Genomic DNA, 60,948 nt, shown 5'->3' with positions numbered 1-60,948 from the left:
AGGATTCCTGGGCCCTGGAAGTGTGTTGAATGTGAGGGTATCAATCTGTCCACCCTGACTATGGTTCTTTCTGCCCTTGTCTTAATCTCTCTGGACTTTGTTCGCTCAAACCATGGACTTGGGGGCAGGGAAGGGATGGCACGCAGCCACAGCAGTGTCACCATCAACATGACTCTCACATTCTATCCCCAGTGCCCACCCTGCTCCCCCCAGCCCAACCAGGTAGACAATAAATATCTCATGAAAAATAAGTGTCTAATTCTTCACTTTTCTTCCTAAGCTTTGGGGAAAAGGGAGGGGTGCGGATTCCTGGGTCTCCACCCCTGCTGGCCATGAGGGTGGTGTATCTCTGGATTCCCAGTCTTGCTGACACCTTCGGTCCTCAACAGGGAAGCCAGAAAGGAAACACAGAGAACCAGCGTCACCTGGTGGCCACAGGTGCTTTAAATTCGTGCATGTGCATTCGCGAGCACATGGGTGACAGGATGTCAGTTACACTGGAGGAAGGGAATGATATGCTCTCCCCTCAGCTTGGCTCCTGAGCCTTCTTTTTTTTTTAAAAAAAATTTATTTATTATTTATTTTTGGCTGCACTGGGTCTTCGTTGCTGCACGCAGCTTTCTCTAGTTGCAGTGAGCGAGGGCTATTCTTTGTTGCGGTGAACGGGCTTCTTATTGAGGTGGCTTCTCTTGCTGTGGAGCATGAGCTCTAGGCGTACGAACTTCAGTAGTTGTGGCACACGGGCTCAGTAGTTGTGGCTCACGGGCTCTAGAGCGCAGGCTCAGTAGTTGTGGCGCATGGGCTTAGTTGCTCCGCAGCACGTGGGATCTTCCCGGACCAGGGCTCGAACCCATGTCCCCTGCACTGGAAGGTGGATTCTTAACCACTGCACCACCAGGGAAGCCCCCTGAGCCCTCTTAACTAGAGTCTCTGTTCGGCTTTCGTAATCCAGGATGACAAGAGCAAGTCTGGGGGAAGGGAGGGGCCAGGACCCAGGTGAATTAGCTCCAACAAGTGTGACCTTGCTAGGGCGGCTAGCACACCCTTCTGCCATCGCCTCAGCTAAGCTCAACTCCATTTCCACAGAGCGAGGAGTTCTTCCCCGTGACCATTCTCTTTGGATAGGGCAAGGGCCAGGAGGCTGGACTCACTGGAGGGCCTATCAAAGTTGGATTTCAAAACATTTTTGAGCTGAAAAAACCTGTTTGCAGTGATGGGGGAGCCTGGCAGCAGTAGTTGGAGGTGGGGGCCATTTCTGGGAAGTTAAGCAAAAGGCAGGCCAATCCTCTTAAACCAACTCACATGTTTTATACCTGAAAACCCTTCAGCTGAAGGCTGTGTCCCAGGTCTTCTGCATCCTGCCCCTCCCTTCTCTGACCTAGGTCCCCCCAAACGCTTAACTATTAAGTTCCAGCTGCAAACCAACCCTGGCCTATTTCCTTCTTCCCCAAAGATCACACCCGAATGTGAAAAGGACAGGTTTTGTTTATTAATAATTAATAATGCACCTTGAGCAGCCCAGGGCTGAAATGTTGAGCGAGGGGTGGAGAGGCCTGGTTTGGGGCTTGGGCAGAGGTTGTCTGTGCAAATTCCCAAAGGTCTTTCATCTCCTCTCATACCAGCTGACCACCTTAGTTCTGGAGGAGACATCTCCAGATTCTGGTGACTGGGGACATAGTTCTAATGGAACCTACGAAAATTCTGGGGCCCTCGTTTCAGGAGGGAGCCATAGGCTTGGCGGAACTGGCGGTTCATGGCTGCATAGAGCACAGGGTTGATACAACCGTTGAGCCAGGTGAGGTTGGCAGCAAGCATGTGGACAACCCGGGGAGCCCGGACCTTGGCATCCAGGATGTTGAGCAGCAGGAAAGGGATGTAGCTCAGGGAGAAGCAGAGGAACACAGCAAAACACATCCGAGTCACCTTCCCAAACTCTGATGGAGAGTCCTGAGCTCTCTGGGCTCTTTTAGTTGTCCTGGCTTTGGCAGGCTCTCCTGGAGGACTTTTCTCTGCCATTTGCTTAGCTGCCTTGCTGTTGCTCTTGTCCCCCACTGCTGATGAGTCCCCTTCCAGGGTCTGGGTGGTGGCAGCACTGACTGGCTCAGATGAAATCCCCTCGCTGTGCCCTCCTGATGCCAGCCCACTGTCCAGCTCCCGGAAACGACCAGGCGTGGCCTCACCTGTCCCAGCCACGTTGTTGGAGTGGATGCTCGCCTGGCGCAGCTTGTACTGATCCAGCGCCTGTGCTGCTCGCTTCACCTGGCGGTGGATGAGGCAATAGAAGACGCCGACACTGCTGAGCCCAACCACAAAGTAGATGCCCATGAGGATGGTGGTATAGGGCCGGCCTCGAATGCGATCAAAGCTGCAGGTGCAGACTACGGGCACCAAGACATAGATTGGCCAGAGGGGAGCAAAGCTGGCCACACCCACCACCCAGGTGCTCACCAGGGCGAGCACGATGCCCTTGGCACTGAAAACATGGGGAAAGAGCTTCGGGTGGGCAATGAGGAGGTAGCGTCCCAGGGCGATGAGGCAGAGGGTGAGGATGGAGACAGAGTTGGACGCAAAAAGGAGGAGCCCAAAGACCCTGCAGAAGGTGGCACCAGTGCGCCAGTGCAGGTGGAGGTAGGTGTCCACAGAGAAGGGCTGGAGAAGGGTGCAGTAGAGCAGATCGGCCACTGTGAGGTTGGCGATGAGCAGGTTGAAGCGGGTACGGAGACTGGGCTGGATGGCCAAGGCCAGCAGGGTGAGCACGTTGCCCACAGTGCCTGTCACGGCCACCACCACGCCCCAGCTAACTGCCACATAACGATAGCCCAGCACCGACTCATGGTAGCAGGAGAAGTTGGCATCAGAGGTGTTCCACATGATGGAGGCTGAAAGGGATGGGGTGGGGGGAAGAGGGAGTCAGAACCTGACCTTGAACTTAGATCGTTCTCTTTTTTGAACGAAATTTTATTTATTTATTTATTTGGCTGCTCTGGGTCTTAGCTGCAGCACGCAGGAAACTTTGTTGTGGCGTGTGGGATCTTTAGTTGCGGCCTGCGAAATCTTAGTCTCAGCATGTGGGATCTAGTTCCCTGACCAGGGATTGAACCCGGGCCCGCTGCATTGGGAGCGTGGAGTCTTAGCCACTGGACCACCAGGGAAGTCCCTAGATCCCTTGAATAACTCTGGGCTCCTGAACATCTGAACCACTCCAGGATCTCACCAGCCTCCTAAGCCATTCACAGGCCTCTTCATCCCAAGATCCCCAACCCCTTCCTTTCCCATTTTCAAAGATTTTCCCAAAGTTTTATCTAACTTTAATTTCTGTCCACTCCGAGCTCCCAACCTTTTCAATATCCATCCAGATACTCTCAGTAACCCCAGCACCCTCCGACCTTTCTAACTCTTCCCCTGTCCCTTAAGACCACCCAGGAGTCCCCTCTCCTCTGTATTCAGGAGAATAGTACCCTCTGTCTGTAGTCCCAGGCCTCAGGTTTTTTTTTGTTTTTGTTTTTTTTTGCAGTACGCGGGCCTCTCACCATTGCGGCCTCTCTCGCCGCGGAGCACAGGATCCGGACGCGCAGCCCCAGTGGCCACGGCTCATGGGCCCAGCCGCTCCGCGGCATGCGGGATCCCTCTGGACCGGGGCACGAACCCGTGTCCCCCGCATCAGCAGGCGGACTCCCAACCACTGCGCCACCGGGGAAGCCCCCAGGCCTCAGTTTTTTTCTGTTTTTACCACCTGGGAGATGAGGAGACAGAGAACGTAAAAGTACACCCACCACCAAAGTACTCACCTGAGTCTCCCAGCCTTCAAATCGCTCTCCGGTGGAAGATGTCCAACTCATTCAAAGAGCAGTCATTTCTGGTGGGCAGTCAGGCTTCAGACAGGAGGTGCTCTGCTCTCCTGTCTCCTATTATACTAGACGGAGAGAACAAGTAACTCCCCAGTTACACAACCTCAGCCACTTCCTCCCTTGCTTCCTTCCTTGCCTCTCTGGTCCTACTCACTTTGCCTTAGCTAGTGAAATCTGGGCTTTTCTGTTGAAATTTCCCTGTTACTCACCCCAAAGCCTTATCACTCCTTCAGTTCTCCTTCCTGAAACCCAAGCTCTGTTTCCTTCCTCTCTTTGCACGGCAGGACACCTATAAGATCATTGCTGAGAATTGCTGGGACAGGGAGACAGAGCATCAGAGTATCTGGGCCACTTCTCAAGGGGTCAAAGGACAAGACCAAGTTCTAGGAGCAACTCTAGGCACCCCAGAAGTCTTGAGTTTGTTTTGGGAGAACACTGCCTTCCCTCTCTCCAGAACTTGGAGATAGTTCACATCTGAAAAAGGATTCAGACGAAGAAAGGTGGGAAATGGAGCATCTAGGATGCTGGCTTCCCGCCCCACAGGGCCTCAGGCTCCCAATCATTGGTTCATTCATCCATTCACTCACCAAAAACGTATCGAGTGTCTACTATGCATTGGACTCTGAGCTAGACCCTGGGATGGTGCATGGCCTTGTGAGTAGTCTAGGGGAGGAGACAGATATGTAAATATATAAAGGCCTAATTGGTCCTCTGAAGCAGCTGTCAGCAAAGTTTGGCCTTTGGGCTAAATCTGGCCCACTATCTATTTTCATATGGGCCATGGGCCAAGAATGTTTTCTTTCATTTTAAAATGGTTACCCGGGGCTTCCCTGGTGGCGCAGTGGTTGGGAGTCCGCCTGCCGATGCAGCGGACAAGGGTTCATGCCCTGGACCGGGAAGATCCCACATGCCGCGGAACAGCTGGGCCCGTGAGCCATGGCCGCTGAGCCTGCGTGTCTGGAGCCTGTGTTCCGCAACAGGAGAGGCCACAACAGTGAGAGGCCCGCGTACTGCAAAAAAAAAAAAAAAAAAAGGTTACCTATGTAGGTACCTACATAATACCCTCAATTTTACCTCTTGGCCAATACAACCTGAAACATTTGCTATCTGGCCCTTTAAGAAAAAGTTTGCCGACCCTCTGTGAAGTACATCAGAGACTTGGAGAAAAGAAGCGAACTGCCAAGGAGGGGATCAGGAAAGGGTTCACAGAGAGACACCTGAACTGGATTGTGAGTGATGAACAGGAGTTTTTTGGGCGGATAAGTAGAAGGACATTCTAGATAAAGGGAACAGGATGCACAGAGTCACGGAGGTTTAGGTAGAGGTGAACAAAGGATGTGAAGGAGGGGCCAAGAGGGAAGATCCTGGAGAGGTGAGTGGGGTCAGAATCAAGGAAGGCCTTGTGCGCCATGCTGAGGAGCTGGCGTTATATCCTGGAGGAGATTTACGCTTGGAGAGCTGTGAGTAAGGAGTGAAAGCCTGCAGGCCAAAGGGAGAGAGACCAGTAAGGAGGCACCAGTTCAGACAAGGGGTGGGCAGGGCCTGAGTTAGGGCCAGGGCTGGTTTGGTGGGCATGCTACCTGCGCGTGTAATCGCACAGGGCCTTGTGCTGAGAAGGGTCCAGTGCTTGAGTTAATGCTCTGCAGTCAGCCTTGAGATCGTTTTTGAACACTTTGCTTTTTCATTTTGCACTGGGCTCCACAAATGATGTAGCCGGTCCTGGTTAGAGCGGCGGTTGTGGGAATAGAGAACAATGATCGGGATCCGTAGGTCCTTAAGAGGTCAAATAGGGTTTATTATTTATTTATTAATTTTTTTTTGCGGTACGCCGGCCTCTCACTGTCGTGGCTTCTCCCGTTGCGGCGCACAGGCTCCAGACGCGCAGACTCAGCGGCCATGGCTCATGGGCCCAGCCGCTCCGCAGCATGTGGGATCTTCCCAGACCGGGGTACGAACCCCTGTCCCCTGCATCGGCAGGAGGACTCTCAACCACTGCGCCACCAGGGAAGCCCAAATAGGATTTATTTAATGACTCATTAGATAAAGGGTTAGGAAGAGGGAAGGCTAGGAAGACTCCCAGTTTTCCAGGTGGATGGTGGTTCTCTTAATCAATGAGATAGGGAATGTGGGAAGCATAGCAGGCTTACGGAAGGAGGTAAATAATGAATTCAGTTTTATACCAGATTTGAAGTACCTGTGGGACATGCTACTATCTCAGCCCCTCTAACCCCGATTTCTTCCAGCCCCCCCACCCCACATGTGATCGAGCCCCGGCTTTTCTCATTCCACTCTCCTATTCAGCCACTCCTGCCCCTCAGACTTCTAGATCTCCAGTGTCTTTTTTTGAGCTAGATCGACCTGAAACAAAACAAAACACACACACACAAAAACCCCCCAAACTCCTTGTTGGGTTCCATTTCTGAGCCTACAGCAAACTCCCCCCAACAACTTCATAATTGACTAGCTCAGGAGGCCCCTCTTCCCCCTCTCCTTCCTCTTTGACAGTCGTCATGTCATCCCATCTTCCCTCCCCCTTTCTTCAGCAAGACTGAGAAGTGGGTAGAGAGGTGGAAGTGAGCAAAGAGAATGCAACTCAGGATGGGCCCATGTAGAGACTGGGTTCTGGTCTGGCCTTTCTTGTTGAACTTCTGCTGCCCAGCTGGACTAGAGCAAGGGGGGGGGGTCACAGAATCACTGGCTGCTCTTGTGAGTGTGTGGTCGAGTCGAATTCTGAAGACAGAGAAGAGATCCCTTCCCTCAGCATCACGTGGGAGGCAGTGAGCGATGTGTGCTCTCTTGTCCCATAGACCATTTAGGGAACCAGTTGAGAAGGCACTCTAGCATATCTGTAAATGGCACGGTCCCAACACTTTAGTCATGGATCCATCCATGAAGTCTCAATGAACTTTTAAGAGACCCAAACCTGCTTATTTTGCAGATGGGGAAGTTGAGGTCTCGAGAGGGTAAGGACTAACCCTAAGGTCACTGTTTACATTGGGGCCGAGCAGAGCCTACAGCTCAGATTCCCAAGTCCCTGCCCCTACTTATTCCCATGCCTTGAGGGTTGCTGGAGTGCGTTTCCCACCAGAGGTACAAAAACCTGGATTCTTCCTTTGTCTGAGACCGGGTCTAGACCTGTCTGCCTAGAATCTAGAGACACGCACTGGAGCCTAGCGGTCTCCTTTTCCATGTCGTTGGCGCCGCCTGGTGGAGTTGCGGCGAATTCTCAACAGCCGTGGCTGCAATCCGAGACCTGGACTCGAAATGATTCCCCAGGGCCAAGTTGACACTTGAGCTGGGCCGGAGTAGGCGTGAGTGGGATGGGGAGCTCTGCTCACTTTGCGCAAGCCTCGGATCTTGCCTCCTCCCAGCCCCGTTTTCCCGTCCCCCTCCTTCTTCTGGCCCTCTTTCCTGTGTGCCCGCCCCCCCCCCGCCCCCCGTCACCATACACATACACTTCTGATGGAATTGCTCCCATCTCAGCGGGCAAAGATAGAGTCTGAGTCTGGGGGACGGAGGGCAACGAATCCAGATTTTATTGTCAGGGAGGGGGAAAAGGGAAAGACGTGGGCTGGGGGCCGGGATTGCTACATCGTCAAGCATTAAGAGTTGATGGGGAGGGGAAGGCCAGTGGGGGCCTGTCCCCCTCCCGGGTCTGTGCTGGAAGGACTGACGATACGGAAACCACAAGGTGGGGTGGGGAGGTCACGACCCCGCCCGAGTTGTGCAGTGGAGGTGTCTGGTGGGAGGGGACAGCCATGAGGTCTAGGAGCTGGGATGGGGTAGGCTACAGACTGCAAATCCTGCGGAAAGGGGCGGGGCGGGGGCGAGGCTTCTATTGCTTTTTGCTCACAGTTTTGCGGAAGGCGAGGCGGGGGTGGGCTTGGACTGGACACCCCTTGCCCCCCTTGGTACCCCTTGGGCGATGGGTGCTGGTGAAAAGAATGGAATCCGGACTGGGAAGGAAGAAGGTGAGGGAAGGGTCTATAGGGGCATCTACTTGGTCCCACCCAAGTGCCAGAGATGCCACCAAGTGCTGCCCGTGGGCCCGGCTAGACCTGGGCTGGGGCGTGATGCGGGGCGGGCACAGTGAGGTTGCAGGCGGTAAAACCAAAGTGCTTATGAGGGACCCAGGATCCCGCCTGCTCCCCTCCCCCTGCGGAGGACGGGGGTGTTCACGGAAGCGCTTCAGTTTGGGGGTAGGGGGCCGGAGTCCCAGAGTCCGCTTATTGCCAAGAAAATCCATTTCTGCCCCCTGGACCCCGATCATGGCTTGTGAACCCCGTTTTGTGCTAGGTTTGGGGGGGAAGGGCTGGATGCACATGGCTTTTGGGAGGGGGTGTCTCCAAGGGGGCCCGGGGGTGAGACAGCCCCCCCTTTTCTAGGGGAGAGGGAAGGGCAGGGGGCGGGGTTCCCTGAGATCTGGGGTGTTCCCCCCTTCTGAAGCCCCCCTCCCCCGCTACCCCTCCCCTTTCCTGGAACCCCGTACCTCGGGGTGGGGGGGAAGGAGAGAGATCATTCAGGGAGTGCCGGGAGGAGGGACGGACTGGGAGCCCGGAGGCCTGGGTCCCGGCTGGAGGTGGGGGGTTTGAATGGGAGGGGGTTCAGGGTTCAGGTCAGTAGGGGGAGAAGAGGATGGGTCCGTGCGCAGTTCGGATGGGCCCGGGGGCCGGGTGGAGCAGGGGGTGGGTGATCGGCGGTCCCTGGAGAAGAGGTGCGGCGGGAGCCGGGCGCAGAGACAGCGGGGAGCCTGCTGCCGCTGCCATCACCGCAGCCACCGCGAGGGGGCTGGGGAGCAGGCCTCCGGCCAAGGACTTGGGCAGCTCCTTGGAGAAAGTCAGAGTGCCCTGCAGGGGGGAGAGGGGCGGGGAGAGGGAAAAGTCCTTCTGTGGCCCCGCAAACTCCACCTCTCCCAGGGCCGGCCGGCATCCCCTCTCCTCCCCGCTCCGGTCCCCGCCCCTAGGACGAATTCTCCATCGCCCAGGCCTCACCGCCAGCTCCCCGGCGCCCCTGGGCTTCTTGTGACGGCTCAGTAGGGGGTTGGGCTTCCCGGCCACGCCATCTCGGTGCCGCCGGCTGGAAATGTGCTGCAGGGACCAGTGGGTGGGGGGCTGTGAACCACGGGGAAAGGAGCAACCGCCAGGGAGCGGAGTGATCGCACCTCAGCACCTGGCCCCGCCCCTTCTGTGGCACCAAAGGACGAGCCTGAAGAAGAGTCTCACCCAAGCTCCCTGTCCCCCCTCCTCCCTCAGCAGGTGCGCTCTCCAGAGTCCTCGGAAAGGGCCTTGGACCCACCTGTTTCAGTTGGACCTCCGAGTTGACCTTGACATTGCAGATCTCACAGTGGAAGGTTCGGTCCTGGGCAGGGGCCTCTGGTTCCCCGGGAGTGGGAGGCCCCAGCCGAGGGTAAGCTTTGATGGGGCCCAGTCCACTTCGGGCCTCCAGAATCGTCTTGTGCTTAGTACCTGGAGCCCCCAGAGGGCGGGAGGTAAGAGGTGGAAAAAAATTCTCCAGGCTTACTACGCCTCAAATATCCACATTTCCAATTACTATATTGGGGGGGGGGGGCATCAAGCGTGGGGGCTTTCCAAGGCCCTTGGGACCCTTCCAGACACAAGGTGGGTCAGGGGAGAGTCACAGTTACCAGAAATAGGGCGGGGGCAGGGAGGGAACCGAGAAGGTCAGGGGCTAAGGAATGAGGGAGATGATTAGGGAGGGAGATAGGCTGGTGAGTCTTCGAGGGTCCAGGGATGCTGGAAGCCAGGAGGGTTAGGACATAGCGAGCAGGAAGGGATGGGGACAGGGGAGTGGGCGTGGGGGAGGGGGGCCCATACCTTTGTTATGAGCCTCAAGCTGGGACAGGGAGTTCACTGCCACCTTGCACAGAGCACAGTAGAGCAGCCGCTTGGCCTTCTCCTCCTCTTCCTTGCTTCCCCCAGGCAGGGAAGCTGGGGCTGGAGTCCCCCCTTCACCCTTGGTCACACCCTGACCAGTCTCCGGAACACTGGGAGGGGATGGGGAGCCAGGCTGTTTCTCTGGGGATCCTGGGGCTGGACCCAGTCCATTTTCCATGGAAACTGTCACTGGGGGAGAAACATAGGGATCATCCCAGATGGCTTTCGGAGAAGATTCTTTATGTGGAGGAGACCTAGCCCCGTTTCCCGGAGGGCAAGGGCCCAGGAGTCCCCACCCTGTGACAGCACGCATGCTCTCATGCCCTGGACCAGAGCCAGATGTGGTCCAGCTGCCGCGGGCTGGGTGTGAGCCTCCAGTGCCTGGCTCATTCTCCATGAGCTGGGAATGGCCGAGGGGTCCAGCCCCACCAGCCTCCCCTCAGCCAGGGTGAAGCTGGCAGCCAGCCTGGTGAGGGGGAGAGGGGCACGGAACAAGGAACCTCCCCTCCGAGGCCTGCCAGCCAGCCTGGGCTTCCTGCCCGGCCAGCCCCTTCTCAAGAGGCCTGCCCAGTCCCCAGGGAGGCATGCCAAAGAACTCTAGGAAGGGGCAGAAGCGAGGTGAGGAGAGGTTGGGAGAGACAGGCACAGACATGGCAAAAGGGAAACAGAAACAGCAGAACCAGAGAGGGAGGAAACAGGGATGTGGGCTGCTCTATAATTCATGGCTTGATTAAAGATGCACAGGCCCCAGGCCTCAGCGCTGGGTTCTGGCCTCTGCACAGGGGAAACTCTAGCGCTCCCATTCTTGCTCCAGCAGCTGATCCAGTTTCCGGGTCAGGGGGAGGCCGGGGGTGGGGCTGGGGAGCTGGTGGGAGGGGACCTCCTGAGCCCTGCCAGTGTCCATTTTGCTGGTCCATCCTGTGATCTTTCCTTTTCTTTTCTCTTCCTCATTCCTGACATCATTTATCTCCATCCCAATCCAGACAGCACACTCACATCTCTATCTGGACAGAAGCTCCTGGCTTCCAAAAGCAGGGCAGGTCTCCTTACCTCCTTAGGGAGATACCCTAGGAACTAAGTGAGGTAATATGTATCGAGCACCTAGAACAGGGCTAGACAGAAAAGGCTAGCTACACCGCCACCATCATCATCCCCCTTTGACAGAGACATTACCAAGTTAACCTGAGATGTTCAGGCTGAGAAGCAGCCAGAACACAGAACTCAGCTCACCCACTCGCCCTGTCTGTGCATCCCCGAGGGACGGTGTGTGTGTTTGTGTGTGTACGTGTGGTGAGAGTGGGGCCTGCTTCCCAAGCTGGTGGTGCAGCTCCTTGGTTTTCTTTCTCCTTAGGGTAGGGCAGGAAGGACAGGCAAGGACAAGGAGGACATGGGGAAGTCAGGTCTCTCTGGAGTTGCCATGACTGACATCTGATGTAATCCCAGGATGGGGGTGGCTCGGATTGTCCGTCTTGATGTTCCTTCTTTCCAGTTTCTTGGCTGGGAGTTAAGGTTGAGGATGGCCACCAGCCACGAGGGAGAAAGAATCTCAGAGTTGCTTTCTGTAAACCCGGAAAAGACCTCACAGATCTTCAAGTCTCACTCCCTCATTTCCGAGGGACAAAAAACTCTGGCCCAGAGAGGTCGAAAGATCTACCCAAGATCACCCAGGGAGTTGCCTGGGTGTCCTGGGCCCAGTCCTCCCTGGGGGGAGCCCCCATGGGCAGGCCCTCAGATATCCTGATTCTCTCCCCTGCCCCTCTCCCCAAGATGAAATGGTCTCTCCCTGGATTTGGTGGTTCCCTCTTTCTTGAGGAAGTTTGCCAGGTAGCCTCACCCTAGCCCCTGTCTGAGTCACTGGGAGGTGGGGAGGACAGACGGTGGGGACTCTGCTGAGAGGAGCTGGGGCAGCAGTGGGGGTGACAGGATGGAAATTTTGCGTCACTGGCTTTGGCTGCAGGACTCACCTTGGGTGGGGCTGGGGTGGGAGCTGAGGAAGAGAGAGATGAAAGCAGAGGAGAGTTCTGGGAACTGGGGACAGAATGGAGGAGACAAGTTCAGTTGAAGGATGCTGCGGGGGAGTCAGACATACCTGGACGGGGGGCTACACCCTCTCCACTTGGGGGCGTGCCGCCTGGGGGAGCTGGATCTCCTGCTTCCCGGACGCTGGGCTCCCTGCCTCGAGTCTTGGCAGCCTCGATGCCTTTGACTCTTCGGGCATGGCGATTACCCTTGTAGTGGGCCTCAGCCTGGCTCTATAGGGAGGGAGGAAGAAAAGGGAATCTGAGATCGTCTTTCATCTGAACGTTCTCCCCATGGAGCTCCTTCAGGTGCTGGGGTGGCCTCAGCAGGCTGCACTTAACCTCTCCCTACACCAGGGAGAGGTAAAACCCCATGTCGAGGACCCTGGTTACTCAGTCGCTGGGAACCTGGATCCCCACCTAGCCCAGGCTCTACCCCACCACCACACCCAGGGCCAGCCTGCTGACTCAGGCTTCCCACCTTGTCCAGGGGTGAGGGAAGGGGACCCCACAACTATAGGAGAACCCTAAATGGGAGGGGCCGAGCAATCTAGCCAGTCCGCATCCTCTTCGACCCCCGGCCTTCTATGCCTGTGTCCCCTGGCCCCAGGATCCAGCCTTTGCTGCTCCTGGGACTCCCACCCTCACGCTGGGAGTCCCAGGAGCTCTGCAGCCTGGGCTGTACCCTGACTACTCCCCTCTGGGTCTCATTTTCCCTGAAGCCTCTGCGGACACCCTGGAGGACCCTGGCCCCAAGCCCAGCTCTGGAGACAGAGAGAGCAGCAGAGACAGCTGTCAAAACAGAGGCGCTTGGTGGGGGAGGGGAGGGGAGGGCAAAAAGAGGAGAGGGCTCTTTACTATTGGCCCCTGGCCCCTCCAGTCTCCCACCCTCCAGCAGTGAGCAGAGCCAGGGTTGGGAAAGGGGATACCTGGGGTCGAGGTCAAGGGGAGGTCTAAATCTGGGTTGGTCCTGGCTCCACCCCACACTGTGTGCACCCCCTGCTAAGAACACACAATCCTGGAACCACAAGGTCACCCAGACAGGCAGTAAAGTAGAAATAAAAGGTGTGGATAGGCAGGAAAAGACTGACAGCCCAGGGGTGGGCCAGGGGTGTGCAGAGCCTGGAGGCATGGTGTGGCACGTGTGTGTGTGTGTGTGTGTGTGTGTGTGTGTGTGTGTGTGTACTGGGTAGAGAAACAGAACATGCTTTCTTTTTCCTACTCAGCAGAATGAGGCTCTGCTGTTTTTCTCCAAAACTTCTCAGAACCTGCACGCCACAAAGCCCCCTCTAGACCCACACAAAAGTCCCAAGGGAGCCTCCGAGGGAGAAAACCTGGGAGGCCAGACACCAAGGTTCTGAGTTTGGGGTGGCTTCTCCCATGGGAGAGGCTTTCCCTTGGGAGAGCAGTGGGGGCCAGGCCTTGTGTGTAATTTGGAGGGAGGATGGCGGAGAGAGGAGGAAGCCAGGAGGTTAGAGGGAAATGGGTGAGCCGGGGAGGAGTTTAGCAGAGGCCAAGGAGGGCACAGGCTCTGCAGGGAGCCAATGACGTAACTCAGCCCTGTACCCAAGACCAGAGGACCAGAGGCCACACTCCCACCCAGACACAGATGGCCACCTGTGTTCCAAGAAGTTCGGAGCCAGGGATGCCTCAGTCCCCAAGGGAGGGAGGGGTCAGCCTTAGAGGACTGGGCTATATACTTCATGTCAAAATATACAGCCATCTCTTGTCCCTCCCGAGTGCTTTCCATCAGCCCTGCCTCTCCTGCAGTATCCCCTCATATCCCCTTAATCCCTGCCCCTCACCCAGAGCTCCCAGACCCTGCCCTCCCCTAAGATCCCCCTGGTCGTCCCTGCCCCAGCCAGTGGATGGGTGAGCAGCTGGGTTTCTTACCTGAGAATTGAAGCGGATCTGACAGACATTACAGGAAATGATGGGCCGCTTGGTCTTGAGTAAGGGTCCCCCAAACGTGTGGGACAGTACAGCCTTCTGCACAGGGTCCATCTGTGGAGGCAGGCTGGGGTGAGCCAGGAACCCCAGCACAAGCTCATGTCCATCACAACCCCACTGGCAGCAGCTGGGTTGAACCAAAGTCCCCAGAGCCTCCTCCCAATCCCCCAGCATGCCAGAGGGCTCCGAGCCTCAGCTCCCTGATTCCCTCCCAGCCCAATCTTCATAGCACTGGAAGGGACCTGAGAGATCCCCTGGCCCAGTGCTCCCATTTGACAGAAAGTAGAAGTGGTTTGCCCAAGGTCAGAGCATGACTTAATAGCAGAGCTGGGACTCGAACCTGGACTCGTCTCCATCCGTTATACCATGAAGATCAAGCTCTGTCACCTTGACCTTTCTCCTGGGCTGATCCACCAGAGGCCCACTCAGGAAGTCTCAAAGCATCCCAGACCCTAGGGCTCTCAGCTGAAGCCTTTTTCGGCCTCCTCTCTGGGACAAGACCATCAACCGAGCCAAGCTTCTGGTCCCAGGAGGCAGATGTTCCTAGCTTCCCACCTCTGCGCCCCAGGTTGCCCTGACACACTCATTCCCTGGACCTCTTAAAAGCAGTAGCTTCTAGAGGGAGCAAAAGAACCCGGGAGAGAGTAGGTGGCTCCAGCGGGAGTCAGTCGGAGAACGTAAGAAGCTGGGCTGGCCTGAGGCAGCCCCGGGGATCTTCTGAACTCCCTCCCCTTGGTCACAGGGCTACGGGGCTGGGAGGGATCAGGAACGGCCTCTGCCCCCACCCTGGGTCAGCAGATGTCTTTGCAGTCTCCTGCCAAGAGTTCACATGAGGCGGGAAGAGGATGGGAGTTTCTGTCTGAGGCTTTCTGCGATGAGGATGAAGCCAGGGGCCTAGAGGCATGAAAACTGCCTCCCTGCCCCGTCCTCCTCCCTTCTGGCCCCCAGGCGGCCAGGGAGAGGCGAGCCTGGAATGCAGCTGAGGCTGAGAAGAACTGGGTGGTGGCTGGGATCTCTCATAAGCATGGAACCAGATTAGAGCTGAAACCTTATCTTCTAGGTGGAAGGATCAAGTGAAAAAAAAGTTGCTGGGGGTACCCAGCTCCTCAGCTGAGGCCCTCCCTGCGCCCAGGTCTTCATGACTCCCCAGGAGACACTGGTGAGAGACAGGAACACGGAGCAGGGGGAAGAAGGTGGTCTGGAAAGGGGCTTTAGCATCCCTGTGAAATGCGCCATCCCATTTGGCAGTGACAGAGGCAGGAGCCAGGTTCAGATAACCAGTCTGACAGACCAGTGTCAATTTCCTGGCCTGCCGTTGGCTGGAAGCAGCCCCTCTCCGTGGCTTACTCTTCACCTCCTGGAAGCCCAGGTCCCTTTCAGGGAAAAGCCAAACAGGGGAAGACTGGGTGTGTCTGTGTGTGTCTAGGCAGTCTATGATCAATCTGTGCAGGGGTGGAGTGTGAAGGCGTGTCACGTGCTGTGTGTACATCATTTCTGTATCAACAGTTCTGTGTCAGGGGCTCTGCGGAAGCCATGAATGGTCAGGTTGTGCAATCTTCAGCTGTGTGTTTATCGGTGTGAATGTATGATGTGTCTGGCAGGAAGACAGACCGAGTTGGAGACAGGCTTTAATCAGAAAGGGGAGACAGAGGTTGCACTCAGCTCCCAGCCTCCGGGCGACAGTCCTCCCTAACCAGGGCCCCCCCCCAACTCTGCCCCAGGGTTCTCCATAGCCCCTGGATGTCCTCACATGCTGGGTGGGGAATGGAATTCAGCCCAAACAGAAACCCAATCTGGGCCAGGAAACCTAAGTCGATGAAAATGGTAGGGAGAGAGGAGTGGGATGGAGAGGGGAAAGCAGAGGTCCCTGGCTCTGTCTGTGCCCCACCCCAGGACCCCAGCCTGCTCCCCAGAGTGGCTGAGGACCCAGTGCCCTGAGGATGACCTGTGAGCTGACTGTCCCAACATCCATCCCCTGCAAATTGGTCCCTGTCCCGCTTGGGTCCTTCCTCCAGGTGAGAGCCTTTTCCTTTGCACAGCCCTCTCCTCAGGCTTAAGTCCATAAACACCAACTAGGGGTGGGAGGTGGGCAGAGAGGAGGGCGGCAACCCAGTCAGGTAGGTCCTTCCCACCCTCTCCTCCGGGAACTGAGGAGACACCAGGCTGAAGGTGAGGGTTCCTGGGCCCAATCCCTGCGCAGGTGGAATATGAGCCACTGAAGTGCTGCTCCAGGCCAAGGTCAAGAGGCCCTGGTGACCTAGATGAGGGCTCTCTGGGGAGGGGTGAAGGCCAGCATCTCCCAGAGCCCTCTCACTCCAGAGCCCCTTCCCTAGGATTTTGGCCTAGACACTGTCTGGAAAGGTCCACAAAACAGTCTCCTCCCACCTGCCCTCCAATAGCAGACATGAAAGGGAATCGCTCTCCTAAGCTGGGGCAAAATGAATCAGGAAGGGCAAGGGGGAGGGAAGGGGGAAACCAGATCAGGAACACCAGGAGGGGCTATGATTATATTTCCTTCCATTGCCCTTTATCTGATGGCTCCGCTGCCCCTGTCTGACCACCACACCACCTCCCCGCCCCAAATAAAGGCAAAAAGGGAAGGGGGATGGAATCTCAGGGATGGGAAGACCTGAGGGACAGGAAGGATTGAAACAGGAAAGAGAGGGAGCTAGAGAGTGTCTAAAGAGCAGGTGGAAGCTGGTGGGGGAGGGATGCTAGGAAGGGGACTAAGGCTGAGATGGGGTCAGGGCTGCATAAGGGATCTGACCGGCGGCGTGGCAATTTGAGGGTAGGTGCAGGACCTGATGGGAAGTCTGAAAATTTGGGGGACTTCAAGGATCTGAGAAGCAGAGGCCGGGGTATCCAGTATGGTGGCAGCAGTCTGGGGGGCGCCAGATGGGATCCGGAGATTGGTTGGGGCCGCGCCGGTCGTGGGGGATGGGCCGGATAACCCGAGGACCAGGCGAAGGGAGAGGTAGGGAGCCGGGCAGGGGCGGGCGGGGATGGGGTGGGGGGGCGCTGCGGCAGCGGCGGGAGCCAGGGAGAGAGGAGGGGCCGGGTGGCTTACCCTGCGGGACCCCGGGGGACGCGGTTCCATGGCCCGGGGTGGCGGACCCGGGAGGGGAGGCCGAGCCTGGCCGGGCCGGGCAGGCCGGGGACGCGGCGCTCGTTGCCCGGGTGGCTCGGGGCTGTGCGGCCGGGCCGGCCCGGAGAAGGGGAGGCGGCGCCGGCCCGGCCCGGAGCCCGCCCCAGAGGCGGGGCCGAGGACGGGGGCGGGGATAGGGAGCTCGGGAGGCTTGAAGGGGCGCTAGGGCGAAAAGAAGAGAGGACGGGGTGTCCATGTCCAGACACTCGTTCCAGAAAGACCTGGTCCTGGCGAAGGGCCCCTCGGCCTGGCGACGGGGCATTGACCAGATGCTCCACTGGGCTTCCTCCAATGGGGACCCTTGCTGGGTCCAGTATCCCTACCAGTGGCCGACCCTGTTTCTCTAGCTTGGACCTTTCTCCTTTCTTTCACCCCTTCCACCCTCGCTCTTCTGCTGACAGCTTCTCTTTCGAGTCCGCAGACGACCCTTTCCCTGCTCCCTCTGCACACGACCCCTGTGCCCCTTATACATGTTACTTCCCCTACTAGGGATGCAAGACCGAGCCCAGGTACCCAGGTGTCAGGCACTGCTCTCTTAGTGACTCCTCTGAACGGTGGAGCTGGGGTCGCCCAGGGCAGAAGCGACCTCAAACTGGGGACATCATCCCTAACCTCTTCCCACCTCCTCCTCTCGCCCGCCACCTGCTGGAGAACCAGGTTCCCGAAGGGCTTATGCTTCGTGCACTTGCTGCCCTCTGGCGGTAGAGTGGGGGCAGCACTGGGGGACGAGGGACAGGAGGGCTGAACAGCCCACTGCCCCAGACACTTCCTTATCCTCTCTGGATAGGTCCTAGGATTCCGGCTCTCTCATCTCCGGATCTCATCCCCTCCGTTCCACCTAGGGCCGAGAGATGAGCGAAGCAGGGGCCTGGATGTAGAGAGAGGCTGTCTTTGGGAGACAGTGAGGGATGTCCAAGGGCAGAGGGACGCATAGTTCAGGGAGGGGTCTAAGGGGTAGGAATTACCCGAGTAGGAGACATCTGGAAGTATTAGTGCAGGGAAGGAGAGACTCTTCCGTGAATAATAATACCATCACCACCACCTAATGTTGACTGAGCCCTTGGAATGTGCCAGCGTCTGGACTGAGCTCTTTGCGTGGATTATCTAATTTAATCTTTACAACCACTATTATAATAGTAAATACTATTATTATCTTCATTTTATAGATGAGGGAACTGAGGTTTAGAGAGGCTAAATAATTTGTCCAAGGTCATAAGCTAGTAAGTGGCTGAACTGGGATTTGAATTTAAACCCGGGCGTTCTGACTCCAAAGCCCTGTACTTAACTGCTGCACAGTACTGCCAGGGCATGTCTGCAGCTTTTCTGCAGTCCTCATTCCCCTGCAGAATTTGGCACTATTGATGCAGCCTGCCACACTCTCTCCCTTGGCTTCTCCAACTCTATAGGAACTTGGTTCTGTCCCCACCCCGTCCTGTGGCTCCTTCATTTCCTTTGCAGGGGCCTGCCTCCTCCTGTTCCTACTGCCTAATTCTGCTTATTACCCAAGGCTTGGGCCTTGGAAACTACCTTTCTCTCTCTGATCCTCTATTAAATAAAACAATGAAATAACGTAATAATCATAGCAGCTTACACTGATTGAAAACTTACTTTGTGCTAGGTGCTAGGCATTATGATTATGTAATACGATTCTCACAACAACCTTGCGAGTTGCTATTACTGTCTTCTTTTACAGCTGATAAAATTGAGGTTCAGAGTGGTTAAGTAATTTGCCTAAAGTCACACAGCCAGTACTTTTGGAAAATCAATTCAAATCCTGCCAGTCTGATGCCAAAGCTGGTATCACTCAACACCTGGCCACACTCTCTCCAAGCTTATCCACTCTCATGGCTTTAAATAGCTCCTCCCCACTAGAGGCCGTGGAGCCATGAACCTGGGGAGTCAGAAACTTGGGATTATCCACGTGAATCAACTAAGTAGCTTTGTGATCTTGGGAAAGTCACTTAACCTCTCTGGGTCAGTGTTTCCTCATCTGTAAAATGGGTACAAAGATAGGAGACCCAAGGTTAAGTGTAAATCAGGTATGTAGACTGGGGGGAAACTATTCCCAGCACCTTCTGCTCCAGTCACACCCAGTCAACTGCAGTTTCTCAAGTGCTCTTTTTTAGCCCTTGTTTCAGTCTGCAGTGTTCTCTGAAATCCCTTTTAAAATCCTACTAATAGTTCTTCAAAGCCCAAATCATAACGTCATCTGCTCCAGCTTCAATCCCTTTTTCCTCTGCTGTTTCTTTTTTTTTTTCCTGCTCAGCTCTGGTTGGTCCCTCACCGCATCCAATAAGTCTTTCCTGACACCCCCTTGGGCTCCCCTACAAGCTACCTGCCTCCAGCACAGCTCTTCTCACACTATAGGGTAAATGCTAAGTTACTGTCTTTCCTACTACACCGTGAGCTCTCCAAGCACAGACTGAGTCCTGTGTCCCTGATACCAGTGCCTAGCACATAGTAGGTGCTCAAAATTTTTTTTGTTCAATTGAATTTTTGTTAGTGTCTCTGTCACAATATTTATAACCCTTCCTCTGTTTTGCATTGTAGATCACTGCATACACATCTATACTTCTTTCCTGAATATAGCGCCTTTAGCATGGGAGAATGTCATATTTACCCTCATGTCTCCCTTTTATCTAGGACAGCGCCTTCCTGATCGTCATTACTCAATTTTCTCGTCTGTAAAACGAGGATAAAATGACAGCTACCCCATAGAGTTGCTATAAAAACTGAGATATGAAAAATGCTTTGTAAACCTCAAAGCGCATTGCAAATGTTGGTTTGGATTCTCTGGGAGGAGTTTGGAGGAAGCAGCAGGTATAAAGAGAACTGTATTTGGAGTCAGATGCTCTGGGTTCAAGTCATACCTTAGGCACGTACTGCGTCCACTTAGATAAATCCCTAAACCCTCTGGGCTTTAGTTTCTGTCTTCCAGTATGTCAAACTGGAATAATAATGTCTACTTTGTTGGGTTGTGGTGAGGATTAAATGAGATCAAGTATAGAAACATCTACTGCAGGGAATTCCCTGGCAGTCCAGTGATTAGGACCCCACATTTTCACTGCTGAGGGTCAGGGTTCAATTTCCTGGTTGGGGAACTAAGATCCCACAAGTCACACAGTGTAGGCAAACAAACAAACAAACAAAAACCACACACACACACAAAAACACATCTGCTGCTGTGCCTGGTGCGTAGTCGATGCTCAGTACGTGTTTGTAACTGAATATGGTTTGATGGTGGGTTACTTGAATTGAATAAAGCTGACTTCCCCCAAACCTTTAGCTCCAGCCCACTCTCCAGGACCCAGATTCCAACTGTCTGCTGGACATTTTTGGCTCAACGTCCCACTGGCCCACCAACTCGCCATGTCCTAAAGTGCGTTCAGCAGCCTCACCCCAGGCCAGCCTCCTCCTCTAACCCCCTGTCCCTGGCAAGGTGAGTTCTTTCTCCCGGTCACAGAGGCCTGAACCCCGGAGTCATCCTTGACTCATCTTCTCTCCCCTACCCCCAAATCCTGGTTGGTCACCGTGGCCTGTCAAGATTTCCTTGGAAAAACCTCACCCACCCCGCTTCCTTCACGCACTCTTCCGATGCCGCGGGCCCAGTCTGGCTCTCCAGGTTCCCCTGCAGGCCCTTATTGCTGGGACAGCCTCCTAACTGGCCACCATCCTCCAGTCTCTGCTCCCTTCCATCCAGATGCCCCACTCACCTGCCTTAAACACTGCCCCTTCCCACTCACTCTCCTGCTCAAGAATGGATAATGCCTCCCTACTTCATAGTGATTAAATCTAGACGACTTTGCCAGCCCTCCAAGCCCTACCCCACTGACCCTACCCTATCCACCCAACGGTGGGCTCCAGAGAGCTGCAGCTTACAAACAGCCTGCTTGTGCCCTTGAAGAGTCTCTCTTTCCACCTCCCTGTACTCACTACCACCAGTCTAGGTCTTGTGACTTCTCTCGATGGTGGACTGAATGAGATGATTCATATAAAACACCTAGCACAGTGTCTGGCCCATAGCCGGATTTCAGCAAATATTAGTTATTATTGTTATTGTTGTCAACAGTATACCAGAGAGCCAACAACACTTGTAACTGACTAGAAGTAAAGGAGATGGGGCCCTAAGAAGACATAAGGAATTAGATACAAGAGGAGAAGAGGGCAGGGACGGAAGCAGCGGGGGTGGCAGAAGGGTGGGGAAGGCAGGCAGGCTGCTACTCACAGTGCTGTAGTTGCTGAAGAGGCCCAGGGTGGGTGCCGGCTCCAGTGGGAAGGGCAGGATCTGCTTGAGGTCCAGTGGGGGCTGCATGATGGGGGGCTGTCGTAGCAGAGGGAGGGGCCCTGCCCGGCTCAAGCTGCCTAAAGACCAGAGAAAACATCATGTGGGGCAGGAAGGCTGAAGCTCAGGAGCCCAACCCAAGCCTGGCAGTCCCACTTCCCAGCTGGGGGCCCACACTCAGAAGCGTGACCCCCACCACACACACTTCCCCTGCTGGCTGGCTCCGGAGCAATGGAGCACGGTGCTCTGTGGGCCTGGGGGAGGGCGCAGACCTGTTGTTCTTCCCTTCTGGGTGATTTTCACTTCCCCCTTCTCCAGCCTCCCTCCCCCAAGACCTTTAGGCATTTTACAGACCCAGGAAAATCACAGGCCTTCTCTGCAGGCCGCCTGCTGGACCACAAGGACTCGGGAGTCCCACGCCCCTGGCTACTCCCTTCCTCTGGTTTTGCTTTCCCCCAGGGAATCCCAGAGGCTAAGTCTTACCCCAGGGAGAACTGTCAGGTGACTGATTCATCCCACTGCTTAAAGAGGAATATTGAGGCCTGTATTTGGAGGAGGGCTGCTGGATCTCTCATAACTTTGGCTCCCCAAAGTTATGATTTTGTCCCAGTCGTAATTCTTAATTAACTGTCGATGTCTCGGGGTAGGAAAGTGGCATTCGATCTGGGAGGTGGACTGCCTGTGGCCATTCTCAGAGCCCCTTCTCCCCACCTTCCTGTCCTCCCCAGGTCCCTCTGTCAGCCGCGGGAATGTTCAGCTCAGGCTCTGCGGGAGGAACTGCGACCAGTCCCTGGGAGGGGAATGCCTGGGTCTGACCCCAAGGGGAACTGAAACTCCACTACCGTCCCTGAAAGCTTCTCCTCCTGCCCCAGAGCCGTGGGAGGAGCCCTGCCAGGCTCCGCACGGCTGGCCCCTCTGGGCTTCTGCTGGCCCAGCTCCCTTCTGCGACTTCTCTGTCCACCAGTCAGGGAACTCTGGCTGCCCTTCATGGCTCTGGCAACCCCCTGCCAGCAACAGGGGTCCCCAGGAACAAAGGCAAACCCAGGAGGCTGCAAGCTTAGCCCCGTCCTCCCATGACCTTACTGGGGCAGAGGGTCCCCCTGGGATCCTTTCCTACTCCCTCCAGAGACGGCCCCTTTTCATACCTTCAGTGTCTGGTGCCTGCTGCCCCCAGGCAGTGGCCTGGCCCTGGCCCCCCAGGGGCCTGGGCCTGACAGCGTCCCCTTCCCTTGGTTCTGCCCCCTGCCCCCTCCCTTGCCAGCCTCCCCCCCAGTCCAGTCAGTAGAATCAACCAATCAGAGTCCTGGAAAAGTGGGGCAGAGGGGAGGGCGGGGGAGCAGGGATTAGGGGAATCGGATGCGAGAGGGTGGGGGTGGGGAGGGCTCAGGCACAGCTGGGGGCAGGGAGCTGGTCCAGGAAGGTCTGGAGGGGTCTGTCTTTTCCACCCACTGCTCCGACTGGGCAGCTAGGGTGCCTGAGGCAGAGAGGGGTCAAGGCTGCTGGGAGCTTGGGCTGCAGACATCTAAGGGTTGAAGGAGAAGGCCAGGATGCTTGGCTTTGGCCCTTGGACAGCTGGGGGTCTGTGTGTCATGTCCGTTCCCTCCTCTGCCACCTCGGGGTTGAGATGGGGTAGGGGGAGAGGAGAGAGAGAGACAGACAGACAAAAGTGAGTGAGATAGAATGGGAAAGACTGACAGAAGCAGGAACAGGCGACTGAGAAAAGGGACATAGACACTGAGAGAGAAGAGGACAGGGGACGATGGAGAGATGAAGAGAGTGAAATGAGAGAGAAACAGAGACACCGCTGAGAAGCTGGACACAGAGCTAGAGACGAGGGCAGAAAGACCAGAGAACAGAGAACGAGAGAGGGAGAGAGGAGAGAGTGGGACCGACAGACTGATGGGGCAGGGCGACCATCTCCCCTTCCCCTCTGTCCGCCCATGGCTTCTCCCCTCTGTGCCCGCCTCCTCCTGTCTGGCACACAAGGCCAGGGCAGCCTTAACGAGCCCCAGGCGGCATCAGGAATGGTGAGAGAAACCTGAGCACTCCCAGAGCCCCAGGCACCCAGCACCCACCCCAGGCAGCTGGCCCGGGGCTCGTGCTTGCTCCGGCCCCAGAGAGGGAGGCAGCTCAGCTCCTTGACCCTTTCCTGGCTCTGAACTCTCCAGGCCCCCACCCCTCAAACAACCACCTCAGAGGAGAGAGGTGAGTTCCACAAAAGGCAACAGAAGAAAAGAATGTTTTCAGGTAAAGCACTCTGAGTAGTAGCACATGTAACCTCTGAGGTAACTATTCTATGGGGTAGCTGCTGCTAGTTTTTAACCATCTGACACTCGAAGAAATTGAGGCTCAGAGAACTGAAAAAGACTCGGCTGACGTTACACAGCCTGTAAGTATCAGAGCTGGGATTTCCATCGAGGTCTGCCACCCTCTTTCTCTGCTACGCAACCCCAAAGGGCTCCCATTTAACCCTGAATTCAGCAGAGATCTGAGAAAGGCTTCCATCTTGTCCAAGGAGAGGACAGGGAGAACAAGTTCCATGTACTTCCTGGGGTTGGAGGAAAACAGGTAGCAGCCCGTGAGTTCCCTCTAGCCAGCAACTCATCTTTTCCACTGACAGGAGCCCTGGGGTCGGGGGAGGGAAGGGGAAGTGGGAGGAAGGAAGGAAGGATGCAGTGAGGCAAGGAAGCAAAGTGGGCAACTGGAGATTTATGTGTCTCTTTCCCAGATTCCTGGGTCCACTCCACTGAGATCAGAGGTGGGAGGGGGCAGATGGCAACTTACGGGCCATGTGGGGAGAAACTGGGCCCTTGGTGTCAGGTAGCCCACGCCTCAGTCCCCTCTCGGCCATCCTGAGAATAATAAGGGCCCACTGTATGCCAGGCGCTTTACATATATGCCCCCCTGCGGACGGCTCTACTGCTCACTAGCTGGGTGACTAGCTCGTTTCCGAAGCCCCTCTGTCTCATTTCTCCTTTGTCAAATGAGAGCAACGGTACCTGCGTTGTGGAGTTGTTGAAAGGATTGAACAAATCCATGTAAAGTGCTGGCCTGCCACAAAGAAAGCTCAATAAATGTTTGCTAAATAAACGAATCCTCATCTTATAGATGACTGTCAGCTCAGAGAGGGGGAGTTAATTGAGCAAAGTCACACAGCTAGTGAGGGATTTGAACCTGTCTGGCTGGCTCCAGACAGGGCTTTCAGGCACCACACTTTCCTAGGGATGGAGGGGGAAAAAGGCAGGAATATAAATAAGGGCTGTGAAGGAGGAAATCCAGGGCTTCATATGGCTAGGTGAGGGCTTCGGGTGGGTTTGGAGGAGGAGGTGGAGAGCAAACTGGAGTGTGTGTGTGTGTGTGTGTGTGTGTGTGTGCGTGCGTGCGCGCACGCGTGCGGGTCTGCACACCATGTCAGGTGTGACAGGGAGGAGCTGAGGCCTGGCTGGGACAGGCCACTCCAGAGGGAAGCTCATTAGCTCCAGCAGATAGAGCCCCACCCAGCTCCGTGGGGAGCTGCCAAATGCTTTATTAAAGACAGTTCCCAACCACTCTGGGGGAGGTGAAGTCTCAGTCCCTTGGATGGATGGCTGTCTGTTCATTTCTGCACCCCACCTGGACCTAGGCACTTTGATCCTGCTCCGGTATCCCCCCAGCACCAGGCCACAACCAAGCCAGGTCTGACTCCTTACTCCTTCCATCCCACTCAGAGCTCGTCTTTTCCTTCCTCTCTTCCCCAGAAATTCTGGCTAGGTGGGAGTCCCAGTCCCTTGGCTGTCTCCGGTTGGGCCTAGGGCCTGAAGCCCCTGTGGCAAAGAATGGGAGTGTCTGCCAGTGAGCTGGCTCTGGGAGCAGCAGCGTCAGGGTAGGAACAGGAGCCAGGAAGGATGTGAGGGTAAGGCTGCAGGTTAGCGTTCGTCTGGAGATTGGGCCGCGATGAGATTCAGATCCCAGAGAGGTATCGGGGATAAGGTTGCACGTAGCGTTAGGGCCCAAGGTGGTGAAAAACATGGGGTCAGCACTGGGTTAAAACGGGAATTACGCTCTGGGGCCAAAGGAGAAATGAGATTTGCGTCTGGACTGGAATCTCATCTCTAATCCATCCCCTTTTCACTTTGGGCCTTTTGGCCTCTTCTAACCCCAGAAATGCCTAAAACTGGGGGATTAAGGGGAGAGCCTGGAACCCCTAGATCTTGCCTTCTTGACCAAGTCTCAGGTATTTGAGGTATTTGTCCCCTTCTGCTGCAATTTCCCCCTTCTTGGCAGGAGGCCGGCTGAGTGCTGGAAAGGCTTTGAAGTCAAAGATGAAAGCAACAAGGGGATGATTATGAACAACTACTCAAAACATCATCCCTAATAACCCCGGGGGAGATGTGGGCGGGGGCAGGGCCTAAAGGGGGGAGGTGGCCAGGAAAGGCAGAAGGAAGACCCCTGGGGAATTTTCCCCGGCCTGATGGGAAAAGCCTCCCTCAATGCCCCCGCCCCACACACCACACCAAGGGCCCAGTTGGAGAGGAGGGTAAGCAAAGTTCAGAATGGTGAACCTGAGTCCAGAGCCACCACCTTAAACCTGGGCCCACAGTCTAGCTCTTGGGCAGGCAGGCTGGGCCTCACCTGCCGGGCAGAGCACCTGCACACAGATTCAGTGGACCTCAGCGTTCAGAACCTGAAAACCTTAGAATGGGCCTCAGGCCTGGCCGGGAGCTGCCTCCCTCTCGCCTTCCTTCGTCAAAGAGGGTTAAGGTATGTGGCCCGCCAGGCTTCCCACCCCTCTGTGGGCTGGGCACAAGGAGGGAGTTAATCGCAGTGTCCTCAGGGAGGTGTGGTGGGCGTCCAGTTGGTGGCCCCTGGCATTCCTCCTGTGGTGGGATCTTGGGCTGGTTCGAGCAGGTTCCCGAGGTCCTCTCCAAGGCCTACTGACCAGGAGAAGCACGACTCAAACTGGCCTGTCCTGGACAAGCATGATGTTGCCTCTGGGGCCCGTGCCCAGGCTGGGGCCAGGGTGCAGGGATTGCACAGGTTGGAGGAATGTGGAGCCTGTGCTCTGGGAACCTGAGTCCAAGTGTGGTGGTGGGGGTCACGCCAGGGTCGGGACAGTCTTCATAGATGGGCCTGGAGTCTCTTTCCTGCTAGAGACACTCTTGGGAAGAAGGCAGGCAACCAGTCATTCGTGCCTCTGTTGGCTCATTCATTTAATGGATTTGATGGGATGCCAGGTGGAGAGGGGTAAGAGCAAGGAGCTACAGGAGTGGGGGGGGTGAGAAAGGGGTGGAGGAAGGAGGGCAGAAGGGGAGAGAGCCACCTAGTGGGAGTCAATAGGGGTCAAAGGAAAGAAGAAAAGCAAGAGTCAAGGGGGCCCCAGCAGAGGGCTGAGGTGGGAGCCAGGCGAGCCCTGGGGTGCCAGCATGCAGCCAGGTGTCCCCGGTGGGGGGCAGGGAGACCACAGGTGTCTGGGCCTGGTGGGGGGTCTCCCACCACAAACAGGGCCCAGGAACCGGCCTAGCCAGGACAGAGGGCAGAGGTCAGAGGTCAGAGGACAGAACAGGCCTGTGGACTATCGTGGAGGCAGGGGCCTGGAGCCCGACTGATGAGGAGTCCTTTCCTCCCCCTCCCGGGGCTCCCTTCCCATGTAGGTCATGAGGCTGGGGTGGCTGTGGCTGAAGGGATGTCAGAGCCCCGCGGGAGTCTCCCTCCGCCATCATTGTACTCCCCGGGGCCCCTTCCTCTGCTGGTGCCCCCGGCCCAAGGCAGGGGTGGGGGTGGGGTGGGGGAGGAAGGAAGAAGAAGGCAGCCGGGAAGGAAGGGCCCAGGCAGCCAGAGCACAGAGACAGAGGGGCAGGTCCCGGCGTGTTGGGGCAGGATGGCTGCGGAGACAGGATCCGAGCCGCAGGGGCCCTGGGATGGACAGTTTCCCACCCCTTTTTCTCCCCAGACCCCTTATCTTCAGCCTTCAGGTTCCCACCTCCCACCACACACCTCGAAGCTACACCCACCATCTTCTACCCCCGCCCGCCCCTCACTTCCTCCTTTCCCTCTTATCCTGGGCCCAGAAGGATGTCGGAGTGTTTGCGCTAAGGGTGGGGGAAGGCCCCGGGGCGGGGCGGGGGGGGGGGGGGGGGGGGGGGACGGGTCAGAACCTTTCGCTCAACTCCGCCAGGCCAGGACCAGCCCCTCCCCCAGCCTCTCGTAGACTGTCATATAATATTCATGAGCCTCATGAATACGCAATGTTCTCATTACGGGGCGGGGGTCTTACTCGGCTCTGTCTCCCCCTTTACCACTCCCTGGATCACCGGGAGAAGAAGTGGCAGTTTGGGGAAGAGGGAAAGAGGGGGCCCCAGATGTGGAGCCAGATGAAGGGGGAGGGGGAACCGGTGGCTGACGGGCGGCCGCAGTCACCGCGGTGCGGGAGGTTGGGGGGTGACCTACTGAGAGGGACCCAGGAGCCTGGAGCCGCGGAGCCGCAGAGCCCACTCACCGAGGATCATGCTGGGGACCCAGGCGTCCGCGGTTCCGCGTCGCTCTGTCCCGGGGGCCGTTCTGACCGGGCTGGGGGTACGGGGGGTGGAGTCGGGGGAGGAGCAGAGGCCGACCGAGGCGGAGCGGGGGCGGAGCCCGCAGCAGGTGAAGACGGGAGGAGGGGGGACCCGGGCACCCAGGGCTCCAGGAGAGGGCGTCCTGGCGGCTCCTTGTTTCCTCCCGCTTTCTCTTCTACTTGCTGCCCTGGGTCTTCTGGATTTACGGTGTCACTGCAGCCAGGGCTGGGGGAACAAGACATCTAGAGGACGGTGTGTATTGATACAGGAAGCTGGAAACTAAGATGCCTGGGATCCCGGGAAGGGCTGAGTCTAAGGGCGGGAAGTCTGGTCACAGGCTGATATGGGGTGGGGAATGCCTAAGTACTCTGGCGAGGGATGGGGCCTGGCTGGATGGGACACCTGAGTCCTCTCCAGAGTGATGGGCTGGGCAGGAGCAGAGGGTGGGGCAGAGAACGTTTAGGTACTAGTTTGTTTCCCTGGCTCTGGAGCAGGATGCCTGGGGGCTGGGTCTCAGAGGTGAAACGTGGGGTTGAAGATGGACCCTGGGTTGATCTCTGGCTGGGGTCCGAATGCCTAGGTCCTTAGGGAAGGTCTGAGGGAAGAGATTGCAATCAGTGGACCCAAAGAGGTGGAAATAGAAGCTTGCAACTGAGCTCATTAGGGCAACCAGAGATGACAGAAGATCAAGAACTGAGGCTGAGCCTGGTAGAGATGACCTGGATTGGTGGGGATGGGAGCATCTATCCAGGGCATTCCCCATTAAGGTGAACTTGGACTGAAGAGGCCTGGTAGGGGGTCTTTGATGAGGTGGAGGGGAGGATGGAGGATAGGACAGAATGTATGGGCTGGGGAGAACGTCAGAGGAGAGGCGGAGTACAGGACACCGGATGTATTTTGAGGACCAACAGGATGTATTCCAAGGCAAGCAACTGGGACCGCGGCATGAGGCTGGAGTCTGGGAGTCTACGAGGTGTCTGGGGAAGATGCAGCTGCTGCAGCCTGGACCTGTCTGTACCTGCCCCAAGAGGGAGGGCAGCAGGAGGATTTCCCAGAATGCCAAGCAGCCAGCTTCAGGCCAACCCCAGCCAGAGGGAAAGGAGGTGTGAGTAGGAACTAGAACACTTGGGATTTAGGGACAGTGGAGGCAGGGAGGAAGAGGTCGGTAGAAGGGCGGGGGGACTGGAGTCTTGGAACAGTCTAGGAAAGAGCAAGGGGACTGAAGACTGGCATTCCTGGGTTCTGCAGGGAATTTAGGACCATAGGGCTAATTAAGGTACAGGAAGTTCAAGTTCCTGTTTCTGGGCCCCAGCAGTCTCTTGTCCTCACTCCACTGATCTGGTTTGAAAAAAAGATCTGTTTCTGCACCTGCCAAGATGCTCCAGCTCAAGGGCAAGTGAATCCTGGGGGTGCTAATGCCTTGGCATTGTTCTGATCCAGAGACCCAGAGATCTCAGGGGACTGTGGCCTTGCTGCCCGAATCTGGCCTTGGGGGGAGAAGGTAGGGTCTCCGAGCCCATCAGAGGAGGTCCTCTTGCTCCAGAACCGACCTACCACCATGCTGTTCGAGCCTAGTATCACAAAGCCTGCTTCTCCCACACCTTGTTACCTACCCCCCCTTGCCTCTTCCCACTCTTTCTCCTGGGTGGACTCAGAGGACAAACCAGAGTCAGCATCAGGCCTGGCTGATCAGTGATAGAGACCCCTTTGCCCTCATCCTCGTCCATCCTCCCACTCTACCCCCAGGGACTCTGAGTTAGGGAGGTCTTAGAAGAGGGGTTCCTTAGCTCACCAAGGGGAGGCAGCTGGCTGGAGGGCGGGGTGACCTTGCAGGCAGCTGGAGGGGGACAATGTGTGGGATGAATTCATTATTGATGAGCCCTGCACCCTGGGCTACTAATGAGCCCAGGCCGGCTGCTCTAATTGATGTCAAGAAACTTGAGACCCCCAGATCAGCTTCCCGCCTGCCAGCTGCCTCTCCTGAGCCCCCTCCCCCTTCTGTGCCCCCAGCTGCTCTGTTCCCTTCCCAGGGCCTCCTTTCCATCTCCACTGACACAGACGAGGCTAGGACTCAGGACTTCCCCTTCCCCTCTTGTCCCTTTGCATCACTCAAGTCTCAAGATGGGAGGCACACAGGCTCTGGAGGGGCTGGGAGATTGGGAAGGGGAAACAGACCAGAGCCTGAGAATTACAGTTCAGGGACAGAGAGGCTGGTGCTGGGTTACATCTGCAGCATTGCTGAGCCCAAGGAATTCTCATCTTGTTTTGTGCATCCTCGGGAGAGACCTTGTCACTCTCTGAGACTCAGAGGTACAGGCGCTATACAGACACACCCATGATACTAGCCCAGTACTCACAGCCCACTTCCCCTCCTCATTTCCTCCTCATAATCGTATAAGAAATCTCAGATTTGGCCCCTGGAGTTCGGCTGATGCCATTCCCACCCATCCCCCGAGAGGGCGAGTATGGGATTTCCTTCCTGGAGAATTCCCAGTGCTTTGTTATGCCACAGCTGTCATCCTCGGAAATACTGCGTGTCTCTTTGCCTCGTCAGGTCTCACCCTGCCTGTCAGTCCCTCTTCATTTATGGGTTCTGGGAAGAAGTTCCCAAGTTACAGAATTATCAAGACGTCACAGATTGGAGTGTGGAGCGGGCTTGGCCTCCTAGGAGAGATATTTTTGAGATCACGTGGGTACTGATAGGCAGGAGCCTAAGTTAATAAGAATAGCCCTGTTGATGGGGGAAGAAAGGTGAGGAGGACCTCATTTCCTCCCCTCCCCAAATTCCCATGAATTTGTGGCTATGCTGCCCTCTGGTGGCTGAACTGTGGTTTAGCAGGACATGAACATCTTTGCCTCTAACGATCCCGCTAGCATTTCAGCACCCCTCTCTGTCCTCTTCCTGGATATTAGGACAGTCCTAGAGGAGACAGGGGATCCTGAGGGGTTCCCTCACTCTGGTTTCTCTTCAAAGACCTCAAGGCCATGTTGGTTAAGCATGAGGGCTTTCACAGTCAGGCAAGGCTGAATTTGAGTCTGTGACCTTGGGCAAGTTACATAACTTCTCTGGACCTCAATTTCCCCTTGTGTAAATGGGGTTAATTGTACCTACTTCACACATTTAATTTCCATCAAATTAAATGAGATACTGTATGTAAACTATTTAACACTCCCTCTATGCACCAGAATACAATGGGCAATGAAAACAAAACAAAAACCCAGCTGGCTTTCTTCTGATTTAGTTCTGCGGCCTTTTCTCGAAACCCATTTCATTATTTTGATTTAGGAAAGCCCAGGTGAGTCTCTGGACCATGGTCCCCCACCTTCAACTTGGACCTCCCCCTTTGTATTCTTCCCTAACCCTCAAACCCAAAGAGAAGGGATTCCGCTCCCTTCTCTCCTGGAGGTGCTGGGGCCAGATCTGGCGGGGGCTGGGTGATGAGCAGAAGAGTCAAGCCTTTCTTTCACCCCTTCCATCATCTCTTTCACTTAAGAAAAGGGAACCCCCAAACTAGTTCCACAGTTGCTGGGGGTCATACTCTTGGCTCCCAGTGGAAAGAAGCTGCAAGAAACACAAACATTTCCTACCCACCAAGCGGTCTGGTTCCAGGAAAGTTCTGGAAAGAGTGGGGATAGGACAGATTCCAGCTCTGGTCAGTGGGGGCACCGGGCCGGGTTTATTGCACTTGCAACAGAGTTTAAATAAGTCCCGGGTGTCCGGAGCCAAGGTGAAGGGAGGGTTGGGCAGGGAGAGGAGGGGCAGCGTCAGTGCAGCTGGCGGGCAGAACCCAGATCCTGCAGGCCGGGGGCAGCGGGCTCCCCCTTTCTCCAGGGGACTAGTAGGGCCTGTGTCCGGCCAGTGTTAAGGTTCCAGATCTGTTGCCATCGTGGCCCCTTCAGGGTCCTGGGCAATTCCTGACTTCTCCTGAGTCAGAGGTGGATTGGGCCTCCAGGCCCAGGTCTGGAGCAGGCTCAAATGTAGTCCTGGATCTGCCTAGTTACGTCACCAATGTCTGAGTCTGGGTCCCAGATCAACCCCAGGCCCCAGGTTCGATCTGGCCCTGTTAGAGTTCTGATTCCCCTTGCAGCTGGTTCTGGGCCAGCGTGGATCCTGGTGTGGGATCTGTCCTGAGCGGGGCCTGGGGCACCATCCATGGTTATTGTTCCTTGTTGGCCCACCGGGGTGGGGACTGTCCAGAGCTGCCATGTCTCGCTCCCCAGGTTCCAGGTTCTTAGCTGGGGGCTTCTGGCAGGGCTGAGGACAGATCTTTGCAGGCTGGAGCTGGACAGGAAGTCCTGGTGGCACGTCTGAGCCGGAGAACTGGGATTGGATCCCCCAGTTCTGGTTCCAAGTTGTTTTCAGGAAACTCTCCAAAATGCAAAGGCTGCAGGGAGGCTGGGGCCTCTGTCCCTGGATCTGAGTTCCCCCATCCATGAGGAGGGCATGTGTAAACGAGGGTCCTTCACAGTGCATGGGGGGAGGGGATCCCCAGCTCCACACCTCCCGGCTCTGGCCCTTCAAGTATGTCTCTGGGCTGGGGAGAGGAGCTTCTCCCTGGCCCTCAGCACCTTCAGGAAGCACCCAGCCCCCTCCCCGTCAGTAGACTGAGGGTGGGGGGACTGGACCTTCAGGATTGGGAGTCTGGGATCGGGAGAAGTCAGGCATCAGAGGTGGCTGGAGGCTTGAGCTGAGCTTTTTCCATGGCGGTGCCGTATGGGAGGGAGCGTTTGAAGAATCCGAGCTAATGAGGGGAAAAGGAGGGAGAGTTGAGTTACTCTGGTTCCCCTTTCTCCGCAGATCTTATCCCAAGGCGGGATGAAGATGACTCTAGTGCTTCCAATCTCCCCATCTTGCAAAAGTGGCCCAAATTCAGGCTGTTAAGACCACCTCTCCAAGAGGTCCAGTGGGTTAAGAGGGCTAAGGTTGGGGGTGCTTTGGTGCCATAAGAATGCCCCCAGTTCAGCCAGAGACGGCACATAGGTGTGAAGTCAAGTTCTAAGTCTCATTGCCTAGGAGTGGCTGCCTCTCGAGAAGGGTTCTGAGGCTACTTCTAGGGTATGAACGATCAGTGACGGCTGCCATGGCTTTCTGGAGGAAGTGACAGCACAAATGCCACCTACTGGCCACTTGGGAGTAACACTGATTTTGAAAGTAGAAATAAACTTATCAGCTTGAGTCAAGAGAACTTTTTCTAAGCTAGGGGCTGTAGAATGAAGGAAAGGATCCCATAGGCAGTGTCCAGACGGGATGCCTGTGGCCAGGGAGAGGTGGGGACATGTGGCTGGAGAACTGGTCTGGAGGCAGATGCTTGGGACTGTGCTGCCTCAAGGGCAGAACCTGGTGAGAGAGAGGCCAGGTCAGGTAGGATGTGGCTGACCTTGTAGAGGATATAGATGAGCAGACCTAGGAGCAGGAGGCCAACGAGGACGGCTAGGATAATGATCCAGAGCGGGACGCTGTGGCTGCCTTCCGCCTTGATCCACTGCACGGCTGTGGCCACCTGGGGAGCAGGTCAGGAGAGGTCGCTGAAAAGCCGTTAGTCCTTCCCACCCTACACTTGGCTCCCACTTGCCACTGGACCTAGACCCACCTTTCCCCTTCCGTCTTGGGCTAACAGAATTCTGATCTTCAAAACTCAAATTCCCACAATGTGCATTATTGTCTCTTACTTTTGGGTTTTCACACCTGCTCGTTCCCTCTCCCCAGAGAACATTCCTTTCCTGACTGGTTAGCCCGGTAGATCCTATTTATCCTTCAGGTTTTGCTTAAACATCACTTCTTCCAGGAAGCCTTCCCTGACTCTGCAAGCCTGTGTTCGAGTGTCCCTATGATGTGTTCCCATAAACATGCTGGCACTTGTCACACTGTCTTCTCACTGCCCTGTCCATCTTGCTTATCACTGTATTCCCAGGACCTAGCACAGTGCCTGGCACACAGTAGATGCTCAATCAATATTTGTCACCGTAATCAGACCAGCCCCCGTCGCATCCCAGTGCTAGCGCCAGGCCCAGCACTCCATCTTCCTTGGCCCAGACCTCTGGCCCGGGACTCACCTGCAGTTCCTTTCGGGGAAGCTGCCGAGGCAGGATTCGGTAGGGCATCTTCAGGGCTTCATACACAGCCTCACACTGCAGACTAAATGGCTGGTGTTCCCTCTGTGGGTGGTGGAAAGGTGTTCAGGGTGGCCTCTTATGGTATCTAGGAGGTCACTGGGCTCCCCATGGTCTGGCTCTGGTTATGATCTTTCCCTATTTTGGAATCATTCTCTTCTGAATCTCTCTCTGTGTTCCTTATATGAGATAATAAATGTGTAACTGAAGAGTTACAATTAGATGACAGCATGTTCAATAGAAAAAGCATTGTTTTGGAATCATGAATATGGGTGAAGCACCCAGGATGACGCCTGGCCTATAGGATGCACTCAATAAATGACTGCTCTCTACTGTTCCTACATCTGCTTGCCTCTCTGTGATGGATATGTCTTCTGTCCCTGTCTTCTATCATTCTCTGCCACTGGTCTCCCTCCCGCCCTCCCTCCTCTGAATGGGCCAGGAAAGGGAAGCTGTCGGTCCCAATGTGGCCACTAGGTGGCGCCAAGGACACACAGCCCTGTCCAAACAAGGGTGAGGGAGGGGAGCGCGGCTGCCTGGGTCCCAGTCACCAAAGCGGGTGGCTAGGGCAGTGGGGAAAGGAGCGTCAGTCCAGGCAGGCCCGAAGGTCGGAGGTCAGGACTGAGGTGAGGCTCCCTCACCTGGAGGAAGGTCTTGGCCCAGACGCGGAAATGGAGTAGCAGACTTCGGCTCTCTTGCCGGTGCAGTGGCCCCAGCTCGCAGCGCAGCCGGAAACACTCGGCCTCCGGGCATTTCTGGGAAGAAAGCGGAGGCTTGAATGCGGCGTTCCGCCCTGCTGGTGGCTCTGAGGATGCAAACAGATACTCAACGCTTCGACCCAGACCTCATTTCCAGGAGGACTTACCAGGATCTGAGGCCCTGAGGAGGCAGGGCTCCGGCCTGGAGCATCCCGTCTTTGCAGCCGGTGGTGCTGGGAACCCTCGGGATCCAACTGGAAGAGGAAAGGGACCATTAGCTGCCTCTCTCACCTCATTACAGCCTCTAAGTCAGCCTGCCTCTGGGGTCCAGAGCAGCTTCGACCTGGTCTTCCACCCATACAACTGACCACCTCCTGTGGCAAGGCACCGACCTCAGCACTGAAATACCGAAACGGGTGAGACTTGATCCTTGGAGTTTACAAGGAGGAGATGTCAATAGATAATTAGGGCCCCGTGCCTGCCTTGGGGCCTTTGCCCCGGCTGTCCCCTCTGCTTGGAATGCTTTCTCGAGTCTTCACACACAGGTTCACCCTTGCCTTTCATGCCTCAATTCACCTGTTCTCTCCTCAAGAGGTTTTCCCTGATGACTCAAACAGGCTCCCAGCCGGGCCCTGCCCTGCCCCAGCATTTTAGCACTGCACTCTCAACACTTCTCAATACCTGTTTCTCTCTCTCTCTCTCTCTTTTTAATTTTTATTGTCTCCTACCCTCCACTAAAACATAAACCCCATGAGAGTGGGGGCCTTGTGAGTTTTGTTTGGTGCGATCTTTCCTGAGCCTGTAACATGGCTCAGTGCATTGTTGTTTATGTGTAAACGAGCTTTAAAACAGGCACTGGGGCCCAGGCGAGTGGCTCTGAGGAAGGCTTTCCGGAGGTGGTGGTGCCGAGCTGGGCCCTAGGAGTACGCCAGGGCAAGACGTCAGGGAAGGATACTTCAGGCAGAAAGACAGAAGGGCAGTGCATACAACAGTCTTTTCCCCTCCCAGGGTCTCAAGGTGTCTGTGGGCCTTCGGACCCCCTTCCAGTGGCCTAAGTCCTAGCTCCAGGCACACCCTACTTGGCTCTTCTAGTTTCCCGGCGACCTTCCCCAACCACCCTCGACTTGGTCCCCTCACCCCCAGGCCAGTCCCCAGGCCCCTCACCTCTAGGCCCTGTGGGTTGGGGGGGTGACTGGTGGTGCAGTTGCTGAGTCCTGTGACTCTGGTCACGTAGAGGAGCTGCTGACCTTCCAGAGCCTGGGGACAGCTGAGCTCCAGCACGCCCCGGCTAATGGAGCTGGGGCCCAGGTTGATGAGCTGAAGAGAGGAGGGCACGGTGATCATGGGAAGGGAGGCAGTGATTCTGCCCTGTTGCAACCCAGGTCCTGGTGGCCCGCTCATGCCTGCTGCGAGTCTCCCATCTCAGGAGCGAGGGAGGAAATCAACGGGCAGAGGCGAAATCCTCCCCAGCCAAGCCTCCTGGAGGAGGCGGCTCCATCCTTCCCCCACCACTTTTTTTTTTCTTTTTTTGCAGGAACTTAGCTCCCCAACTAGGGATTGAACCCGTGCCGCCTGCAGTGGAAGCGTGGAGTCCTAATCACCGGACCACCAGGTAAGTCCCCATCCTTCCCTTCTAAGTTGCTCAGCTGGCCAGTCCCTCACACTGATCCTGCCCAGGACTTTCTCTCTCACTCCCCACTCCCCCTCTCTTGCTCTCAATCCCTCAGGCTGGTCCCAGCCATCTGTCACTCATACAGCTCTTCCTTCCCTGTCATTCATTCTAGTCCGGCCCTCCACTCCCAGTAGCACACCTGGGGACCAGGGCCTCCCTGCCTGTCCCTCCTCACCTCATACACATGGTGGACAGCAGGGCCCACGTCCCCCTCCTCCTGCGGCTGGTCTCGGGGATGCCAGTCGGTCACAGGGAATAGCACTGCCTCGGGCTTGGAGACACTAAAGAGGAGGGTGGTTTAGAGGACAGTGGAAGGTACCCCATCCCATATGCATCCTTTCCTAGAAGTCCATCTTGCCTCCCAGAGAGCCCCATTTTGCCCGGAGAACTGACCCGTTAAGGGAGACCTGGGCCTGAGCTTCCACAGAGAGCTGGAAGGAAACCACTTCGCTTTGAGAGTTGTTGAGATTCTTGCTGTGGGATGGAGGAGAGACTCAGGTGGTGCTGGAGCCCAGCCAGGAAGAATTGCACCTGCACCAGACTCCGCCCCTGCCCCACCCTCCTCGGCCCCGCCCCCAACTCAGCCTCAGCCTGGCCCCACCCACTCCCTACCTGAGGATCTGGAAGTCAAACTGGATGGTTTTCTTCATGTCCCTGAGGTGCGGGACTGTGAACCGAAGGCCACCCCAGAGCTGGAGGACAGGGAGGGAGGACAAGGGGGCTGTTAGACTGGGCGTCTGCCAAATCCCAATTGCAGCCCTCCTTCCCTATCCCACAGCTCTTCTCAGGATGAGCCGGTCACTTTCCCTTGGGTCCTCTCTCCTGTCCCAGACTTACACTGGCTCCCGCCTTCATGGGGTTGCCCAGGTCACACACCAGCAGGCGGCTCTGGTTCACAGCAAAGTAGTCACAGCTCAGGCTGGAGAAGTTCTGGAGGTGGGGTGGGTGCAGGTAAGGCTCTGGTGTCCCTGTGGCAGGATCTCCCAAGCCCTGCCTAAGAGTCCCCTCTCACCCCTGGGTGTCTGACGAGTCCTGAGTACTCAGCCTCCGGAGGGGCCGTGACGCGAAGCTCTGCCTCGTAGGCGCCGCCCTCACCCGCATTCTGGGCATGGAAAGTGAGGTTCAGAGAGTTCTTGTCGCCCAGGTACACGTGGTTCTGCTCCCTGGAGGGGACACACAGGGTCAGGGACACTGGGGAATTAATCCGCAAACCAAGACAATGGGCCATAACAATAATAGACACCGTTTACTGAGTTCCAACTCTATGGCAGGCACTAGGCTAGATGCTTTATGTAGATTAGTTCATTTAATCCTTCCCCAAAGCCAGAGAAATAGATGCTCTTATTCTCACTATACAGATGAGGAAGTTGCATAATTTCCCAGGGTCACACAGCCAGCTAATACGTTCCTATTCTACTTTTTCACATGCCAGGTGCTTCCAAGCTCCATGTGTTCTGCTAGGAGACCTTGGCATCTGGAACCCCCCAGCTTGACGTCAGCCTTCACTTACCCAAACACTTCCAGCTGTAGGTCTGGCACACAGATATTGTCTTCTCCACAGTCCAGCAAGATCTGAGCCTGGGGAGCAGGGCAGCCTTGAGAGGGGGAGTTGCGACCCCCTCCTAAGCTGTCGGCTCCCCCCTCCAGGGCCCCACCCCTAGCGGCCCAGGCTCCTCTCCTCCCGGCCCGTCTCCCCACCCTGCCCTCACCTTGTCCTCTATGCGGCTCTTGCTCTGGTAGTGTAGGACTGGCCGAAGGCCGTGGCTGTCCACAGGGGCTTGGGGGTCCAGGGAGAAGTTGAGGGCGATGTGAATCGGGGAGAGTTTGTCTCGAAACTCTGACTCGTTCTGGGGCCGGGGGAGAGGGTTCACAGATTCAGGGGACACAGGGGACTTGGTCCTCATCCTCTCACATCTCCCTCTGTCCACTCAGGACCCTCCAGAATTCAGGTGTCCAAACTTGACCATGCTCATTGCTTCAGAGGCAGCCTGGTTCCCAGTTCCTCCAACAGAAGGGCCCCCTTCCCCAGCCTCCCAAAGTCCCAGGCCCTTCACTGGAATCTCCCTGTCTCTTTCCCTTCATGAGGGGCACCCAGTTCTACGTGGCCACTCTTCCCAGGCCAGTCCCGACCCTGCCCCCGGGCCCATACCCTGAGGTAGATCTTCATCTCTCTGCAATCCTCCCGAGCCCCGTTCTGGATGAGCAGGGTCTGGGTCAGGGTGGCCTGTCGGGAGGCCAGGAACAGTGCCCGCCGCGCTCCACCCTTCTGCTTCTGCCAGTCCAACTGGAGCTCCACCGTGAAGCCTGCAGCCGGGCACATACGTTAATGAGCATCTGCCCCTCCCTTCTAATCTATCCAGAGAGATAAGAGGTCCCCGAGTCCCCAGCCCCTCCATCCCCATCCCAGTGCCTGAAAGGTTCAGGCAGTCTCTCCCTCACCGATGGAGTCAGGAACGTGTTTTCCAGAAGCATTGAGGCAGAAGCTGAGATTGATGCTGGAGGAAGACCAAAGGGAAAGCTGGTGTATCCAACTGGAACAGGCATCCTATTCCCTACCTGCCTCCCAGACAGACCCAGACTGGGACAGTCCCATTTGTCCACTTTCAAAGACCTGGTCTCCCTCCCCACTTCCAGGCACAGATGAAACACCCCCAGACTCCATCCCCGCAGTCTCCTGGGCACCCCACTCACCAAGACGCAGGGTTCCCCCCCAAGCTGCAGCTATGCTCCTCTGGGTTGAACATGGCGGGAAAGATGGTGAGGGAGGCACTGGCAGACACGATGGGGCGACCCCTGCCAAGAGTGGGTGTGGGGTCAAAGAACTAAGACTGCTCAGGAACCTGGGCACAGGAAGCTGACGCCCAAGCCCCAGGATCCCAGTCTGTGCACTTCCCCAAACTCGGCCCTGTTGAGAAATCCCCCAGTTCCCACGTCTCCCAGGCTGCCCCCTGCCCAAGTTCATACCTGTACACCACAGCCTTGTCTACACCAAAGGACCCCACAATCAGATCTGCAAGAAGTCAAGAAACTACCCCTTACAGCAAGCCCCAAATCAGAATCCTTCCCAACCCCTTCCAGTTGCATTGTTCAAGGAGGCCGAAGTGAGGGGACACCGCCATCTGGTGGCATCATCCTAGAACTGCACCCAGGAGCTTAGGAAAGTGCATTAGAGGGGCTAGGGTTCTGAGACCAGGGAATTCTAAGGTGAAAGGGGCCGCTGGCACAACTCACCAGGGTATCCGTTGCCATCCAGGTCTCGGCCTCCTCGAAGGGCAGAGCCAAAGAAGTCCGGCGTGTGGCCAGCTGCCCACAGGGGCAGCAGGACCTGGGAAGGCTTAGAGGCCAGGCCCCCTGGGCCCCCAGGGAATACAAACACCACTCCCTGCTGGTTCTCCCCACCAAAGGCAGCCCCAACGGCTACATCTGCAAGACACACAACACACAGCAGTCAGCAGGCCAGGAATCCAGGAGTTCAAATCTCTACCATCGGACCCCAGGACCCGGGATCCTATTTTCCCCATCTGTCATTCCCAGTATTCTAACCTCTTCAAGCCCCAAGATCCAGACATTGGGATTAAAATCCACACACCTCCTGGAGGAGTCACTGGGGGTCTTGGGTATCTTATCTGACAGCCATCTCTCCCCAAATCCCTTCTGACTCAGGCCCCCACTCCTCCTCAGCAACTTGAGCCCACGGTGCTTACCATTGTAGCCATCCTGGTCCAGGTCCCCCAGGGGGGTCAGGGAACTGCCGAATCGACCAAACTCATCGTGGCCAGTGAGGGTAAGGGTGGGCACAGGCTCCATGCCGGCCGGCCGCTGCAGGTAGACGTAGACCCTGCCCACCTCCTGCGGCCGCCCGTCGGCTGTCCGCTCCATGAGCAGGGGCGCCCCCACCAGCAAGTCGTCCAGCCTGAGGGTACGGGAAACCCAGTCATCCTGAGGCCCTGCCTTGCCATGCCCCCTCCTCAATCCCAGAGCCAGGAAATCCCAGGCATCTTGGATCCGGGCTCCTTCCCACCCAAGTGAGAGACCTGAGGTCTTCTGGTCTTTGGTTCTCAGCTCTCTCTTTGCCCCTGAGCCTAGGGAATGCAGGCAGGAGGAGGAGAATGCAGAGGAAAACTCTCCTTGCATTTTTCTGTCCCGTCCCTACTCCTCGTCCTGTGCTGTGCCCCTTTCCCACTACTCACCCGTCCCCATTGATGTCTGTGGCAGCCACTGCATAGCCAAAGTAGGAGGCCATCTGGGAGGGACAGAAGGGCAGCAGTGGGTCAGAACTAGGGGGTCAATCAACAAGGGCTATGAGGGGAAATCAGGGACTCCAGGGAGCCTGAGAAGCTGGGCTGAGCTTATGGGCTCAGGGCAGGGGCTTGGTTGGCAAAGGGCCAAGCTGGGTTGTGTGTGTGTGTGTGGTGGTGGGGGGAAGGTGTCCTCACCTGTTCCCCTGAGAAGTTGTAGAGGGACCGGATGTCTGAGCCATTAAGGATGGTGACCTGGGGACGAGGAGATATACCCATTGGTCCCAGACTCCCAGACCATCCCATGGGTACAGGATACCCAGGGGCAGGCATTCGTTGGAGACATAGATCACTTGTCTCCTAGTTCCCTCCTTTGCTTTGCCTCACATTCCCATCTCTATATTGGGTAGCTCCATCCCAGGGAGACTTCATTATTTTCCTCCATGTCACTTATCAACTACTACTGACAGATTTCGTACTTATCTGTCTGTTGTGCCTGTCTACCTACTAGAGTGTCAGATAAGTGAGGGCAGGAGCCTTGTTTTGTTTTTTGCTTTCTCCTCAGAGCCTAAAGTAGTGCTTGGTGAGCAGCTGACACTCAATAATTATTAGCTAAAGGACATCCACCAGCCCTCCCAAGTCACAAACACTCATGGCTCCCCCGACGTGCCCCCCTTAGTGATGGGCCCTTCCGGTCCCCTGAGGCTCTCGACTCCCTCTTCTCTTCCCCAGTCTTGCAGCTGTTCCTCTGGTGTGAGCCCTCCCCCAGGACTGCTGGAGAGCCCCCTGGCCTCCCCCTGCCTCGGGCTCTCCCTTCCCCTCAGCACCCTTCCTCCATGGCAGCGGGACCGATCGCCCTAGAGCCGGTCTAGGAGGGATACGGCTGGCTTGGAAATCCGTGGTGGTTCCCTGAAGCCACGGCCCAGTCTCAGCTTCTTGGCTGGTCCTCTGACGCCCTGGAGAATCTGGCCCCAACCTATCTGTTTCTGCCCAACCTCTCTTTAGTCTCCTCATGCCCAGTCTGCCCATGCTGAACTGGCTTGCATTTTTTTCCTTTCCTTCCCTGCCTCTTCTCACGCTCCCGCCCAGATGCTCTCTTTCCTCATCTCCACTGGTCTTTCATAGGACATTTTCTGTCCATCCCTGCCCTAGAAAAGAGGTTATTCTTCCCTCTAAACTGCTATATCATCTTGACCACTTTTCTGAAATTTATTCTAGTGCAGAAAGAATGCTGACTTTGGAATAAGACAGGTCTGGTTTTAAATCTCTATCCAGCCACTTACTAACTGGGTGATCTTAAACAACTTACTTGGTCTCTTTGAGCCTCAGCTTTCTCATGTGTAAAATGTGAATGGTAATATCTCCCCTGATAAGCTTGTTGCGAAGAATAGAACTCATGAGTGGACAGTGCCCGACGCACTGAGGGGTTCGTGAATAGGAGCTGCACCTTCGATTACAATCACTTGTGTGTCTTATCTTACATACTTGATTAGAAGCGCCTTACAAGATGGGGTATGATGTCTTATTCATCTTCTTATCTCTTACCTTGCCCTCATAAATGTTGGTAATTGAATGGACTCCTATAGCGTTCTTATCTATATCCTTTTTAAAGCACTCGCCATGGTCTAATAATAACAGCTACAGTTGTACACTGCCGCACAGTTCGCTAAGTACTTTCACGTGCATTATCTCGCTTCATCCTTACAAGAGCCTTGTGAGGTCAGAACTATTATTATACCATTATAAAGAGAAGAATGAGGCTCAGAGAGGTTAAGCAGACTCAAGGTTTTTATGGAATGAAGTGGGATAGGAATAAATCACAGATTGATTCATCCAGAGTGAGTACCAGAACTCAAACACTGGTCTGACCCAAGAGCCCGTGTTCTGATCCACTTTTTTCACCCCCCCAAACTGCCATGCATGGTTCTCTGTGATTAGCCAGGGGACGGGAGAGCAGAGGAGGGAGGGAGAGTCAGGCTGGGCCTTACGTAACCATAGGTGAGGTTCCCTTTGGGCACGCCAGCAATGAAGTCTGTAGAGGGAAGAGAAAGTTGTAGGCTAAGGGCAGGGAAAGGGGAGTCAGACAAAAATGGTAAGTGTCTCAGTCCCTGTGGCTCCGGGTCCTGGGTCTCCATCTGCCCCCTCCCTTGGCCCCAGCCTGGGGACACACTCACCTTCTGTGTCATCGCCACTGAATTCACCTACAGCCACAGAGTATCCTAGGAGACAGGGTGGGCGGATATTAGGATTCCTGCTTTGGGGACCCCTCTGTCCTGGCCCATCCTCAATCCCTTCCCCACCCCTACTGGGCCTTCATAGTCAGCCTCCACATGACACATAGGGCAGGAGGCTGGGGATGCCTGGGTGGGAGAAGGGAGGCGGGGTGGGGGGGGTGAGCGAGGACAGGGGCCCCTGAGGTGCTCCCCCTGCAGCTCCCACCCTGTTTGCTCCCTCACCCAGGTAGCTGTCATCGTAAATGGAACTGGCCTGGCGAGTCTGCAGCTGCCCCCGAACTGGGTTGATCAGGTACCCGGGGTAATAGGATTCTGCAATCTGCTCCTGGGTGGCGGACAGGATCTGGCCTGGGGAAGGGGATAAGGAGGGGATGGCTGGAGGAGGAGGTGGCAGGGATGGGGGCACTGGGGGCTGACTGGGTAGGATTTCAGAAGTCTGGTTCAAGGAGGGGAAGCTTGTGGAGGGTGGTGGGAGAGGATGGGTAAGTCTCAGGAAAGGGAGAGGAGAATTGGGACGGGGGCAGAGGAGGGAAGGATGGTGATCTCGGGCTGGGAGAGGGATAAGAGGCCAGGTGCGGGAGACAGACGCAGGGAAAGAGGAGGAAGGGCTTACCTTGCCAGAAATAGCTCCCTGGTCCGCCCAGGACCACACGCCCAGTCTGTGGGGGGAAGGAGGTGAGTCCACATCTGGTCCTGATTCCCCTGCATCCAGCACCCACAGCCACTCTCCTCCCAGATCCCTCCTCACCTTGGTGAACTCGGCACTGAAACCCCCTTGGCAGTAACCCTGCCCTGCTGCCCGGCTGAAATCTGCAAGGGGAGAAGGTGGTGGGAAGGAGCTCCACACAGATGGGTCAGGCAGGAAAGAGCAGGAAGCTTGGGGAAGGAGAGGGGAGAGGGGGCCAGAGAAAGGACCTCTCTGGACCAGACAGTGAGCATCAAGGCTGATGGGGGGCGGGGGACCGTGGGGATTCACAGAGAAGGCAGACTCAGGGCTCGTGCCCCCTCTTGCCCTACCTGAGCGGCACGGCGCATACTCCAGAATCCGGGTGAAGTTGTCTGTGGAGAGGTAGCAGGTGCCCACGGGATCGCTCAGCGGCTCCTTCTCGGTGCGCCAGCTGTAGAGGGGAGCACAGGCCTGGGAGGGCCCAGGAGGAGGGGGGTCCAGGTTTAGTCCAACAGGACCTCTCTTCCCCGCCTCCCCCACTGTGCTCTGCTAACCGCAACCATTGCCCCTCCTGCCCACCACGCCACTCAGCCTGCTGGCCCTCACCAAGATGGAGGAGCCATGGGCTCGCACCGTCGCTCCGAACCACTGCAGGGACTTGTACTCCACAGGCTCCTCTCCCTCGAGGCTGGACGGTGGCGAGGACTCCAGGATCCGAGAGCCTTGGGGGAGTGAGAAAGGGGAGTCATGCCAGCTGTGGGCAGCTGAGCCCTAGAGCAGCCCGTGCCCTCAGCCTGGGGGCACCCAAGCACTTGCAAGCCCTGAGCCCATGACTCAAGGGAGGGGGAGTGGGGAAGGTCCTTACAGTCTGCCTGTTGTAGCCTGACTCAGCTTCCCCTGCACGCGTGCACACAAGCCCATGTGCACACATGTGCACATGCACACGCACACAGAACCTGGGGTTTCCAGAGGTGCATTCCCCTGGTCCGCCTGCCTCCTCACCCAGCTGGGACAAGGATGCTTGTGGTGAGGTGGGGAAGGACAGCTAGTTCCTGAGAGGGCTACCCTCTGGCTGCGCTTCTCTGTCTGTACCTGGGCCTGTGTCTCTAGCAGCACGTGTTCTATGTCCTTGACCTTTCTCACGTCACTGAATCTCTGCCCCTCGTGTCTGCGTGTGTGCGTGTGCGCATCTGTCTGTCTGGCTGTCTCTCTCCTTCCAAACCCTCTCTGCCTCTATGGGGCAGCCTTTTTTATTCCTCCGCTTCTCATCCGTCTTCCAGGTTTTAAAAAGAAATCGGTCGCTTTTGTGCTCTTACACCACCCCTCCCCCACCGTCTCCATCTTTTGATGCTCTCCTCTTTTGTCCCCTCACCCCAGTTTATCTCTGGAGCCACACTGCTCAAGTTCATGTCCTCGCTCCACCTTCTACCAGCCGTGTGACCTTAGTCAAGTTACTTAACCCGTTTCCTCACCTATAAAATGGGGATAATAACACCTCGAGCCATCGTTGAAAGGATTAAGTGCGTTAATATATGTAAAGTGCTTACAACAGTGCCCAGTATATAGCAAGTGCTCTTGAAGCGTTAGCTGCTGTTATTATTCTTTCTCAGCCTGTTTCCTTCCATCCCTCTCTGCATCTACTCCGGACCTTAAGCTCCTTGAGGGCGGGGCCTTAATCATGTTTCAATCCCCTGCAGTACCAGCACAGAGCCTGGCACGCATTATCACTTAGTCAGTGCTTAGTTAAATGAATCGAATAGGCTCTGTGACTCTCCCTGTCTTTGTCTGTGTTACTGCCCTGGCCTCCCTGAGTTGTGGGTGATTCAAGGAAAATGAGAGCCACATGTTTCTGAATCATGCCCGCCCTCCTTGGGCTGGGCTGGGCTGGGCTGGATTGGGAACGTGGTGTGAGTGCCACGGGGAGCCGCTGCACCGCTGCACGGAGCTGGAGCCCCAGAGCCTCAGAGCACGTGGCCGGGGAACTGGTCAGGCTCCGCCCCTCGCTCCAGACCCCGCCCGGGCCCCGCCCCCTAGCCTCAGCCCCACCCCTTAGTCCCTCCCTGAACCTCCCCGACCTACGAAGAGGGTTACCTTTGCTGTCAAATTCAATGGGGGTGCACTGTGCTGGGCTGGTGCCCCAGGGGCAGAGGTAGACGGCACCGCCCTGCAGCACTCCCGGCTGGCTGGTGTTAGCCTTGGGCGCTCCCACCAGCACGCTGACCCTGCGGAGGGGAAAGGAGAGGCAGCTCAGCGGGGCTCCTAGCTCTTCTCCAGTCTCCCCAGGCGGGAAGGACCCAGGCCTCTGGGCCAGGGTCTGGGTGGGCGTGGCACAGATGCCCCCCGGGTTGTATTTATATCTCAGAAGATGCCACAGATGCCAGAGGCCCAGGCCGGAGTCAGGCGGTCCCCATGTGCCGCTGTCACTAACACAGCCTCTCTCCTCCCCCCACTCTCTCCCCTCCTACCTTCCCCTGTCATTAGAAGGAGGAACCAGAGTCAGTTCTGGCAAGAGGCCGGGGCCAGAGCTTCTCTATCTCCTCTATGGACCTGCCAAGACTGGAGTTGCAGCCCCTAGAACCCCAGGGTCCTCTTACCTAGCCTATACCCTCTCCTCCCAAGCCAAAGCCCTTCTCTGGGCAAAACCCAGGCGTCCAGCTGCCCAGCCCTGGGGCATGTCAGAGGAAAATGTGAGTCTTGGAAACCAGGCAGAAGTGGAGAGAGGAACTGGAGAATGGTGAAAGCAAATTGTTCCCCTGGGCCTGGGCGTGGACCTGCCCTCACCCTGGGCTCTGGTGGGACTTCCCCATCCTGCTGGGTCTCTGTCTCAGCCTCTGAACCCCTATCCCATACACCATTGGTCAGAGTCTGAACTCAGATCCGGGTCTTCTTGGGTCTTAGTTTTGGACACAGTGCCTCGTTCCCCGAGACGACGAGGAGAAGTTTGCCTTTGCTGGGGGTCCTATGTAATGGGGTGGTGACAGCTAAGGTCCTGGATAATTTTGCTGCCTCTGGCTCTGCCTCTATCATTCCTGGGTCCCTTGCCTCCAAGACCTCTGTGCAGTAGTCAGCCTTCTGGGCTTTCTCCTCCAGAGTCTCCCATGAGGCTGCATCTGGCAGCCGGGGCAACTGAACCAGTGTCCCTGCCAGCCGCCAGCCTTGGCCTCTGCTCTCCTCCCATAACTGGCTCTGGCACTGCTTCTCCATCTGTCCCTCTGCCCCTAGGACTGCTTGCTCTCTTGGTTTTGGTTTTAGGAACCCCCGTCTCTCTCTCATCTCAGATCTTGGGCTTCTCCATCTCTGTTGGTTTCTGGCCCCTTTCAGCTTTCAGCACTCCCAACACCCACCCTTTTCCCGCTATTTGGATCCCTTCATTAGCCTTTCTTACCAGGAGTCCCCAAGTCAGGGATTACGGTAGAGGTCACAAAAGCGGGTGTGTGTGTGACGGGATGGGAGACAAGAGATACATCAAGTAGGGGTGGGGTGGGGGGTCCAAGAGGAATAGGAATGGGGACACCAGAGAGAGCAGCTCCAAGGGGCTGAAGCAGAGAGTGAGGGTGGTCTAGCAGGGCCAGAGGGTGAGGATGGGAGAAGAAAGGGTCCAGAGGGATAGGAGGGAGGCCTGGAGTGAGCGTTCCTGGAGTGGTGGGGGGTGGGGTGCCAGCCTCGGTTACCCTGGGGACAGGAAATGTTTACTGCCTGCGGCTTCCTGTCTGTTTCCAACCTCTCACTTCGCCGTTTGTCTCCCACCCGCCCGCCTGCTGGGCCCCACCCCTCTCACTCAGGCAGTACATTCAGTAGGGGGGTGGGAGCTGGCTACTCGGAGGCACAGTGACCTGGTTGGCTGCCAGGCCTAGTAGGTGAGATTGGTGGTGGGGAGAGATTGCATTGCCCCCGGGCTGGGGGAGGAGAGAGGGGTGCAAGCCTCTGTAGCAGAGGCAGCCGCAGAAAACAGCAGTGGTGCAGGGGTTCTGGGTCAGGCACTAGCTCAGTGTGGACTTGGGAATACCCTCTCCCTCTTCCTCTGGGTGAAGAGGTTGAACAGGTTATCTCAAAGTCTTCCGGAGCTCCCATACTCTTCCAGGAGAGCGTAGGGGCTTGGCCAAGGGACCCTGCTCCCACCCCCAATTTTCCCACCACTCCGTGGAGGGGGGCTGAGCCTGGGTGCTCCTGGGATGGCCTGAGGAAGAAGCTTGGAGTTGGGCAGGGCGGGCAGGTGAGAGAGAGGCCTTACAAGGCTTAGAAAGCCCACAGACTTGTGGGCCAGGGGCATATGCCATGGCTGCGTGAAGGTTCAGGAGATCTGGGGGTACAGGCAAGGGACACAGATCCCGACCCAGACTTGCCCCGTGCCGCCCATGGCTTATACCTGAGGATGCAGTGGCCCTTCCTTCCCAGCTCCTCCAAGTCAGTCCAGTAGCTAGTGCCCTCCCCTACGTGCCAAGAGAGGCGCCCAGTGTCAGGGGTGGCACGTCACATACCTTATCCTTATTCTCCCACTCCTGGTTCCTGCCTCCTAAATCCTACAGCAGTTGGGTCCTACTAGGGGTCCAAGAAGGTAACGATGGAGGGTCCTTGGGCTCTTTTCAATATTTCAGAGAGCCTAACGGAAATCATGCATTTACCTGATAAGGCAGCCCAGGCTAATTAAAACCTCAAGTGTATTTGCTTTGGGCCGGAATTATATCAACTCCTGTGGGGAACCTAGTTATCTCATATTGGTCAGAAGCTCTGATTGGCAGCTATAGACGTCTTCTTGTTCTAATTTTTGGTGGATTAAAAAAAAAACAGGAAAAAGGAATGAATTATTCCTTCCTAAATGCAGCTTGGCAGATAAACTCTTCCAAAATATAGAGACCAAGGGAAGAAATAAATTGCCGTAATTTATTTTGAAGCCTCGGAACTCCGATGTTCTAGAGCTGCTTCTTGGAGACCCAGGCTGCCTCAGCACCGTGGTTTGAAGACTTTCTTGTCGATGCCTCAGGGCTGCCACATGGAGTGAGCAGGGGCCAGTTCGGTCCTGACACTCCTCTCCATCTTCTTTCAGAGCAACCTCTTTTCTCTGTTTTTTTTTTTTCTTTTTTGTGGGACGCAGGCCTCTCACCGTTGTGGCCTCTCCCGTTGCGGAGCACAGGCTCCGGACGCGCAGGCTCAGCGGCCATGGCGCACGGGCCCAGCCGCTCCGCGGCATGCGGGATCCTCCCGGACCGGGGCACGAACCCGTGTCCCCTGCATCGGCAGGCGGACTCTCAACCACTGCGCCACCAGGGAAGCCCTTTTCTCTGTTTTATATAGAATGCCCTGATAAGATATCATTTGAATTGAAAGAAAGAAAGGAAGGAAGGAAGGAAGGAAGAAGGAAAGGAAGAAGGGAAGGAAGAAAATAAAAAACTGTAACAAAAAATACTGCTGACCTAGTCCCATGTCCTCATTGTACAGATGGGGAAACTAAGTCCCAGAGAAATTAAGTCACATGTCCTGGGGTCACTTAGAATCCTTCTCAACCTAAGAACAGAAGCCAGGAATCCTGATACCTAGGCCACTGTTCTGGTCTACCCCGTTGCCAATTTGTTCCCTCCTCTCCTCGCCACTATCTCCCCAGCCAGGCTTCTGATTAACCAAGTTCCTGTTCAATACATGGTTACTGTTTGACTCTATTGGCCTGACAAGGTCGGGGGTGGAGAGTAGCAAGTGGACTGGACCCAGCTCCTGCAGGTCCTACGGCAGCCCTGGCCAGGCCAGAGGAAACACCTGGTTCTGGGTCCCCCAGTGTAGTCTCGAGGGAAATGCCTGGCTGGCTGGGAAGGAAGAGTTGCCTCCACTTGTGGCAGCTCCACATGGCGAAGGAGCTGGGCTAAGGCTGGTGCACCTTTCAAGCGCAGGTCTTGGGTCAAGTCACTTGCCCTCTCCAAGACTTGAATTCTCTACCCATAAAATGATGGGTTGCCCTTGAATGGTCCCTAAACAAACTTCTAGTTCTAAACTTCTATGATTCCTGAAGCTTCAGTTCATAGACACGCATAAAATGGGAGCCGTAATGCTTCGTCTGTCTAAGGCAAGGATTTTTGTAATGGTCCGACAGAAAAATTGATATGAAAGTGCTAAGGAATGTGAGGCACTATTATGACTATCTCTGCCATAAGCAAATATTAAAAGTGAGTAAGAAATAGTGAAAATCTGAGACAAAGAACTAGGTGGTGTCCAGGGAAGAGAGAACCAGAAACAGAAAATAGCTACCTCATAAAAGTCCTACCTCCACATACCGATCACCCTCCACGGACCAGGCGATTTTTATATATATTGTCTCGTTTAGTCCTCAGAACAGCCTCATAAGTTAGGTGTCTGATTTTCATGAGAAGACCAGGCTCCAGTATTTAAGTCTTAAGTAACTCAGCCCAGGTCACACAAAGAACAAGTAAGTGGTGAGGCCTGGACGCACACCCAGCTTGGCCTGACTTAAAGCCTGCCCCTTTCCTACTGTGTAACCTCTCTAGTGCTTACCCTGCCCTCTGATGCTGTTTCGGTTTCCACAGTGAGAGGTGATAAAGGGGGCCAAGAACACTGAGGCCCTCCCTCTCCAGAAAAGGCCCCAGGTGAGGGGCTACATTTGTCCCCCACAGGTAGGAGGGGTTGAAAGTCCCAGATGTGGTGGGGAGGGAGGTCACTGGGGAGGTGGAATGTTCCGAGTCCTATTCTAAGAGTGCTTTGTAGAGAGAAAATGAGAGGGGGAGGTGCACAAGCTGGACACCTGGGTTCTCTTGGGAGAAGAGATGAGCAGAGGGGAGGGGGAGGGGAAGAGACTGCTGGGTCCTGCTTTAGAAAAGGGCTTTTGGGACTTTAGGATCAGGCCAGGGGCCAGACAGACACCTAGGGAACCAACTGGGAGTGTGTGAAAGTCCAGATGTTTCAGAGGAGTGTTTTAAAAGGGAGATGACACTCTTGTTAGGTGGGAGTGGGGGTGGGATAAGAGGAAGGTTAAGATACAGATAACTGGATACCCTATTGTGGGGGAGGATCCCTTCCCCTCCCTCCCTCCCCCTTCTCTACCCCGTTAGGTTTGTGGTAAGGAGTTGCAAGGGGCCTGGGGGAGGCCGGGCCTGGCAGAAGCTCCAGGCCAGGGTGATGCAATGGGGTTTGGGCAGGAGGCCAGGGGGGTGGGGTGGGGGCTGGGTGGGGACCTTGAATAGCCCAGAACCAACAGCTGGGGCCTAACCATCCTCCAGACAAAGGAGAAATATGCCCCATACCCCAAGTGAATTACCTAGATTAACCCCTTTTCTCCAAAAATTAAAGGAAATGAGTAGAGCTCAGTTAACTGTATCATGTGTAGGAACAGCTCACCTCTGACAGAGGTCCTATCAAAGCTGGATACCAGGGGTGGTTGTGCTGGTGGCGATGGTGGGGAGCAGTGGCAATCTCAGAGCCCAGAGATGCAGAAAGAGGATTATTCCAGACATCGTGGAGGATCAGGCATCTGGCACCGGGGAGTCCCCGTCCCACCCCAGGAGCAGCTTCCTTCCCCTCTTACTCCCCCCCCACATTTAAACAAACACCCTTGTTCTAATGTTGCCTAGCTCGTTTCCCCAAGCCCGTGGGCTCCCCATTTTCCTGGCACACAGGGTCCGCTCTGCTTGTCACCCTGCTGAGCTGGGAATGGGGATCCTCCTTTGAGACTTCCCCGGTCTCTGAGGTCCTGTGTTCTGACGCTCTTGGGCCCGGCGAGCCCAAGTCTCCCCAGCTTCCGACCCCAGCCCCAGAAGTCCCGGTCTCAGCTCAGCTCCAGCCGACAAGCTACAGGAAATCAGTTTTTCTCTTCCTCCCAAGAGCTAGAGGAAGAGGGAAACCGCCCACCCCCCTTCACGGGCGCACACACACCCCTCCCGACACATCCGAGCCCCCGCCCTTGGCTGAGACAGCCCCCAGCCCCGGCGCCCCCCAGGACCAGGGTCCCGGGACTCTCCCCAACTTCCCGGATCCCCTCTTCTGAACAGAGATTGGGGGTGGCGGGCGGAGTAGGAGACCGAGGAGAGAGGGGAGGGAGCCGCCGTCCCCCTCCCGAGTCTTTCCCAGTCTGAGTTGAGGGGGGAGGGGAGGGCTGGCCCCCATTTAACCTCCGGACCCCTTCAGCCTCCGACTCCCTTCTTACTACACACAGCTCATTCTGCTTCGACCCGTTCTCTCTCCGCACAATGGCCCTCAGGGGTCCCGGGGTTCCCCAGTGCTCCAAAATGCCCACCCTGGCCTCCGCGCCCCCTCTCCGTCCCCATCCGCCTCCGGTCCCGGCAGCTCTCGGATCTCAGCCAGAGACCCTCTGCTCTCCATTCCCGCGCCCTCCTCTCTCTTGGCCCCAAGACCCCGGCCCAGACTCCTCCAGCTTGCAGCTTCGTGTCCTCTCCCCACCCCACACGTCTCCCTGCTGATCGCTCTCAAACTCCTGGCCACCCTCCACGCCGGCCACTGTCCCCTCCCTACTCCAGCGCGGGCCCCCAACTCCGGCGAGGGCCCCCAACTCCAACCCTAGACCTTCCAAACTCCGCCTCCCAAACTCAAGCCTTGGTCCCCTCCAGACTCCAGCCGCGCCCCCTGTCTCCAGGCGCGCACCCCCGACCCCGCCAGCCCGCCGCCAACCCTCCTCAACTCACCCGTCTGTCCCCGGCCGGTAAAACTCCACCGAGAAGCCGAAGAAGGAGCCCGGGGGCCCGGAGAGCACTGCTGGGGCCTCCGCGTCTAAGTTGAAGCCCCCGACCCTGGGCGGCGGCGGCAGCAGCAGCAGCAGCAGCAGCGGCAGCAGCCGGGATCGGCGCCGGGGGCCCCAGCGCAGCTGCACGGCGAGGAGAGGGGACCCTGGCGTCCGGCTCCCCATAGCACCCGCTCTTCCCTGTCCTGGGGCCACCGACCCGGAGCCGCTTCCTAAACCTCCCAGAGGCGAATGACTCAACGCGGGGAGGAGTTTGCCAAACTCCCGGCTGAGCCCTCCCCCCGCCTGCCGGGGGGGCGGGCGGGGGGGCATTCCTGGGTCCCTGGAACGCTGATCCCGCGCCCCCCACCCCGAAGGGGCGTGGGGGGGAACGCACCTCTCCACTTCCCTCGCCCCAGCCCCAGCTGGAGGCCGGTTGTCTGGACTGGGTCAGACTGGGCTGCTTTGGGCTCTTCCCCCTCCTTCTCGCTGCTTCCCCCTACTTCCTCCCGCCTCCTTTCCAGATGTACAACGTAAACGCTCGGAAAAGGAGTCGGAAAAAGGGAGCGGAGAATTTCCTAATGAGGAAAGGAATCACCTCCGGAGGGCGGAGGGAGTCTGAATATGTGTGTGGGGTCTCCCTCACCAATTCAGGGAGGAGGCTTTGGGGTCTAAAGGCAGAGGAGACACCTCTGGCATCTGGCCAACTGGGATTCCCCCTTTGCCTTCCGGGGCCATGGGGTGCCTGGGTTCCAGCCAGCTGGATTTGGGACTCAGGAGTTGAGGTACAGGGTGCTCCCAGTCAGGCCGATCCGATGGAGGACCTACACCGGCTCTCGGCTCCCTGCCCCCTCCCCCCGCCCAAGTTGCTAGAATTGAAAACCCAGGAGTCCAGAAATTTGGGGTTACTTCACCAGGAGGATTCCGGTCCAGGCCTCCCCCTTTCTCGGTTGCAGGATATGGAAACCTCTGCTGAGTCCCTTCCTAGAACCTGGCAGTTGACCAAGAGCCTGGTAGTGGGAGGGGGAAAGGGTTGCTTTGGCCCTTCAGTGTCTTCTTGATCAAACTGGCCTGATTCCTACAGACCTGGAGAATTGTAGGATGGGGTGGGGTGGTGTCTTGCAAAGGGGCCCAACCTTTAGCTTCTATTGTCTTTAGGCTCTGGGAGCTGGAACCCAGGACCCCATTCTCCCAAGATGCCCTGTGGATGTAGAGGAAGGGACTGTAGCAGGAGAAGGCAGTGACCCCCTGCCCATCCCTTCCCCCAGCCCTGGCTCTGTGTGATGAGATCACCTTTCAGGATTCTAGTCTTTATCTTAGTCTGGGGGAGGGGGACCAAGGGGCCTAGATCCTCTCCTAACCTCCTCTCCTTTCCAGCCCTCCTCCTGTCTTTTTCCTCCAGGACTCCTCCCCTTCCAGAATAATAATCCCCCGAATCGGAACCCTGCCCCTTCTCTTCTCCAGTCCCCTGCCCCACTCTGGCTTGGGGGACTCAGAATCAATGCTCTTTCCTTCGCCACGAGTCTCCTCCTCGTTCTACTACTCTACTTCCTGTCCCAAATCGCCCAGCTGTTTTTTTAAAAGCCCCTCTCCAGAGCCAGCTGCAGCCCAAGGGAGAAGGCAGCTGGTCAGACGGTGGAGTGGTGCTGGCTCCCATCCCACTCTCACATCTGCAGGTCCTGACCCCCTCTTAGGCGAGGAACCCAAAGAATCTCTGGGTCAGGATCTTACGCACAGCACTGCCGCGAAGGTAACCTCTAGGTGAAAACTACTCAAGCCAAGGGCTGAGACCCTCTCTGGGAGGAAAGAGGTTGCGGGCTGACTGCTGTATAACCCAGCAGAGCATGTGTGTGTGAACCCAGATCTCTCCTGTTTCAGCCCAGGCACAAGCTCTTTAGATTTTCCCAGGATTTGGGAGCTTGGGGTGGGGGTGGGGAGGGATACAGGGAGGGAGGTGTGTGATTCAGCTCCTCCCAGGAGCCTTGGTGAGGGACAAGGGACATAGCGTCCTGCCCCAGTTCTCCTCCCCACTCCACCCCCCCCCCCCACCCCGCTTGGCCAAGTCAAACAGGCCCCCTCCCTGTCCATTCCCCGCTCCTGTTTACACCGGGAGCCCCTTAGTCATTCTCTGGCTGGCTTTTCTACTCTCCCCAATATCCCTCCTCTCTTGGCTCTCTCTGCCCTTATAAGTCCTCTCCCAGTGGCCCCAACACCTCCTGCCTTCCATCTCACCATGCCTGCCTCTGCCTGGCCCTCCCTTCCTCTGCTCCGGGTCAGGCCTGCACTTGGGGTTCCCTCCCAGTTGGAGCTGCTTCAGGCAGCCCTCCAGGCCTGGAAGCTGGCCTAGAAAGGTCAGCCAGGAGAGGGTTCCTAGGGATCATCAGCCCAACCCTCTCCTTCAGAAGAGGAAATGGGTGTAGAGAAGTGAATTGACTTGTCCAAGGTCACATGGCTGCTAGTTAGTGGTGAGCCTGGAACCTAAGTGTTTTGACTCTAAACCCAATACCCTCTCCTCTCAGCCCACTGCCCACTAAATGCTCTGTCTCCTGTCAGCTTTTTCTCTGTGTATCTCTCAGCTTGTCTCTGGCCAGTCTGTGTGTCTCCAAGTGTCTCTGTTTTCTCTCTCGGCTCTGACCTCTCTGCTACCCTCTGTCCCTTCATTGCTCAGTAAGAATTATTTGCTGTGATGACTGATTATTATTAATCACGGTCTGCTTGACAGAGGGGCAGAAGGGGTGAAGGGCAAGGGCAGGACACTCACCAGACTCCTGCTGTCACCAGCCTGCCTGCCCTGAAGGCTGGAGCTTAGAACTAGGAGACTGAATTTCCGCAGAGGAGTTCAGGGTAGAGGTTCAAGTTTTAAAGCCAGGAGCCACGCTGAGTGTCAGTGGCATGGGAGAGGGGTGAGGAATATTAATAACAGTTCATTTAGCACATGCTATATGCCTGGCCTTGGGCTTGACCATTAACCTGCCTTTATCCCATTTCACCTTCCGAATATCTCCAGCACTGCAGGTATTATGATTCTCATTTTACTGTCAGGAAACTGAGGCCCAGAGAGTGAAGTGACTAAGACAAGATCACACAAAGAAAGAGGTAGAATCCAAATTTCATCCCAACTGATCCCGAAGTCCTTGCTTTTCCCACTGCACTGTTAGTTTCGTCCTCTAAACTGGGCTGGGTTTCTACAGGGGGAAGATTCTGGAGCAGAGATATTTAACATAGGACCATTGTTCCTAGGGTGGGGGTGGGGAAGACTGGGTGCACAATTCATTAATCCTCGGAAACAGGATGGAAGTGTGTGCGTGTGTGTGTGTGTGTGTGTGTGTGTGTGTGTGTGTGTGTGTGTGTGTGTGATTTCTCTGGGGTTGCTTCTTCCAGATTCTCAAATGCCTGGAAACTCTGAGAGCACTGAGGCTGGATATCCTGATTTCGGGGAATAGACTTGAGCCTTGTGGGGCCTGTAAGAAGCCTGGTGGGGTGGCATAGGCTGGGTGAGGTCTTCCTGAAATAACACTTCCCAACTGGTGTGTGTTCACACACACAGATGGGCTGTGGGTGTGCTGAGGCAGGTATCAATCCCCTCAACCTTCGCAGCCTGGTAAGACCTGGGAGCACCAGAGACCCCAGGCTAGTGGCTTCTGGCCAGAGCGACTTCTCTCACTACCTCTGGGGATGGTCCAAATCTAACGTTCTCAATGTGATATGATGCAAAAAAGAGTGGGAAGCCTTCGCTGGACAAAGGCATCAGAGGAGCTTATTGGTTTGCGGCTCCTGGGACCCCCTCCTCCTGCCCTGTGGTGGGGTGATGAGTGGGAGTTCGGTCTCCCAGAGGGAAGGACGGAGGGATAGGTATACAGATTATGGAGCTGCAAGGGTTGGGGGGGAGGATTCTGGAAGTAGAGTAAGATCCTGGTTATCCCAGGAGTCTGGGTCTGGAACCTGCTAAAGTTGGAGCATTGAAATGTATGTGTGTCCAAGAGAGAGAAATCGGAAAGTACAGGAGTGGACCATATGAACCCTAAACCTCTTTCGCCACCCTGACTCAGGTCTCTGCTTAGGGGAACTGACAGTTCCATCATCTGTGACTCACCCACCACCATCCCCACTCCCTGTCTGACCCGGGGCGGGGGGGAAAATCCCTCCCCCATGTCCTGACCTAAAATAAACGCAGACTCCCCTCCCCTTTCTACCCCCACTTTGCTCACAGCACAGGAGGGGTGGATGAAGGATGTTTGCTAGACATCATGGGGACAAGACCAGTCCTGGGAGATGAGATGCTTTGGTTCTCTTGTTCTAGGGCTCTGAACCTAAGGCTTGAGACCGTGCTCAGGTATCTCTGTAGGGACAAAACTGGGACTTTTTCCAGGCTGGACTAGGTTTGGGAGGGGCAGAGGGACAGGGATTAGGGGAGGGGCACTGGTGGGAGAGGGGCAGGGCTAAGGGAACACTGGGGTAAAAAAATACAAGGCCCAGGGGTCCAGAGCAATCAGATTAATGGGAAGGAATTTCCACCATCCAAGCTAGTGTCTTCTTTTCCAAAGCCTCTTCAGTTTTCCTATTCTACTTTTTGGCATTTTTTTGAGGCAACAGAATTCTGCAGGAAAATGTAACAACTTCACATAGGAAGTTAAAAGGGAAATAAGATTCTCTGGGGTGTCCTAAGCATTGACCTCATTTTATTTGCTCACCCACCCCACCCCCATTGCTGTCCATCCTTTTTCTCTCCTTTGTTGCCATGTACCTACCTCTAGAGAAGAAAGGAGTGCCTGAAGCTTCTGGGCTCAAGGGCCTGGAAGCCGAAGGAGAGATCCATCCGGGGTGGGAGCGTGTGGGCGGGAGCGTCGTTTCCTGGGATGGCCTTTCCAGATGTAAGCACATCTGGAGCCCATCAGGGAGGGACCTGAAGCACCAGGATTCCCAGTGCACACCCAGCTGGGGCTGTGAGGAGCTGAGGAGGAGCCAGGCGTTCCCTCCCACCCCCACGACGCTTGCCATTTCTAGCCTGCTCTTGGGAAAATATTACCAATGCCAGACAGAAAGTTAGGGCATTGGAAGGGGCCGGGAGGAGGGCAAGAGGGCCAGAGATTGCACCCAAAACACAGACATACTATTTCACTAGCTTCAGCTTTTTCTGGCTCTATAAAGAGGACAGCGGGAATTCCCTGGTGGTCCAGTGGTTAGGACTCCTCGCTTTCACTGCTGAGAGCCCGTGTTGGGGAGCTAAGATCCCACAGGCCATGTGGTGTAGCCAAAAAAAAAAAAAAAAAAGACAGCATCTCTGATCGGTTTGGAATCAGGATGTGCGTGTGCGTGTGCGCGCATGCATGCACGCGTGTGTGTGTACAGCACAGGTATGCCATCTGTCCTTACACACACAATAAATTGGCTTCGGCATCAGGTTGGGGATGGGGGCTAGCACGTGCCCCTTCTTGCTTTTCATGAAAAGGTGTAGGTCTTCCCACGAGCTCTCTGGACTTCTAGCACTTCTCACCCCTCCACCCCCAAACAAACACACTCCTTCCTTGGCTGCCAATTCCTTCCTGTCCATCGTCACCTCATAATGAGCACACTTGTTTGCCCGGCATCATGTACAGGGCTAAGAATAGGTCCCTCCCCTTGCCCTTCCCTTCAGGGAGATATAACATGTTGGGGTAATGAATTAGGGGGTAAATGGGGGTATACCGTGATCCCTGCAAGGGATCCAGGTGTTCCCCGCAGCCAACCCCAAGGGTAAAATGAGAAGTCTCTGGGGCCGAGATTCAGGAGCGCAGTGAGAGGGAGAGCTCCTCTGCACAGCCCTCTCTTCCGTAGCTATAGCTGGAGGGGGAACCAAGCCCTAAAAGATTTTTAAACAACCTCTGGACTTCAAGCTTGTGGCTTTACTGAGTTGAGATATTAATATAATAGAAGGTAGTGGTGGATACAATTTACAAGTCTGATGTATAAAAATATCTTGGGCTTCCTGTCTTACCTGCAGCAAGGTCGAATGGACTATGCCCTCTCAGCCTCCCTCTCTTCTCACCTCTGGCCTCAACCCTAGATTGGACTTCAGAGCCCCAGGGGAGAAGCCAAGGAGCGGAGCTCCCTGACCTTCTGGCTTAGATCCCTTTCAATAGCTGTCCAGCAGTTCAGAGCCTGGGCACTGGGACACCTCTCTGATCTAGGTTTGACTAGAGTGTCCCAGATGACGGAATTGTGGGGTTAGGGGCAGGGCTAGGGCCTTCAGGTCTCAAAGATAGAGGAGGGGTGTGTGGTAGAGATTGATAGGGGAAGAAGGAAAGTTTGGGGTTTGGGTAGAGAGCTGAGTGGCTGGGGGAGGGGAAGGTGGGATGGAGCTCTAAGTTTTCACCTCCTGGAGATCAGCCCTTCCTTTAGGCCACACCCTCCACAGCTGGCTGGGAAGAGCTCTCAACCCTACCCCCCCCCCACAAGCCGATTGCTTACAGATGTTCTAGGAAAGGGGGGGTTGAGAGAAGGGAGGGTGGAAAGGGGGTGCAGAGAAGGAAAACTGAAGGAAGGAGAGGGAGATCCATGGAAGGGAGAGAGGGAGAAGCTGCGGTCAGGTGGGGAAGCCTGTGAGGATGAGGAAGAGCCAGAGGGAAACAGCTGGAGGGGGAGAGAAAGGACGTGAAAAAGGGTCTCGTCTCCCCGCAACTCGCCCTACTCATTGCAGGCAGACAAATTAATCTTCTTCACCAAGGCTCTAAGGATGTTCCTTGTCAGCTCAAAACCTTCCCTGGCTTCAACTTTTTAATCAGTGAAGATCTGTCTACTCTAAAGTGTCTAGAACTGGGGCTTCCCTGGTGGCGCAGTGGTTGAGAATCCGCCTGCCAATGCAGGGGACACGGGTTCGAGCCCTGGTCCATGAAGACCCCACATGCTGCGGAGCAACTAAGCTCGTGCGCCACAACTACTGAGCCTGTGCTCTAGAGCCCACGAGCCACAACCACTGAGCCTGTGAGCCACAACTACTGAGCCCGCACACCTAGAGTCCATGCTCCACAACAAGAAAAGCCACTGCAATGAGAAGGCTGTGCACCACAACAAAGTAGCCCCCGCTCGCTGCAACTAGAGAAAGCCCGCGTGCAGCAACAAAGACCCAATGCAGCCAAAAATAAATAAATAAAATAAATAAATTTATAAAAAAGAAAATAAAGTGTCTAGAACTGTGCAAGTCGCATAGTAAGAGTAGTGATCCAATTCAATATACATCTTTGGGTGCTAATTATGTACAAAGCTCAGGGGGCCATGCTGGGAGGCATGAAGAGGGGGAAGAAGAGGGGGAATTGGGCTGAGGTGGAGACACAAATAAGAGCAAAGAGGTAGAGAGAGGCTTCCAAAGAGACAAAAGGCAGAGTGACCAAGGAGCGCGAGCCACGAGTGATGAGTGGGGAGTGAAATGAAGGTGGTGGAGGAAGTAGGAAGGAGGGCCCCCGAAAGATGGTAGGAGGGAGGGAAGGGGAAAGGAAAGGAGAAGGAAAGAGGAGGGAGGGGAATGGAGGGAGAGGACCGGCAGAGAGAGAGAGGCCTGGTGCGGAGCCATGGGGAGTGGGAGATGGGTAGAAAGGGGGAACACTCCCCTCTGGCCTCTTGTCGGCAGTTTCGATGGTCAGACAGCCCGCAGGCCACCTGTCTGCTCCCCACCCCCTTCCCATTTAGGACTTTCTATGTCCTTTGGGGGTCCTTGAATTGACTCTTCCTCCTCTGGTTCCCTTTCCTCCCCACCCTCATCTCTTGGGCACAGATTTCTGAAGTCAGCGTCCTTCCCACTCATCACATTGCGGGGCAGTCTCCCGTGGCCCTCTTTTCTGGGTTTCTGTCTTTGAAATGGGTGGGCAGGGATGAAACAGACCAGAGGTGCATCCAGGTCTGGCCTAGTCTGCACTCAGTGGTCCCCCTCCTTCTCCAAACCAGTGCAGGGCTGAGAATGTGTATCAGAAGTCCCTCTGGCCCCCTTCCTGCTCCAGAGTCCCTGGGGTGGTATTTGCGGGTGGGGGGAGGGGAAACGTCTGAGGTGGAAAGTCTGACGCTGAGTCCAGGCCCCCAGCCCCACTCAGACTGGCTGAGCTCATCTCTCCAGGCAACCACAGCTGGACATTTTCCATGTGATCACCTCAGGGAGGGGGGCTGGGTTCCAGAAACCCAGACAGTGCTGACCGAGTCTCACAAGCGGGCTTGGGGATGGGGCACCCTCAGGTGGCCCCAACCCACCTCTGCTGTGCTCAGCGGGGAAAGCCCCGGGGGAGGAGCAAGGAGAAACTGGCCTTGAGAAGCACCAAGGCTAGGATAGATTTTGGGCCCACGTTGGCCCAGGTTTTTTTATCCCTACACGTGAATGTTGACCATTTGCACTGGCAGGACTGGGAAGATGCCGTGTGATGTGAATGTTTATGTGAGGTGAAAACCTGTGTGTGCATGCGTGCGCGTGCGTGTGTGAGACCACCCTGCTCCCTTCCCAGTGCAGTGGGAGGTGAGACAGCTGCCTGCCCTCCCCGTCACCCCATCCCTTCCCTAACCCAGGGCCTTCTCTTTCAACCACAGACAACGGGAAGGCTAGAGAAAGTAAGCCAGGGAACAGAGAGAGGAATGGGCCACTCTCGTCCCCAGTGGAAGAAACTGGGGCAAGGGGTTTCCGAGCTGGCTGGGGGACGATGATCACCCAGCAGCGGGTGCAGGGGCTGCTGTGAGAGTAGCCCCTGGCGCCCTGCCTTGAAGGCTATGGAGCTGGAAGCATTACTGGGTGTCCGGTGTGGGTCTCTGCACCCCTCTTCTCCCTCTCCCCAGCCCCAAGATGCTGGGATGGGCTGAAGGAGGCTGGTGGGGTGTGTGAGGGGGAGGCAGGGATGGGGGGCAGGAAGCCTTTGGCTCTTTGTTCCCTCTCTTTCCTGACTCCTCGGTGGCGGCAGACTGGCTTCCTTCCTCCCCACGGCACCTTGGCTCCCAGCTCATTTCCGCTCTTATGCCCTTAGCGCAGCCCTCGA

At 56.1% G+C, this 60,948-nt stretch overlaps 3 protein-coding genes across 10 annotated transcripts; all 3 read right to left on the bottom strand.

Annotated features, from left to right (window-relative positions):
• Positions 1 to 1,467: 1,467 nt before the first annotated feature.
• GPR84 (G protein-coupled receptor 84) lies at positions 1,468 to 3,906 on the bottom strand. The gene is made up of 2 exons (XM_033865638.2): positions 3,789 to 3,906; positions 1,468 to 2,879 (listed from the first exon to the last, which is right to left on the bottom strand). The coding sequence occupies exon 2, from the start codon at positions 2,869 to 2,871 to the stop codon at positions 1,681 to 1,683; it is 1,191 nt and encodes a 396-aa protein (XP_033721529.1). The 5' UTR covers positions 2,872 to 2,879; positions 3,789 to 3,906; the 3' UTR covers positions 1,468 to 1,680.
• A 3,453-nt stretch (positions 3,907 to 7,359) lies between these two features.
• ZNF385A (zinc finger protein 385A) lies at positions 7,360 to 27,775 on the bottom strand. 8 transcript variants are annotated; one of them, XM_033866540.2, is made up of 8 exons: positions 27,613 to 27,775; positions 21,081 to 21,217; positions 13,654 to 13,764; positions 11,832 to 11,994; positions 9,683 to 9,931; positions 9,144 to 9,313; positions 8,840 to 8,959; positions 7,360 to 8,695 (listed from the first exon to the last, which is right to left on the bottom strand). In XM_033866540.2, the coding sequence occupies exons 1-8, from the start codon at positions 27,620 to 27,622 to the stop codon at positions 8,465 to 8,467; spliced, it is 1,191 nt and encodes a 396-aa protein (XP_033722431.1). In that variant the 5' UTR covers positions 27,623 to 27,775; the 3' UTR covers positions 7,360 to 8,464. The 8 variants fall into 8 exon arrangements, with proteins under 8 accessions (XP_033722431.1, XP_033722432.1, XP_033722433.1 ...); XM_033866541.2 differs by having other exon boundaries at positions 8,840 to 8,935; positions 27,613 to 27,741; XM_033866542.2 differs by lacking the exon at positions 27,613 to 27,775 and adding an exon at positions 25,749 to 27,226.
• Positions 27,776 to 31,324: 3,549 nt separating this feature from the next.
• On the bottom strand, positions 31,325 to 52,425 carry ITGA5 (integrin subunit alpha 5). The gene is made up of 30 exons (XM_033866539.2): positions 51,930 to 52,425; positions 45,382 to 45,512; positions 43,897 to 44,012; positions 43,641 to 43,761; positions 43,372 to 43,433; positions 43,237 to 43,282; positions 42,846 to 42,971; positions 42,564 to 42,608; positions 42,378 to 42,421; positions 40,588 to 40,644; positions 40,342 to 40,394; positions 39,856 to 40,064; positions 39,383 to 39,574; positions 39,116 to 39,161; positions 38,843 to 38,944; positions 38,591 to 38,646; positions 38,301 to 38,455; positions 37,861 to 37,998; positions 37,662 to 37,729; positions 37,164 to 37,314; positions 36,989 to 37,081; positions 36,764 to 36,843; positions 36,545 to 36,625; positions 36,327 to 36,432; positions 35,644 to 35,796; positions 34,647 to 34,733; positions 34,423 to 34,536; positions 33,725 to 33,826; positions 33,049 to 33,171; positions 31,325 to 32,412 (listed from the first exon to the last, which is right to left on the bottom strand). The coding sequence occupies exons 1-30, from the start codon at positions 52,295 to 52,297 to the stop codon at positions 32,329 to 32,331; spliced, it is 3,309 nt and encodes a 1,102-aa protein (XP_033722430.1). The 5' UTR covers positions 52,298 to 52,425; the 3' UTR covers positions 31,325 to 32,328.
• Positions 52,426 to 60,948: the final 8,523 nt, after the last annotated feature.

The sequence above is a fragment of the Tursiops truncatus genome, chromosome 11 (assembly GCF_011762595.2).
Source record: "Tursiops truncatus isolate mTurTru1 chromosome 11, mTurTru1.mat.Y, whole genome shotgun sequence".
NCBI classification, from domain to species: domain Eukaryota; kingdom Metazoa; phylum Chordata; class Mammalia; order Artiodactyla; family Delphinidae; genus Tursiops; species Tursiops truncatus.
This window is presented reverse-complemented; position numbering and strand designations above follow the sequence as displayed.

Coding starts and splice junctions, on each gene's coding strand:
- ITGA5 (XM_033866539.2), bottom strand. CDS start 52,297: ATGCCCCCCCGCCCGCCCCCCCGGCAGGCGGGGGGAGGGCTCAGCCGG. Junction 40,395..40,587: donor ACAACTTCTCAGGGGAACAG/GTGAGGACACCT, acceptor TGTCCCTCCCAG/ATGGCCTCCTACTTTGGCTA. Junction 38,456..38,590: donor ACACGTTCCTGACTCCATCG/GTGAGGGAGAGA, acceptor GCCCGGCTGCAG/GCTTCACGGTGGAGCTCCAG.
- ZNF385A (XM_033866540.2), bottom strand. Junction 8,960..9,143: donor CGGAGGTCCAACTGAAACAG/GTGGGTCCAAGG, acceptor CGTGGTTCACAG/CCCCCCACCCACTGGTCCCT. Junction 8,696..8,839: donor GGGGCGCCGGGGAGCTGGCG/GTGAGGCCTGGG, acceptor TCCCCCCTGCAG/GGCACTCTGACTTTCTCCAA.
- GPR84 (XM_033865638.2), bottom strand. CDS start 2,871: ATGTGGAACACCTCTGATGCCAACTTCTCCTGCTACCATGAGTCGGTG.